Source organism: Arvicola amphibius, chromosome 7, assembly GCF_903992535.2.
Source record: "Arvicola amphibius chromosome 7, mArvAmp1.2, whole genome shotgun sequence".
NCBI lineage: Eukaryota > Metazoa > Chordata > Mammalia > Rodentia > Cricetidae > Arvicola > Arvicola amphibius.
Genome location: NC_052053.1, coordinates 83,812,936 through 83,885,024, shown reverse-complemented (window position 1 = coordinate 83,885,024; position 72,089 = coordinate 83,812,936).

The following is a 72,089-nucleotide window of genomic DNA, read 5'->3' as shown; positions in this document are numbered from 1 at the left end:
ACTTAAGATTTTATTTACAGCTGGTCGGTGGTACTGCGTGCCTTTAATCCCAGCACTCGGGAGGCAGAGGCAGGCAGATCTCTGTGAGTTTGAGACCAGCCTGGTCTACAAGAGCTAGCTCCAGGACAGGCTCTAAAGCTGCAGAGAAACCCTGTCTCGAAAACACCAAAAAATGATTTTATTTACAAAAATGTTACAAAACATTGGCAATCTAAATCTGTTTTGATGATATAAAGCAAAAGAAGGTGTCATTAATCTTCATTAAATGGTTTACAGACTATTTGCTGTCATCCAAGTTCACAAATCATCAGAATTCTAGGAAGAATCATGCCATATTCTGATCTGTATATGCTAAGTGCATGCCATTATGTTATATTAGGCACTCTTTCTATCAACATTAAACAAACAATAGTGATTGATAGGTGATGTAGGCATATCCTCTGCATGCTGTGAATACCATTGGTTAATAAAGAAACTGGCTTGGTTTGATAGGGTAGAACAGAGCTAGGCGGGGAAAACTAAACTGAATGCTGTGAGAAAGAAGGGAAGAGTCGGGGAAGCCATATAGCCCCGCTGGAGAGACGCTGAAAATTTACCCGATAAGCCACAGCCTCGAAATACACAGATTACTAAAAATGGGTTATATTAAGATGCTAGAGTTAGCCAAAAAGAAGTTAGAACTAATGGGTCAAGCAGTGAATTAATTAATATCAAGTGAGTGAAAACTTGTATGATAAAAGTTTTAAGATATTGAAGAACAAAATTTAAAACAGTATCAGAAAATGGAAAGATTTTATACACTCATGGATCAGTAATATTGCATAATACAAATAAACTGTCCTACCAAAATCAATCTATGGACTCAATGCAAAATCCAACAAAATTACACATAATTCTTCACAGATTTTAAAGGAGCAATATTCAATTTCATATGGAAACAGAAAATACACAGACTAGCTAAAATAATCTGTATAATAAAAAAGTTCTGAATGCAACATGATCATCAATTTCAAATTGTATCATAGAGCTATAGTGTTAAAAAGCAGCATGGTATTGCCAGAAAAAAGAATATTTTTATCTATGAAATCAAATTGAAGACTCAAATGTAAATCCACACATATATCAACTCCTTATTTTTGCTAAAGAAGCCAGAAATAAACACCAGAAATAAGACAAAATTTTCAACAAAATGCTGAATGACTCCATGAGAAGAATCCTGGATCGATCTATGTAGAAGAATTCACATAAACTATACTTTTTATCCTGTACAAAACTCAATACCTTATGGGTCAAAGACCTCAATATTAAACTATACAAACTAAAGAGAGCTTTATAGAAAAGAAAGGAGGGGGATGGCCTTGAACTCAATGGCACAGGAAGGTTTTCTGAAAAGAAAGCCTACAGCACAGAAAGCAGAGCAAGGAAAGAGATATGTTGATTTTGGGATTCATTGTGGGGCTAGCGTGAAACCTGGCATGAGGGAAATTCCCAGGAATCCACAAGGATGACTCCAGCTAAGACCCTAAGCAATAGTGGTGAAGATGCCTAAACTGGCTTTCCCCTGTAATCAGACAGACGACTACCTTAATTGTCATAGAGGCTTCATCTAGCAACTGATGGAAGCAGATGCACAGATTCACAGTTAAGCACTGTGCGGAACTTCCAGAGATCAATCAAGAGAGGAAGGAGTGATAATATGAGCTAAAGAGTCAAGACCATGATGAGAAGCTAAAACTGAAGAAGTTACTTTGCAAGGTTTTAGAAGTTTGATTTTTTTATGTAACCTAGGACCACCTGTCCAGGTATTGCATCACCAAAGTGTGCTAAGCTGCCCTATACCTATTTTTAATCAAAAAAAATCCCCCATAAACATTACCATTGGCCAATATGACGTAGGCATTGGATAATTTGTGGTTGCTTCTGCCAAGGTAAAATATGTTTATGGCAAATTGGCAAAACCCTGTGAGAATAAAGGTATTAATAACTTTTTCATCAATATTAATAGTTCATCAAATAAATATTTGGTATACAAGGATTTGTTCAATATAATATTATTAATCAAACTTTTCTAAAAATAAAAAGAACAAATCATACATATTTTATACAGATAGAATATTTATATATGATTTTAGTAAAGTTAAATACATATTTTATAAGATATACATATATATATATAAGTAATTTGGTAATTTCATATATGTAACATGAGGGGCTGCTTGTTGGGGTTTTTGTATGCCTGGTTCTCACAGCCATTTAGCTCCAAAGAATCACACAGAAGTCTCCATAAGTATAAACTGATTGGCCCATTAGCTCAGGCTTCTTATTAGCTCTTGTAGCTTATATTAACCCATTATACTTATCTATATTAGCCACATGGCTCGGTACCTTTCTCAGCTGGGTAGATCACATCCTGCTTCTTTGGTGATCTGGGCGGAAATGCGGGAAGAGCTACCTTCTTCCCAGAATTATCCTGTTCTCATTGTCCCACCTCTACTTCCTGACTGGTTGATCCGCCTATTCTTCCTGCCTGGCCAATCATCGTTTATTTAAACCATGATTGACAGAATACAGACAATTCTCCCACACCACATATATGCCTAATTGAGTTTTTAATGTTTTGAGAATTGCAAAGAGTACTTTTTTTTTTTTATCATATTCTTTCTCATCTCACTACTTTTCCAAATAGCTCCCCATTGCTGTGTGGCTGTGGTGTTTTATTTTCATATTCTTTCTGTCTCTTGCAAAACAAAGTGACATGTTCATTAAATACTAGTATTTAGAGTACAATATCATTTCTGTCCTCTCTCGTTTCCTTTCTAAACATTGGGAGAAGCATTGCATAGTAAAGTGAAATCATTCTACATCTTTCTTATGCAAGGTGAAAGCGTGTCCCTCTGTGATCTTTTCACTGAGGTCAACAGTATTAGTATTTGGTGCTTGCTGTTGATCCTGTCCTACTTTCTGTTTCTATGAACATTCAGAGCAACTCAGACCTGTGAAAAATAAAACTATTCATAATGAAAGAAAGCTCAGTTATGTGTGGAAAAGAAGAATCTTCAACAAAAACTAAAACTGTTACAAAGTTGTATATTTAGAACTCTTACTTTAGCTTCAATAATTGGTATTAAATGCCAATAAAATCTTTATAGTAATAGCAAAAAGAAAGAAAGAAAGAAAGAAAGAAAGAAAGAAAGAAAGAAAGAAAGAAAGAAAGAAAGACACAAAAAAAATGGAGTTCAACTTATACTGGGCAACTGCTTCTAAGAATGGGGCTTATTCTAGAGTGTTTGTATAGTTAGGATTACTCAGTTAGAAAAAAATGATTTTCCATTTCTGTGCAGCCGTGATTTGTAAATGGATTCTTGGCTGAGGGCAGGATTTTGTGCTCATAGTCTAGTATTATACTAATAGGACTGCTTTTATATATAACATAGACTTTTGCCTTATACTGTTTAGCATCATTTTCTTGCTTTTTACATATATTATTTTGATTTAATATATTATAATATATTATAAATTATTATATTATCATTAAATTTTTTCTACCCATCTATTTGGTGTTCTGCTTGCTTCTTCTAAATTTAAAGGCATCTCTAGTTTGGAATTTTTCTTCTGTGTTCTTGATAAATGTTATTGTATTTTGACTAGTATTATTTCTATTTTTTCTGCATCTATGATCCATAAATTTGATCTTTTATAGTGTCCTTACTTCACTAGGCAATTTTGTCTGTATTTTTGTTTTTTTGTTTATATTTAATGTTTTCTTTGAGTCAGTTATTCATTATATTCTATATTGTATTTAGGACCTGAATGTCTCCCTCCTCCATATTATTTTCCCTAAATATTCACATTGATTATTGAGGGTTTTTTTCCTTGAGTTTTATTCCAGTTTGATTTTTCTGTAAGGATTCTATTTTTCCTTAATTTCTATTTTTCTTACCTTGAGTGATATTTTAATTACCTAATCAAATGGTGTTTTATAATCTTCAGACATTTTTCATATCTTGTTTAAAGTTAAGTAGCATATTCATAATGGCTACTTTGAATTCTGTTGTGTACCTAAGCTAAACTACTTTGGTGTAACATTTACATTATAAATACTGGTTTATGGAAAATGCATATTGTCATGGTTATTCATGTGTATGTTTGGTGTGATACAGGTAACTGGAGTAGTGACATTTACACTGTTTCTCTTAGCTTTGCCCTTCTGATCTTTAGGCAACTTTTATTTATTAAAACATAAATAATGAATTCTCAGGTCACACTCTATCACCCAGGGAAGTCAGGCAGCAATGTGTAGCTGGAACTAATGTAGAGGCCCATGGAGAAACACTGCTTCTTGGTTTGCTCCTCATGACTTGTTCAACCTGATTCTTATACCATCTGGGATCAGCCACCAAGGGGTCGCACCAGCTCATCCACATTATTCAGGGAAATGCCCCATGGGCTTGCCCATAGCACAGACTGGTGGAGACACTTCCTCAATTCATGTTCTCTCTTCCCAAATAACTCTAACCTGTGCAGGGTTGACTTAAAAACCAGCTAGCGAAAGGGTGATTCACTATGTGGCAATAAATGTTCAAAACTGCTATCCATTTTTATGTGTTGGTGAATTTCTTAGAATGAAAATGTTTTGAATGGGTTCTGATGACCAGCACTATGGCTTGCCTGAGTATCAACACTCTAGGGGAGAATTTTCTCCAAAGGATGATTTCGGAAGTCTACATATCAGCATTCCCTGAGATGCTTGTAAAATAGATTACAGATCTGGGTGAGTCAGAATCTTCCAGAAAAGAGACAAAATCTGTATTTTTCACAGGCATTGTCGTGAAATTCTGATGCCCTTAAACTCTAAGAAATTAAATTCTCAACATTTGCTTCAATTTATGCTCAGCCAAGGAACTATATAAAACATTGGGGTATAGGTCCCAACCTTCAGAATTACTAATTTAACACTGGTGCCTGAATTGGCCTTGTCCTGTAGTCAGACTGATGAGTATCTTAAATATCACCATAGAACCTTCATCCAATAACTGATGGAAACAGGGACAGAGACCCACATCGGAGCACTGGACTGAGCTCCCAAAGTCCAGTTGAAGAGTGGAAGGAGTGAGAATATAGGCAAGGAGTCAAAATCATGAGGGGTTCACCCACTGAAACAGTTTGCCTGAGCTAATGGTAGCTCACCAACTCCAACTTGATGGGAGTGAACAAGCATGGGATCAGGCTAGTCCCCTTGAATGTGGTTGACGGGGCAGACGGAGGGGCCACTGGCAGTGGCACTGGGATTTGTCTCTACTGCATGTACTGACTTTTGGGGATCCTATTCTTTTCGGATGTATACCTTGCTCAACCTGGATGTAGTGGGAGGGCCTTGGACTTTCAACAGGTCAGGGTGCCTTGCCCTCTCTTAGGATTGGAGGGGGTGGGGTGGGAGGATGTGTGGAGGGAGTGGGAATTTGGATTGGTATTTTTTAAAGTAATAAAATAATTATTATTATTAATAATAAAAAAAATAAATAAAATATCACTATAGTGGTATAGTGAAATCTTGCTGAAAATCAACTAATGAGACAGAGTTAGAAATAGAGCTTGATCCTAAGCAAGAGTGAAGTCAGTGCCACAGCCAGCACCAGAGTGAGAAAGGGATCTAAAGAGCAAGAGCCCAAAAGTGAGCAAAACGAAGAGGCAAACAAGTGAAAACGAGGGAATCTCAAGAACTCATCTGTGATGATAGCTGTATAAAATGTTCCAATCACTGCAAATGTACTTTATTTATACTCCTAATAAATATATAGTTTTGTAATTATATAGTTATGTAAATTATGTCTACAGTTTAGTATCTATATAAATTTATAATTTTATACTAAGACATACAATTAGTTTCAAAGATATGTATGGAAACCTTAGTTAATAATTCTTTAAAATATAGTAATTTCATAAAATTATTTTGTTCCTTAAAGCATGGGTATTAAAGTTCAGGAATCTGTAGCTAGTGACTTGTATTATTTTGCAATAAACATATATATATATGATTATATATATATACATATATATATATTTTATATATATATAAAATGTAATAGGCAAGGTATGTAATATAGTGACTTAATGACTTTCAGGCTTTCTGGGTGAAACTAGGCAAATGAACTTTGTATGTTATCTCATTCACTTTGTGTTTGTTACTGTAATTTTCTTGGGTTTCCATTCACTTTGCATGTTTTACTTTATTTATGGTGTAAATATCAGATCTTTATTCAGAAGTTCTAATCTTTCTATAGGAATTTTTAGCTGAATGTTTTGATAGTTTCATGTGGGTTAAACATATATAATTTAAAACTGTAGCTATTGAGATTGAACTTTATCACCAGTGGAAAGGAAAACTCAAATATGGAATGACCATCTAATGTGTAGGCTATAGTTTCTTTATCAAGCTGAGATATAAATTTCCTTTTAGAGAATTTTTTTTATTCTAATATTTTTTTTTATTTAAAAAATTTCCATCTCCTCCCCTCTTCCTTCCCCTTCCCTCCCCTCCCCTCCCCTCCACCCATACCCTCCCTCCCTCCCTTTTCAGGCCGAGGAGCCATCGGGGTTCCCTACTCTATGTTAAGACCAAGGTCCTCCCAATTCCCCCCTGGTCCAGGAAGGTGATCAACCAAGCTGACAAGGCTCCCACAGAGCCTGTCCATGCAGAATAGTCAAAGATCAGCGCCTTTGTCCTTGGCTTCTCAATCAGCCTCCACCGTCGGCCACATTCAGAGAGTCTGGTTTGGTCTCCTGTTCCATCAGTGCCAATCCAACTGGAGTTGGTGATCTCCCGTTAGTTCTGTCCCACAGTCTCCATGGGTGAACGCACCCCTCACGGTCCTGACTTTCTTTCTCATGTTCTCCCTCCTTCTGCTCCTCATCAGGACCTTGGGAGCTCAGTCCGGTGCTCCAATGTGGGGCTTAGTCATTTTCTTCATCTATCGCCAGGTGGAGGTTCTATGGTGATATGCAAGAAATTCATCACTATGGCTATAGGAACTGGCTTTTTCAGGCTCCCTCTCCTCAGCTGCCCAAGGAACTACTGGGGGCGTCTCCCTGGAAACCTGGGAACCCCTCTAGGGTCAAGTCTCTTGACAACCCTCAGGTGGCTCCTTAAATTAAGATATATGCTTCCCTGCTCCCATATCCACCCTTCCTGTATCCCAAGCATCCCATTCCTCCGAGCTCCCCCCATTCTCCCCTTCATGCTTTTCTCTCCCCATCTTCCCTTGGCCGCGTCTCGCCCAACCCTCAAGTTCCCAATTTTTGCCTGGCGATCGTGGTTTAAATTATTTTTTGTTTATGTGTTTTCTCCATGTATTTGCAGATTTTCATCTCATTTTCTCATTTTAGAAATAATTTCTGTGTTATTTGAGCAAGTAGAAATATTCCATCAGATGTATTGAATGAGCAACTCGAATGTTTTGTGTAAGTTTTTCAACATAAATCTAGCTTTGGAGGCTCATGAAAAAAATCGGCAGCTTTTAATTGGCTTATGCGTCAGCTTGATAAGGTAACAACTAGTATGAATGTTATGAACTAAGTCTCTTTGTCTGAGGAAGTTTGGCACAAAAGCAGTTGCAAATGGAAGTGATTACTGGTAGAATTCTCTTTCTGCACCTACTGAATACCAGGAGCATGTTTTCTGGAAAGTGGTGAGCCCAGCAATTTGCAAGTACATACAATGTTCAATTGAGCTAAATTGGGTTTTTAAATTGTGGTTTAGCTCAAGAGCAGGTAACAAAATAGCTGAGTAAAATAGGTCTCATGGTGTTAGTATTGTTTTGAGATGGAGAGGTCTGAAACACAAACTGCTCAAGTTATATAGTTCATTCAAATGGAAGTCATTGGGAATGGTCTGTTTCTACTTAGTTTTTAAATATGCAAATAAGAAAGTCCATTAATTCATCCATTTTTATTTATTCCATTTTCAGAAAAGAATAGAACTAATTACAAATTTATTTTTACTTTGCATCTCTTGATTTTATGCCTTCAAATTTGAAAACAAATTGATGCCTAAATATTACATTTGAATTTTAGCCATTGTAACTTCTCCCAGTCTGAGGTAGCATGAATTTAAAATTTCCTACAGGGAGGTATTTTTCTAAATGATTGCCTCAAGCAATTTGGCTTTGTATTTTAAGAATACTTGTATAAAAATAAAAATTTTCAAGAGTAGTCCAGAATTATAATTTCATATACCTAAATATTTCACATTAGCTTTAAAAACACATCATGCCTTTGTGTAGTTTTAAAAGTTTTATTTTAATTTCTTGGTTAAGTAATGCCTTTAGCTATTAAAAATCAAAGTACATGTGTCCAATTTTTCCAAGTAGAATTGTGCAGATATTATTTACTTTTTGATTAAGGATAGCTGTTTTACACAAACAGTTCATAACACATCAATGCAACAGAGCTTCTTAAATGAGACAAATCAAGCTTATGCTTGGAAACGACTTCATGTCATTGAACTACTTTTTTATTAACATTTATTCATTTCAATTTGATATTTAAGTGTAACCTAAAGTTTCAGATTATTTTTATAAATGATGTTTCTTTAAAATTCTTTTCATTCTTTTTCTTATTTTTTTCATTAAAATTCTCAATACACATAAACAGGTTAACCATCACTTCCGATTTTTGCATATATTAATGCTGAATTTGAAGTTTTATTTTGGTATTTAACATTTAAAACCCAAATACACATCTACAAGTTAATCATGATTACAATCTTTGTTTATTGTTTAAATTCTGAACACAATGTAGTCACAATGATATCAGAGAAAACAGAATGGAATGAGAAAAAGTTTTTGATCCTATCTTTAGAAGTATAAGAATTTCTCTAGGAAAAGTTTCCATACTTTGAAATCACTGGGGTTGGCATCCTCTTGAACTGGCATGCTCAATCAGAATAGTTTATATCTGATATATCATATCTACTTTTACTGGTACCTTTGAGTTTGGGTAATGGTACTTTGGATAGACTAAAATTTGCAGGGTTGAATTATGGTGAATCAGTGCTTCTCAATAAATATATCAGAGCTAAAAATAATGTCTTTTGTGTAGATTTGTCACTAGGAAAGGTCATAAGCAAGGCTTAGTTTTCCAGGGAAACTTGAGCTGAAGCAATAGTATATGAGGTTCAAAATAGAATTTTGCAAAAAGTCACAGGGAAGTTTCCACTATGTTCTAGGCAATGTTTAACATAAACATACATAAAAATCCATTGCCTTACACTTGTAAGAATAAAAAGAGAAAGGTTTATACTAAGTTCAATTGTCTTGGATGTTTTCTAGGTAAGAGTGATGTGGTGCAGGAGAATTGTCTGTATTCTGTCAATCACGTTTTAAATAAACTCTGATTGGCTCGTCAGGAAGTATAGGTGAGTCAACCAGACAGGAAGTAGAGACAGGGTGATGAGAACAGGAGAATTCTGGGAAGGAGGAAGTCCATTCCTCCCACTCTCCCACTCTTGCTCAGACCACCAAGAAGTAAAATGTAACCTGCTGGCTGAGAAAGGTACTGAGCCGTGTGGATAGCATAGATAAGAAGAATGGATTAATATAAGCTACAAGAGCTAATAAGTAGCCTGAGCTAATGGGCCAATTATATTATATTAGTTTATAACCTAATGTAGACTCTGTATGATTTTGGGTGGAGGGGACTTGATGGCTGTGGGGTACCAGGTGGCATGGAAACCCCAACAAGCAGGCCCTTCATGTTACAGTGATGCATATGTGTGGTACTGTAGAAATCCAAGGTGGGTTGTTCATGTATTTCCAATGTTCCCATAATTGTCACAAATTGAACTTTCATGCACAGCATGATGTAATTATAATGTATATTTCACAAGTAAATCAATTAGCTGTTAATAGAGAATCCTACAATAGCTTAGAAGTCAAGATATGAACTTACTGAAGTAAATTTAGTTGAACTCAAAAGTGGAGTCAAAATTTGGAATGACTTTCCCTTAAAAGTGTCTATGGTAATATAAGTTATAACATTTAGGTAATACCTGATATTTTTGATCAGCTCAGTTAAGTACTAATGGGATCATGAAGCACAATGTGTACTTTAAGATTATAGCTATTATCACAGCACCACGCACATTCAGGCACGACTGTATAGATCTGGGCTGAAATTATATAGGATTGTGACTACCTAATACAGATACTTATTAAATGAGGAAGTGGAAATGTACAAAAAAAGGTTCATGGATAGTTTAAATCTATTTCTTTTTGTTCAGCTAAACCAAAAGCTTTTGAATAATACAGTTAGCAATCAAAAGCTGAATGCAGGCTTGATTATTCAGACAATCTAGGGCTTTGTCAATCCTCTTCAAGAACACTTTGATGTGATCATAAAATGCAATTTCAATTACAAAGTTAAATATAAATAGAATATGTTTGCAGGTATAAAAATATGACAGCATTTTGATCAGGTTGCTGTTTATACAATTGCTTTGTGAAATTAATCAGGCTATCCACTTTATTCTGTTTTAGACTTAATTCATTCCACAAATCATGATTTGGGTAAAATATTACAGTGTTATTGTTCTTCATGCTTATAATATATTCACTCATTACTGAATGAGGTAATGTTGACATTGTTAGTTTAAGAATAATGAGAAAAATATATATAACTATAAAGTAAGAAGGTAGAAACATATATATGAAGAATGGAATGAATATATATATATATATATATATATATATATAAAAGATGGTATTGAAGTTTTTATTAGATTCATTTATCAAGTTTTATGCATGAGTTTTTAGACTGCATGTGTGTATGGACATCATATTGTGCTTCTTGCCCACAGAGGTCAAAAGAGGGCATTGGATCCCTTTGAGCTGCAGTTATGCATGCTTGTCAACCACCATGTCCTGCTGGGAATCAAACCCTTGTTATCGGCAAGAACACATGCTCTTAATCACTCAGTCATCTTTCAGTCCTTCAAAGATATTTGCAAGAGATAGCCTCACAAATTTTATAATAGTTATACATCCATGTACAAATGCCTATCTTTTGCTATCATGTACAATTCTCAGTAAATGATATAAGAAGTGTATGTGTAAAAAGGAAAATAATTGCAGTTTTTGATTCTTGTTAAATTGAATGAAAAAAATATGATAGCATGCTAATTTGAAATCAGGTGACTGAGCTTTTACAGCTGCTTGGAGCTACATAAGCACAGTCTTTTGTGTGTCAATTTGCTTTTTAGAATTATGATGCTCTTGTCTACAAAAAGGTTAATTTTCAAGTCCTCTAATTAAAGTGAGAATTGCTATTATGAAAAAGTGTGTTTAACACAAAAGACTCAATTATTACTCGAAGATTATTAAATATTTACTTTTAAATGGAGATAGATAGATGATAGATAGATAGATAGATAGATAGATAGATAGATAGATTGATAGATTGATAGATTTTTTGTAGTACTGAGGTCAAAGGCAGGGTTTGAAGCACACTAGGATTATATTCTTCGGCCAAGTACATTCTCTGGTTCATAAAATAAAATATACAGCATGAAGAATGTGGCTAATGAGTCATTTAATGATTAAGAAATTTCTCCTAGTGATTCTTATAGATTAAAGTGTACTGTGGATCATAGAGTAGCCTTTGTTCTTTTGAACTCATTTTATTTTCTTTTAACTCAAAATATTGCACTCATTTCTTGTCTGATTAGGAAAAAGTTTTTTTAAAAATATTTTGTTGAAAGGGGATGAACATACAGTTTGACATTACTATTTTTTTACTTTTTATGACACCATTATTCTAATGATTAGAGGATGTTATTTTTAGCTTTTCACTAGAAATAGGAAAGTCGTAAAACATATCATAATTAGAGTACACAAAACAATCTGACTACAATCTAGATTACTCTAATTGAGATTTTCTTTCTTGAAGATGTCCGTTTTCTTTACCCAGTAGTATCTTGTATTTCTCACGTTCGGGTGAGCATTTGAATATAAAGATAGATTTGTTCTTGTTATAGCAAATGACAGGTCCAAAATGGCACTGGTTTTTCATCCATCAAAAAAAGAAAGAGGCCAAAAATAATTTTCATTTCATTAAACGGGTTTGTTTATTCAAGATAAGACAAAAGTATACGTGGTGTGTTATATTTAAACTTTTATCTTTAGTGCTCAAGTGGGTTAATGTGTTAATTTCCTTTTCCAATTAAAGTTTAGGAACACCAAACAAAACCTTCTGCCTATTAATTAAAATTTTCCTCATGACTTTTGGTTTTAATTTTTTAAAACAAACATTTTATTATAATTGGAGAGAAAAATTAAAAGAAACTTGGAACTATCCATCACTAATATTTTCAAATAGTTACATAAAATTAAAACATGTTCAGGCAGAATGAGAAGGACTAATTATTCCTTAATACATAGTTCTCAAAATGTTAATCCTTTTTTACTTATTTTGGAGGATGATAGTTCTGACACTGTCAAGAGGCCAGGTTAAAAAAATTAAGTACTTGAGAGAGAATAACAGTGATTGTTACTAGGTAACACAAAAAGCCTGTATCTGTTCATTAGTGGAAGAGCACATAATGAGTTGGATGTCTGCTTTCTCTAACATCTTTATTTTAAAGAATTATGTAAATTTGGTGTTCAACCCTTACTTAATACAATTCCAGTTATCTTCATTTCCTTTGCTGTGAGTGCATGCAAGGTATCAGCAAGGTATCCTGAGTATCCAGTTACCACTGTCTACCAGCTATCTCTACCAGCCATCTCTCATTAGTTAAATTAATCCATAATTAACACATTAAAATTGTGTTCTTGATATCCTAGCATCCTTTAGTGAGACATCAAATGGGATAGATAGGCTAGAATCGGCATTTGAGAACAATCCGAAAAGCACAGAGAGAAGTGCAAAGTTCACAAGCTTTTTCAGAGTTACTCTATTCTGGAACCCTTATGATGGATAATGGGAAATATAGTAAAATTACACTGGCATGAGGATATCACAGCCAATTGAACATTCTTTAAAATATAATTTTATGGTACTTTTAATACTAGAGTGGATCACAATTTGCTTGAGATATATTGGCCATGCCATTTAGCTGCAATCCAGCATAGTTATGAGTGTGTGGGAGTGATCAGAGAAAATGTACAAAAGTAACAAGAATACACAGCTACGTTTATCTAAAAAAAAGCTTATGAAGGAAACCAATTATAAGTCCATATGTATCTTGAAGAGTTCCCAAATGTTACAGCATGGATAATAATTCCTTTACTGCTCTTTTCTATTTTTCATTTTATACATGGTGAAGAATAGAGGTAGGTTAAAAGGGACCGCAGTGAAAGTCCAGTAATTAGAAACTTATCATCATGTTACTTATATAAAATTTATAGGATTTCATCTTCCATTTTGTGAAGGTTTTCTCTGCATGGAAAGATCATTTATTATGGTTCTGATATTCTGAAATATTATGACATTTATTGATATGCACATGTTGTAGTACATAAAAGAAATCTAATATGGCTAACTAACCATGTGATAAACTTTAAGTAAAATTACAATGTAAACTTTATTTTTGTGTTTAAAAACTAAGCATGTAATTGAATTTACCTTGTGTCAATATTTCTTCCAAGTCAGATTCATCTACATAATTCTTTTTGGTTGTTTCCAATTTTTCTTTATTCCTTTCATAGTCGTTCTAAATGAGTTATTTTTTTGAGATTTCAACGCAGAATCCAAAGAAAAGGAAAATTTAAAATTTATAAATCAAAGGAAGATGTGCAGAAATTGAGTTAAATATAAACAATATCTAGACCTATAGTGAAAGGCTATTTTATACCTCAGAAATGTTGTGGATGAATTCCATACTTTGGTAAATCCTCATTTTCACCATTTGAATATTTATAACAAGTGCTTAGTGACTTGTTTACCACTCAGTTGAAAACCAGCAGGATTAAAAAATAATATAGCACCAGTCATACTATTTCCCACTTCCTGGAGCATGTGCAATATTATACAAGTCTGAAGTTTCTTTCAAGAGTAATTCAAATAACTTTCCTACTGTGTTGTCTTCCCAGACTGCTGAACTGGTAGCTCGTTTGCCCCTGAAATACTCTACCTAGTCACAGAATGCTTCAATTAAGGAACACATGAGGCAGTTTTGGCTGGAACAATGCTTAGTGTCATGGAGAGAACATAAGGCTGCCAAAGCTGCTTTCCAAGACGGGGACTCTTGCTGTATTCAACTCTAATCTTGGAGATGTTCCCTCTGCCAAATTATGGAGGAATGAATGTCTCATTTTGACACCACAATAAAGTGAGCAGATGCAGCTTGCTAGAAAAGACAGAAATAAGATGTTAGACAATTCAAGAAAGAAAATCTGAAAACCCACTAGTTGAAAGATAAATATTTTAATGACAGTTGGAATAATAGAGTTTATATACAAATTTGAAAACAAAGAAGCGTAGATTCTTTTCTGGGTATTGTTGAGTATAACTGTACCATTAGGATTAAGGAAAATGAATACCAATGAGCAGTTTCTTGGTTATTACAGAATGCAGAATTAGCCCTTCTCCAAGTATATGCACAACTTTGATTTCTATACCTCACATTAAAAATCCTTAACATTATTATGCAGGAACACTGATTTTAGCTCTAGAGAGTATGACTTCTCTGAGTAGTGTGTTGACCAAAAGAAGTGCTCTTAATTCGGTCTATCTTGATTTTCTTTGGAACACAGAAAGATGACTGAGACACTATATATCATTCAAATCTCTCAGAGATATTCAATTAGGAGGGGGTAATTTGAAAGACAGAGTGCCACAGGTGATCACCTTAATGGTGTTGCTGTGAGCAGTAATAGCTCTTATGTCCCACATCCAGTTTTAAGTGTGTCTACTTCAAGATACCAACATTAGAGATCAAAGTCTAATTCACAACCAGAACACCCTCTAATGTATACCCTTCAAGTCTACCTAAAATATCTGCAAGCTACAGACTGTTTCATAAGTCCCTTCCATTGCTCTTTGCCTATAACTTGTAACATTGCTGATTTAAAGTCTCTGGCCACAGTGTTAGCCAACTTCTATGAAAGGGAAGACACCGACTGTATTATTTTTAAAGGCAATTACACAAATATTCTTTGTTAATTCCTTTTCAAATTTTCCGTTAAGAACATGAAAGGTAGTTTGCTAGGAGTAAATTTTCTTATACACTTTCAGTGTTCTTGCCCCATACTTCAAACTCTCAGTTACACTCTCCCCATTATCAAAGCACTTTATTTGTCATTCTTTATCATCTTGATTCAAGGTCTTCTTAAGGACAGCTTCACTAAGTGCTCTTAGCCAGTTGACCTTGCTGGAAGTTAAGTAGACAAATTCTTCGCTGTCAAGAGCTACCTGCTAGAAGGAATCCATTCCTTATCCTCTAATACTTCTACCCAAGCATCTGCCAGAAAACACACTACCTAAAAGATCCCTTCCTTTAACAAACCCCATTCTGTGCAATGATGGCATAGATAGAAAAAACCAGTGGCATACAGTTTGGATAAGCTTCCTTTTACATTTTAAATGAAATAAACCTAAACTTATCTCATTGGGCTTTATTCCTAGTTTAGCTAAGTGTATGTGGAGGTAAAGTAAATACACGTTAGTGAAGGTAGTAGAGTCCCTGCATGGGTTCTTTACAGTGTAGAAACTGCCAATGGCCCTGTCTAGGTTACCATTATCTGACAACAAGGCCTAGTGTAATCACAGAGGAAAACCTACAGTAAGGAATTGCCTAGAACAGATTGGCCTGGAGGCATGTCTGCAGGAATTACTTTGATAGTTAATTGATACAGGAGAACCATTCTTACTGTATATTAATATTAATCTGTTGATAATAATATGTTTAAAAGAAGGATGGTATAATGGTGTAACATGGCAACCAGTGTGGATCAATCTCTCTACTGAAACACAACTTCAAGTTCTCATTGGTTTCACACTGTGTTGTGGTTTAATTATGTACTCAGATATTTGAACAGTTCGTGCCTAGGATATTTGAAGAGTCATCTATGAAAGTTGTAGCTTCTTTATGAGATAGAGCCCCTTTAAAGAAAACAGATCACTGGGATGGATGTGGCCATGAAGTGTCCAATTCCACTCCCTGTTCAGCCTCTCCTTCCTAAGCATAGATATAATTTAACCAGCCAACCTCCTTCTTCTGCAAACAAGATTAACTTTGCTTTTGTGCATTACTTTTAGTCCTTTTTGTATGCAGTAGACATAGCAACCACAGTTGTTGGCTTTACTTTCAAGAAGTCAACATTTCAAAATTCTAGCCTTTTCATTGTCAGGGTTACAATTAAAGCTACCGACATGGTGGCATTAAAGCACACATTTTAATAGAAACTTCTCAAATTAATTTTTGAGATCATACTTGTCTTTCATTCCAAATTATACTTTATTTTAGGTTTGCTAAATGATTAGAGAAATATATACAGATCCATGAGCCAAGAAGGAAACATCATTTTCTTTAACCTTTTAAAAGATTTCTTTCTTGTCTTTTGGTACAGGGCAGGGCAAGCATAAACTTAAATAATTTTGTTTAATAATGGATTGATTAATGTGAACAGATTTATTCTATTTCTTCTCAGCAATAAGGCTGAATTAGAGAATAATTTGTTTTTATATATTTAAATATTGGACCAACTGAAGGTCTTTAATTAGTGGTTCAGTCATTCATATCTGATTATTATATTTCCCAGTGAATGAAACTTGATTCAATTGGACCTGAGTCATTTATCTGAAAGCTGACATATTGGACATTTTTGATTTAGATTTCCAATAGTTTCATAAGACTGTAGGTATCTTAAAAAGTTGAATTAATGCCTAGTCACTTGCAAAGAATCTTCAGAATTTGAGGAGTGATGTCAGTGTAATGAAAAATACCATTGGTATCCTGGAGGTGGTAGTGCATGCCCTTTAACCCAGCACTTGGGAGGCAGAGGTAGACAGATCTTTGGTTTCAGTCTGAGACCAGCCTTGACTACAAATTGAGCTCCATGCCAGGCAGGGTTACACAGAGAAACCCTGTTGTGATATTTTGTTTGTGTCTGACAAATAAAGCTTGCCTGGCGTCAGAGGGTGGAGGTAGCCACTAGTTAACCATAGAGATCTGGAGGTCTGTACAGAGAGAAGACAGGAAGTGACAACAAATGGTAAAGACAGGAAGTGATTAGATGGATCATAGATAGGGTCTCAGGCCTTTCAGTCTGAGAATTTGGAGAGGTAAGAGGTAAGTGACTGTGAGTCTTCCTTTGCTTCTCTGATCTTTCGGCATTTACTTTAATGCCTGTCTCCAGGTTTTTATTAATAAAATTAATTAGGCTCATGTTTCAATACCCTGTTTTGAATAACCAAAAGAAAAGAAAAATAAAAATGCCAAGGTGATATTTAGCTATCAGATATTTAAATCTCATCCTCTGAAAGCTCTGGGGATATTAAAATAACTTCCGTTTTTACTACCATGAATTTCACTCAGAATATTAGTTTTAATTATGTAACAAAATTTTAATAAATAGAGAAACTATAAATTGGATATTTTAATATTTGGGGTTGTTATATTCTGTCAGTAAAAAACATGCTCCCAGGTTCAAATCCCTGATTTACAATTTAGAAGCTATGCTATTTAGGGCATGTTACTAAATACTTTGTTGATGAATTTATATGTAGGCCAATTTCCTCTTTATGCTGACAAAGACTACTGATGAGCAGTGATCAAGTACTGCCAATTATTCACTAGAACACATTACTACAAAGAATTGCTTTCGGTTCAAGTGTTACTTCCTACCACCGTGTAATACTCTGGGTCAGCTTGGGAATATCCTACTTAAATTCTGCAGAATGAGCAGCTTGGTGTCTCATTTGTCAAAAAAACCAACAGACCAAGTACAATGCTGATTCCAGGTTGGGAAAGAGAGACTGGTCAATGGATGGTTTCAAGCACCTCTAGTAGGAAATTTTCCTACTGTTTTAACTGATATATCCATGACAGTTAATAACAATGATCTGTATATGTAAAAAGCCAAAAGAAAGTGGATTGAATACATTTTATCAGTTTTACAATAATTTTACAAATAGTAAACAATTCATTTATTACATATGCTTATCTTTATGTAAAAATTGCACAATGTAGAAACATTCACATGTTTTTTATATTTACAAATAACCTTTAAAGTAAATTAAAATTAGTATGGAACAAGATTTGAGATTTTTTTTTCAAATAGCCAAACCAGGAAATTAAAATATATTCATTACAACAATAAAGAAGTGGAATATATTTCCAGAGGACATATATTTAAATATTTTCTTTTTCTGCTACAACAATCTCCTGATAAGGATTTTGAGTCTTGTTCTATTCTTAAGAGCTTTTTGTTGATCATCATAGCATATACCTCACTATTATAATGATTATTAACAGAAATATAAATCTATCTTCACAACTTCAGGTTTGTCAGTTTGAACAAAGTCAGGAACACTGAGAGGCTTAATATTTTGGAGTAAACATGTTCTGATTTGGCCTGAATTTGTTGGAGGAGTTCATTGGCAGGACATGAGGGTTGGGGAGTAGTACTAGCTAGAGAAAAAGCTTGCCAAGCTTTTAGGCCTCTGTCTCCAGTTAGAAGTATGATGAAGAGACTAGAAATTTGCCATCTTCATTATCTTCTTGCGACTTTGCTTTCTGCCTTTGTGCCTCTCAGTGCCCATCTAGAAGCCTAACCATAAACTTCATTTTTTGAGACCGTCTTAGTTACTTCATGGATGTTCTGATAAGACACTGAAAAAAACAAAACAAAACAAAACAACAACAAAAAATATACTTCAGGGAGAAAGAGTTCATATTAGCACTCAGTTCCTATGTATAGTCTATCATGGTCAGGCATTTATGTTTGTAGCAGATTCCTGGAAAGGGTCTCATTATGTCCACAATCAGGATGCAGAAAGTAATGAATGCATGCTGCCACTCATCTCCCCGTGTCCAGGACCAGAATATGCCCCTCCCCATAGTGGGTAGGTCTTTGCTTCTCAGTTGCTACCACCTAAATAACCCCTACATGAATGCAGAATGTTCCTTCCAGAAGACTCTATTAGGCCAATCAACAATTAGCAGGAAGTATTACATAAATTTTAAAAATTCTGTAACATCAGTCATATTTTTACTACATTGTACATAAAAGTCATGAAGAGCATGTTTCTATAGTATGTAAGTAAATTAACTATAAATTATATTCAAAATATCATTCCTAGACATCAAAACTTATTGCTAATATTTAACTAACTGTATATGGCACTTATAGAACAATCTACAGGTATTTTAGTTATTTACCTTCTAAATTTTTATAAAGTTTCTCACTAAATAGGGATGTAATTTCTTTTTGTTTTGCTCCCTGATATTTTAACTGAAGCATATTATTATCTTATTTAATCAAGATTTTCAGATACCTTTGGGAACATCAATCACCAATTTAATATCAATTTTGAAAGCAATACCGTGTGTAATATGTTTTTGTCTTATTACATTGAATTGGAAAAGGAAGCAGGAAAGTTATTTGGTTCTTTTTCAATTTAAATATGTTAAAAAAAATAAACCAGGAAAAGAAACATAGGCAAAACCTTTTAAGAAGATTTTCTAAATCTTTTGGACATTGATAATTTATGATCTACACAAAGCTTAGAAATTTATTTATGTCTTAATAAGGGTTTCTACTGCTATAATAAAACACCATGAACAAAGGTAACTTGGTGGGGGAAATTTTTATTTCATCTTATAGCTTGTAGCTCATCATCTAGATAATTCAGGAAGGGAATGCAAAGCAGGGACTAATACAGAGGCCATGCAGGATTGTTGCTCACTGTCTGTCTTATAGCTGAAAGGATCACCAGACTATTCATGGAACCATCCACAGTGTTATGGACCCTCCCATGTCAATTATCAATCAAGAAAATCCACCACAGGTTTGCGCATAAGCCAATTCTCTGGAGGTTTTGTTTTCCATTGAGGCTCACTTTTCCAAAATGACTCTATCATGTGTCAAGTTGGCAAAATTAGCCAGTAGAACTTACAACTGAAGTCCTAGATTATATATGTGTGTGTATGTATGTGTGTATAGATATATAAAATAATTGTTAATATTTTGCCAATAGTTTCTTTACTTTTCAAAGCTTCATAATTTAACCAAATATTTTCTTTTCTTTCTATTTTTCTTTTGTATATACAGGAAAGTTTTTGCTCTGGCATCAAACATATGGTGTATATGTATTGATGGTTTTACAATAAAATTAATATTTATAATAGTTACAGGAAATTTTATAAAAATAAGAATGAGGCTAATTTTGATTTTATTCTGTCTCAATTATGGACAATTTTTCTGTACTTATATATGGAACCATTTGAGAACAGTAAACTTGCCTGTTCTTAGCTAATAAGCAATGTCAAGATTTACAACAAAAGGGGATATATTTTCATAAGTGTGAGAGGAACATTGTGAAGTAGCATTAGGTTAGGAGACACAGTTAAATACCACAAAACAGGTATATTTTCAATAAAAATTAAAAAGGTGTATTTTCAATTTTAGGGTATAAAGAAGAAATGAATGGAAAGTAATGATCTAAAAAGAACATTCTTAAAATTATCTATGCCCACACACCACTTAAAATACTTTAATGCATCCTTTGGGATATGTATATGAATTTCCCAGCCATCCCTTTGATATAGTTATAAATGAGTTATAATGGAAAATGCAGTCTGACTTCTCTTTAAATTCTGGGTCTGTAATTTGGTACCTGTGTTAATTCCTTCATCATTCTAAGATTAAGTTTCTTCATTCTCATTTTCTGTAAAGGAGGTATCAATACCCAAAATTACATGAAATTCTGTATAAGCAGTTATGTGAGATTAATAGCTTACTACCTACTAATTATTCAGTATTTAAAAATTTAATTATTATTTTCTCCTCCGATACTAAATATAATTTGTTTGCTCTGTTAAAACAATAATGCCACATACTCTAATAGCTTATTTTCTTTCATTGAAAATAAATTTTTATATACTCTCATAATTTTTTCATAATACTTCTCCTACCTCTAATTCTCCTAGTTTTTCCATACTTCCTCTCACTCTTTCAGTCTCTCATTAGAAAATAGGCTTCTAATGGATTGTAGTAGAATTTAAACAAAAACAACATATTGGAATAACACAGATCATATAAACAGAAGGAATAGAGCCCACAAAAAGTCACACAAATCAAATATAGACACAGAAACCTATTGTTTGCACACTCAGGAATCACATAAAAAGAATAAAATCAGTAATTTATAATTCATAATTTTGCAAAAATTGGCACCTGATTTTCGAAAATGGTGTAGACGTTTCTAAATATTTTACTTGTTGGATTTTGTTCTGACATCAAGTCTATAAATTTTTATCTTTGTTAGTATAGCGGTATATGATTTGTATATTAATAAATAAATGTTGCCTGAAGATCAGGAAAGAAAAGCAGCCAAACCACTGGCGAAGTCTTACCTCTACCAAAGCTAGTTGACCATAAATGAAGCAGACAAAACCTCTCTCTTCTCACATTTTATATTCCCTCTAATACTGAGATTATGGGTTATGACTCCCTAGGACTGGGATTAAAGATGTAGGCCACCACGACCCGTATTTGTTTCTGCATTGATCTTGTGTAGCCCCGCATAGCCTTTAACTCACGGAGATACATCTGCCTCTGTCTCCCAAATCCTGGGATTAATGGTGTGTGTCACCATTACCTGACCTCTAGTGGCTCTAGCTTTGCCTCTGGTCTTCAGACAAGATGTATTAATTCAAACACAAATAATACACCACTATACATTAGTGTAAAATTTAATTCGTAAATCATGCTTAGAATACCATTGTCATTTTTCCCATTATATTCTCTCTTTTGATATCAAATTCAATCAGAAATAAGACTGGAATAATTATCTCCATGAAGAGAATAAGAAAGAAGGAAAAGGGCTGTACCATGAACAGGCTGCATGATTAAATCCTTTGATGATATCCTTATATACCTTTCTCCCTGTGATTGCATTACTAATGGCACAGCAAATATTTCATGATGTTAGACTAAAATAGCTTCACCTCCTTCCATAGAGAATTAGCCTTTTACTTCATGCAGTTGTATTTGAACGAAAATCATTGTGAGGTGCTTTGTGATCCTTATTTTTTGTCCTCCTATATTATTAAAAGATGACTGATTCTGCTGGGACTTCTTTATTTCATCCTACTTCACAGTAAATCTACACAAATGTTAGTGCCTTAGGAGCAATTTATCTTGCAAATAATGGCAACACATTAATGTAAATTACTTGATGTATTATTGATTAATTTTTTTCCATAACTTAACTCAACCTGCCTATAGTATATGTCTTGGTTACAGTTTCTATTACTGTGAAGAGACACCATGCCGATGGCAACTGTTATAAAAATTTTAATTTGGGTGGCTTAAAGTTTCAGAAGTTCAGTCCATCATCATCATGAAAGCGAGCAAGGCCGCAAGCAGGCAGAACTGGAAGAGGACCTACATCTTGCAGACAACAGAAAGTCAACTGTGACACTGGTTAGTATCTTGATCAGAAGATAATTGAAAGGTTCATCCCCACAGTGACGTACTTCCTTCAAGACCATTCCTACTCCAATACAGTCACAACTCCTAGTAGTTCCACTCCCTTTGAAGGTCATTTTTCTCTCAAACCATTAGTATCCTAATCACCAACATTTAAAACACGTCATAGAAGAGAGAAGAAACAGGAGTTGAATATAGGCAGAATGCTTCGCCTGGATAACCAAAATGAAGGTTGGGGTTTTCTAATGTTATGTTGAAATAGAGGAAATGAAATATGAGGAAGTAGATTCAACATTTCTGTCAGAACATATTATTCCATGAAGATTAACTATTATTATTATTATCTACCTTCTGAGTGCTCATGGTAAACTCAAAATCATATTCGAAGGTCACATGTATATTTTAAAGACTAAATCAAGGAAATATGTCCCTCTAAAATTCATTATCAAAATAATGAGATAAATAAAAGAATGTATTTAAAATTAAATTAAAAAGAAAAAAGAAAGGGACAGAAACTTCAAGAAAACTTTCAACAAGTAACCCTCTGTCTGAAAGAGCATTTTGTAAAATAAAAAGTGTAAGTGTACTTTTTAAAATTGAATATAGATTCGGCTATTATGCAGTATGTCCCAACATCAGTTTCCCCTCCCTCAAAACCTTGCAGCTCCCATCCACCTCCCCTCTCTCCCACATCTATTGTCATTTGTTTCTTCTTCAGAAACAAGCAGACCACCAAAAAACAGACAGATGAACACATAAAACTAAGATTCAATATAGTAAGACAAAAGCCTTATATTGAGGTTGAACAAGGCATCCCAAGGAGGAGACGAGTCACAAGAACAAGCAAATGAGTCAGAGGTACACTAGTTCTTGATATTAGGAGTCCCACAAAACACTATGCTAATGCTAATGGCCATAATATATAAGCCGAGGACCTGGCACAGTTAAATGCAGGCCCCATGCTTGCCACTTCAGTCTCAGTGAGCTCATGTGAGCCCTGATTAGTTGATTCAGTGGGTCATGTTTTCTTGGAATTCTCCATCTCCTCTGACTTCCCTCTGTGTCTGGTGATTACCATTAATGAATAAAGAAACTGTTTTGGACCTATAGCAGGACAGAACTTAGCTAGGCAGGGAAAACTAAACTGAATGCTGGGAGAAAGAAGGCAGAGTTAGAGAGAAGCCATGGAGCAGCTGGAGAGAGATGATGGGAACTTTATTAGGTAAGCCAAAGCCACATGGCAATATACAGATTAATAGAAATTGGTTAAATTAATATGAGTTAGCAAAGAAGAAGCTGGAGCTCCTGGGCCAAGTAGTGATTTAACTAATAGAGTTTTTTGTGTGTATTTAGGGTCTAAGCTCACCCAAAGCCAGGAACCAACAAGTGACATTTCCTCCAACACTTTCCTCCCCCTCTTCAACAGGGATTCATGATCTCCTACAGGAGAGATCATGGACTCCTTAGACTCTTTCTCTGCATAATGTCTGGCTGTGGATCAATTCCATTTGCTGCCAGGGGAAGCCTTTCTGATGAAGACTTAACAAGGCGCTGACCTATGAATACAGCATAATATTACTAAGAATGATTTAATTGATTATTATATTATTTAAATATCTATCTATCTCTCTATCTATCTCCCTATCTATCTCCCTATCTATCTCCCTATCTCCCTATCTATCTATCTATCTATCTATCTATCTATCTATCTATCTATCTATCTATCTATCTATCATTTATCTATCATGTTTTTGTCTGTGTATCTAACATCTATCTATTTACTTATTTATTTTTGGCAAGTCTTGTTTGGTTCAACCATAGGTCTCCTCCATGGGCCTCATGGGCATCAAATAAAGTCCCACAAGTTGATCACTCCCACAAGTTCTGTGATGTAATTGCCCCAGCACTTCTTGCAGGGAGGAAAACTATAAGCAGAAAATTTTGTGGTATAACTGTAGTCCAGGATTGTCTTTCCTTTGCTAGCAGTTTAACTTCCCAAGCCAAAGAGACAGGAAAATATGTCTCAAAGTTCCATGCAGGCACTAGCTTGAATTCTCTGTGTTCAACCTGGGCTGCTTGGAGATCTCCATGTGCTAAATATACTTCTTAACTGTAGAGAGTAAAACATTTATTATGTTATGTATTTTTGTATTTATTTGAAGGAAAAAAAGACTGTTCTATACTTTGGAAATTTAACAAAATAGCTGTGTGTCAGAATTGTTCCAAAATGTACAGCAAATAATCATTAATGTACCTCATCATTTTGTAGTCTATATGATTGCATATGATTTGCAGTTCATAGATTTTACTATTGATGAGGTATGTCAGAACCATTACAGCACATTTTTTCTGACACCAGCCTATGAAAATACTTATTTATTCTGCTTTCTGAGTACAATTATACAGACTACCAGTCTCAGTAGCAATACTTTTAATTAGAAACATTAAGAAAAATGCAAAATTAAAGATTATAATGAATATAATGAATATAAACTGTATATAGTTTCTGAACTATTAATCTAGGCATATATTTTTAATAAGCCCTCATATTGAAGTATGTTTGAGACTTAAATATTTTTCTGAATTGATTTATAAATTTTATTCCCATGTATTATCTTCTTCTCCATCCATTATTGTAATTGCTCAAGATTTAGAATTATCTATTTAGTGTTTTCACAAATAAATTTATTTAAATTGATTACTTTTAAATATGCTTTTATTTTTTCCAACACATGCAATTTGTTTTTTTTTTTAAATTGTGGTTTCTAATACATTCTCTAATCATGTATGGGAAAGCCCTCGTGGAATGATTATATGCATATGGACCTGCTGTAACAATTGTTGCAACTCGATAATTTATTACTTAGCTATCTTTTGGTGTGTGTGTTTTTGGGGAAGCTAGAAAGCTGAAATTAGGATTTTACAAAGCTATATTCTCTCCATGGTGAAGGAACTCTAGCAGGCCTGAGCATGACAGACACTACAGACAGGTTTTACCCATTTACCCCATATCCTCTCCCTTGCTAAAAAACCTTTATATTCCTAAAGCTAGCCACCAAGGTCTATTGTTCATTTATTCCTCCTAAGGCTGTCTACCAAGTCTAGTTATCAAAGTTTTGAAGTCCAGCAATCAGAAGGTTTTTTTTTAACTAATCTAATTAAATGCCCAAGCAAATCTATACACCCTATCCTAACAGTAAATTGACCTTTACATTAATAAACTTCCGTTTGCCTACGGGCCACATCACTTTCCTCTCTACCCAGAGGCAATCCATGCTTCCTCTGGGCAAATACCCCTTCAGGTCCCCTTCCCTTCCCCCTTTGCTCCTATCCCTTGTTTCTCTTCCCTTCTCTCTTGCCCCTTGTCTCCTGTCTTTGTCTGTGATTTCCTGTCCTCTGTCCCTCAGGGAAAAGAATTCTTTTATGATAAGATCCTGATTTGGTGGTGTCTTGTGCCGACTTTGAGGTCCATTCACAAGGTTTGTTTTGTTTTTACTGAATTGATATATTTTTGTCTCTTCAAGCTTCTACCAGCCGTAAGGTTTTGCTAATCTCAGAGTTTCTGATGCCATCTTAATTTTTTCCATGTTTCTGGACATATTTCTTCCAAATGACACTAGTCATAATGGGATAATGTATCAACACTAATAGCATCCTCTTTGTCTGAATGCATCTGAACACATTGTATTACCAAAAGTTTCACATGGATTTAAGCCTCTAATACATTTATTTAAAAGTCACAATAACCTATCAGTAGATTAAGGATCTGGCACAATGAGCTTTGTGCTAATTACACAGGCATATATAATCGAGTGTGTATCCATACTCAATAACCTGTGTTATTCACTTTTCTACTTCTCTGATAACATACAATGACCAATGCTACTTGAAGAAGATAGGTTTATTTGAACCTTTGATGCCAAAGTAATAAGATCACATAATCATCATGGGAGGAAACACAGGAACAGGAAGGCATTATGACAGGAACAACTGAGAGCTCACACCATCAACTGCAAGCAGGAAGCAGCAAACAAACTTGAAACAGCACAAGTCTTTAAATTCTCAAAGTCCACCCCCACTGTTATCCTTCTTCTAGAAATACCACAATTCAGGAAACTACACAATTAGTCCCACCAAGAAGACACTAAGCATTTAAACATCTGAGCCTCTGGGGTACCATCGTATTACCAGAGTATAAAATAGGCATCCTGGAAGTGCCTATAATTCTAGCACTGAAAAAATTAGTTTAGGATATACCAGGAACTGGCTGGCCAGTTGTTCCAACCCAACTGGTGAATTTAGGTTCAGTAAAAAGGATTCTTAGAAGTAATGTACAAAGAGACAAAGATACTTTGTATAGACCTTGACCCTCTACATACTGAAACATGGCTCTGTGTGCACTCCTATCACAACGAAATATTTGTGATTGTCACTTTTCTAGGATAAATGGGAGAGAATTTAAAACATCTTCTAGATTTGAGAATAAAATTCTTTACCTGATTTCCTCTGTTGTTTTGACTTTGTTTTTTTTTTCTCATTTTTTTTATTAAAGATTTCCATCTCCTCCCCCTTCCCTCCCCTCCCTTCCACCCATACCCCCACTCCACCCCTCTCCAAGACAAAGAGCCATCAGGGTTCCCTTCACTATGTTAAGTCCAAGGTCCTCCCAGCTCCCCCTATGGGACAGATCTAACGGGAGATCACCAAGATCAGTTGGAATGGGACTGATGGAACAGGGGACCAAACCGGACTCTCTAAATGTGGCTGACGGTGGAGGAGGACTGAGAAACCAAGGACAACGGCAATGAACATGAACTCTACAGCATGGACAGGCTCACTGTGAACCTTGTCAGTTTGGTTGACTTTGTTTTGTTTCCTTTTTGTAGGTAATTATTTCAAATCTTCCATTTTGATAAACTCTAGAAATTCAGTTTTCCTACTTTTTATGGATTCTGACTTCTAAAATGTTTTGAGTGTATTGACAAAAAATGAGCTAAGTTATATTTTCTTTGTTGTTTTTTTCTTAAAGTAAAACTCTAAAAGAAGCAAATGTCAAGTTGGTAAATTAGGTTCACTGTGTAAAGTTGCCTTCTGCCAAGCCTAAGTCATTCCATAGATTTCACATGGTGCAATTAAAGAACCAAATCCATAAGGTCCTTCTCTGTCCTCCACACATATGCAATTGCATATATGAATCCTCACCAAACACACACACACACACACACACACATTTTTAAAGCAATTTTTATTCAATTAAGAATCATACTTGGTCCTTCTCTTGAGAACTACACATTTTGAAAATAATGTTTTAAATTATGTTAAAAACACCAGATTGTTAACAATATCCTGAAGGGGTATCCCCTTGAGGACCAGCAAAGGAAGAAAAGGCATCTTGTTATAATTCACATATGGTTCTATTACTTCCCTAGAAGCTTTTCTATGTTCATAATAGCAACTGTCATGGTTTGGACTTATGCAGTGGTTTTGAAAGGGTGTCAACCACACATAATTGGAAAATTTTGGAGAGAAGAATCTTTACCAAAAATCATAGGATGTGCATAGAGACTTAATCACATTATTCTAGCTGACATGGTAAACTATCAATACAGCAGCCTTCATAAGAACTGTAGCTCAGAATTTAATTACATCATCTCTTAATTAATGTATACTTCTCTTAACTCCCTAATGATAGAAAAATCTTTTCAGAAAATGAAACAAAAATTACTATTTCTAATTACCAAAAAGTAGACTGAGGAATATTAAGAACATACAAAGAAAAGAAAAAAGGGAGAAATAGTAGATATTAGTACAGCCAAATAGGTTTTCTAGAGCTCTGATTATCTGATATGCACAGTAATATATTTTCTATGAATATATTAAATAAACACATAAATAATATCTGTATTTTTTACATCAACTATAAATGAAACAATGAATCAAATGTGTCTTCACAATGTCAGAAAAATCATTATTGTTTTTATTTAATGAGCCTTCCATGTAGGATATAAATATACTGATAACAAATTTTATGGATAAGATCACAAAATACCAAATGAGAAAAAGAAGACTTTATACTAAAAATGGAAATAGTCATTGCATTCTGCAGTGGAAATTATAAAGTAAGGATACAGACACAAAAATAAAGATGAACCTGAGAGATGTAATTATATGGAGAGTAAAATAAAGAATGACTAATAAAACAATAAAAGTACAAAGAAAACCTGAGGAAAAATGAAAGTATCTTAATGGCATTAGTAGGCCATTTAATTTAGAATGGCTTAAAAGCTTCTGGACAGTCAGGTTAGTATTTCCAATTTGTTGTGTAAAATGAATAACCATTATTTGTCCCCAGCCTGAGACAGAAATAATAATTAGTGACATTTTATTTTATAGAAGGGAGGACTGGACAAAAGGGATGCAAATAAGCTGTCCCAGCCATCTTTAGGGAGGCTGCAGAAAATTGGAGACAGTCAATCCACTTCTCTATTTCTCCAATTTCTCTTATTACCCCAGTTACATTTATGTATTCAGCGAAAACTTCTCCCCAGAGTAGCACAAAAAATGTATTTAGTAGTGGAAAATCTTTGTTATAATTCTTACATGAGCAATGAAAATTGAACCCAGGAATTTAGGACCCCCCAATCATTGTGATACTGAGTCCAGTGGATTAACCCAGCAGCTATAAGATATCAAAATCACAGGAAGTTAGATAAAATCACTTTCTGAGGAAAGGTTCAAATGTGGGCTGGGTCTCATTTCAAAGTGCACCAGAGAATCACACTGAAGATTAATAAGAACAGCACCACAGCCGTAACTCAGTGACCTTAAAGCAGTGGAAAGAATGGCCCATTGAGAAAAACCCAAGCAACTTGTGTTTCTCTCAAACTGAATGTGTCACATCGTAAACATTCTGTGAGTCCATTCTCCCATGAAAATAGGCTGCAGATGCAGAGCTGAACAATGGGAATGATTTCTGGTGATGAAAAGTTAGGGAAGCAGCAAGCATCTCTCATTGTAAGCTATTGTCTGCTCCCCCGGCCATCTGCTGCCTTACAGGACGCTGGCACTTGCCGAGAAGATTTACCCACCAGCCAAGTCAGGAGATGCTTAACTTCATCGACACACATAAAACTATAGAAGAAGTACAGCAGATTTCTTGCAGCCTTGAACAATATATTTTTTAAGGTAAAGAAGTTACAGTTAGGAGTCTTGTTCTTTCGTATAGATTTAAATGCTCCTCGTTGGTGTTTATGAGTTCCTACTGGGCTAAAGCAACGGAATACTCCATTCTAAGAGGCTCTAGGAATAGAAGCAACCATGACCATACACAACACAGACACTTCATCTCTAACACCTGTAGTTCCCTCGATAAATAGGGGCCTGACAGAAGCATTTGGAGAAGACAGTTAATGAGAAATAAGTGTGGAACTTCAGAAGTTGAATTCTGAGATGGTATCACACATGACATTATTAGTCATATATAAGGAGGTAAAAAGAAGATATAAATTGATTCCAGAGATATGAAAAATCTTAAGTGATGCCAAACTTTGAGCATAAAACTTTTCAGCTCTATTTTTTGAGGTTTAAGTTCAAATAAAATCTACAAAATAGTTTTGTTGTGTATTTCAGTCAGGCCTTCTAATGGTGGTGGCAGTTCCTTCCAGGTGTTACATAGAATTTTATTTGGTGGGGGAGATTAAGGCTCAATAAATGCAGTCTTCCATCACCCCTGACTACATAATAATACTAATCTCTGTGCACCTTAAATATAGTTTGCATTAATGTCAGGAATCTTATATAGAGAAAGAGTAACTGTGTAGATATTTCTTAATTCTTTAAACACTTTAACAATGACATCATTCTAAATTTAGCCAATATTGCCATGCCTTGCTATAGTTCATGGCTATTTTAGCAAGATATATCTATAAGGCCTTTTATTAATTTTAGTCCAATAAATGCAATTAAAACAGTAGGCATCAGTGTTCCGACCTGCTTCATTATGAATGCCACTTCATAAATCTTTAATTGATGAACGTTCAAGACTCTCTTTAACTGTGACAGTGGACATTAAAGTCCTATGAAACTCTGTTACAGTGTCCAGTTTTTCTAATCTCTTGAAATCATTTCCCCTAACATTTCTGTCCTTGTAATGTTTTATTGTATACATTTTTGAAATTCAAGCTTTATTTGTTACAGTGTTATTCTCCAACATTTTTCCCTGCTTGAATGATGATTTGTGTTTAATATTCTGGACATTCATACCTGCAGGCAATATCCGACATGCATAATAAGGCAGGCAAATCTTAAAAAAAAACTTAAAACCAGGGATATTACTTCAATTGATTCTTAGACCACAAGATTTAGATAGTCCAAGTTTCAGTCATAGATTGTACTTTCTTTAGTATGGTATTCTATTTTTTCTCATTTTTTTATTAAAAATTTCCATCTCCTCCCCTCCTCCTCCCCCTTCCCTCCCCTCCCTTCCACCCATACCCCCACTCCGCCCCTCTCCAAGCCAAAGAGCCATCAGGGTTCCCTTCACTATGTTAAGTCCAAGGTCCTCCCAGCTCCCCCAAGTCCAGGAGGGTGAGCAACCAAACTGACAAGGCTCACAGTGAGCCCGTCCATGCTGTAGAGTTATTGCTCATCGCCGTTGTCCTTGGTTTCTCAGTCCTTCTCCACCGTCAGCCACATTCAGAGAGTCCGGTTTGGTCCCCTGTTCCATCAGTCCCATTCCAACTGGACTTGGTGGTCTCCCGTTAGATCTGTCCCACCGTCTCAATGGGTAAATGCACTCCTCACGGTCCTGACTTCCTTGCTCATGATCTCCCTCCTTTTGCTCCTCATCAGGACCTTGGGAGCTCAATCCGGTGCTCCAATGTGGGGCTGTGTCATTTTCTCTATCCAATGCCAGGTGAAGGTTCTATGGTGATATGCAAGATATTCATGAGTATGGCAATAGGATCTGGACATTTCTGGCACCCTCTACTCAGCTGCCCAAGGAACCAGCTGGGGGCGTCTTCCTGGACACCTGGGTACCCCTCTAGAGTCAAGTCTCTGCCAACCCTAGAATGGCTCCCTTACCTTCTTTACAAACGTATGCATGGTAAGCTGTTCAATTAGCAATGTAGGGTCTAAATATTCCTGGCTGTTATGTTCCTCACATCAGTCAGAGAGCAGAAAAATAAAACCCTCTGTTTATCAATCTATTAGTAATTTGCTTTTCCACACGTGTAGACACTAGCAGTATTGAAAGCAAGATAATGCTCTCTGAGTGAGATCTCATCATATTTAATTTTCAAAATAAAGAAAAAACTACTATAGAACTCTGGCTTCTTTGAGAAAAGTGACACAGTTTAGTCTTAATATTGTGAATCTGTGGATGACAATGAGTTAAAATGGGTCTCTATTATACTTTTGAAATTATTTACATTTTAGTGGGCCTTTTGGCTCTTCAAATTGTCATGTTCCTGTGTATTGTACATGGATAAAATCTAGTGAGATTAATACTCATTCTTATTTATCATAAAGAAGATAATATACAAAACAGTATATTAAATTGACTCTAGTATTGTATTGTATATTGTAGTGCTGGTTCTCACAGCACTTGCAAAACATAGAATATAGAAGCCTTGAAAGAGAAATACTCTACTCTACTGTGAAATAGACCAGAAACACCATGTCTGTAATTTCTCAGTAAACAGTAACACTCTGCACTCTTGAACAATGGGTTACTGTGTATGTCAATTTCAACTTCATTTAGCTGATAATTTAGGATATGAATCTGAAATGATAGTTTTGTTGTTATTTATGTTTGATATCTCTTAAGAATGCTTGTGGTTGTAATCACATACTAAAAGTTTTCAAAGTGATATTTTTTGCTTCCTGGCTTCCTGAAAACCAAAATGCTTTGTTATCAATGTATTATGTTTACCACATTCAAAAATAATGGCTTTTTGGGTTAAACTTTGCCTGATTACCCATGACCCAGTTTGGGGCAGTCACCACTGTTATGAGGTAATCTTTTTGTTATGATTGCATCTTTTTAAGGCAAAATTACACTCTTATTAAAAATGTGAATAGAGAAATTCAGTAGAATTGGCTCTGCCCAACTAGCAATTCTGAAATCATTGCAAAGAACAATTCATATTCTTTGCTACTTCTTCCCATGTCTGTGAATTCACCGTTGGTTAAATAAACTTAAATGTAACTTTGTAGACAACTAGAAAAAAATATATGCCAAAGGACTGCTTTAGAAACTTCAGAGTAGAAGGAGACTGTTCTGAATATCAGATGACCAAAATACTTGGTTTCCATGATCACTATTACACATAAGACGTTCTGCTAATGATATTACCATGATTATTATTGAAAACATATTTTAGACAGAGTTGATACTGTGCATATACATCTATTCAACTTTTAATGCTTATAAAGAAAAATAGATTTCTTTATTGAAATAAAACTAGGAAGTATTACTTTATTTGGGATAAAATGAGGAAATATATTTTCATTTCTTTTCTGTTTTTCATGATGGTTATAAATATCACGAACACTAAAATTATCATTAAAAGGTACTTTATTATACCAACTCAGTGCAGTTATTGGTCAATTCAAGTGAAATAAATTTTACACATGCTTTTAAGATACTAAAGTGAGACTAGAAAAGTTTACATTGCATGCTTAAAATTACATACCAAGGAAGGGCATGAATCAAATTTTATTTTTTAAAAAATATTTATTTATTTATTATGTATACAATGTTCTGTCTGTATGTATGCCTGAAGGCCAGAAGAGGGCACCAGACCTCATTACAGATGGTTGTGAGCCACCATGTGGTTGCTGGGAATTGAACTCAGGACCTTTGGAAGAGCAGGCAATGCTCTTAACCACTGAGCCATCTCTCCAGCCCCATGAATCAAATTCGAATTAAATAACTATATTCAAATTGAGCTTCTTAGATGGCACATTCTACTGACTTCAGGACATCTCTTGCTGTAAAAGCCTAGATGAAAATCTGGGGAAATCTTTCTTCAAGAAACACTTTTTTGCTAATTTATAAATTTTATTTTAAACCTCAGAATACCTGCTTTTTTCAAAATTCTGTCATATCTATCTATTTTTCCCATGATTGTCCATTTTTCACCCTCTGTGCAATATTTCATATAGTTCATTTTAATTAGTTCTGAGGGATAGATACAGTTTTAGATCATATAATATCTCCCATGAAATATTAATAAGATTTCAATAAAGTGTTACCTTACTCTGAAAGCAGTAATAATTTCTCAAACTTGTGCTGATTTTGTGCTACACAAGGTAAACACACACTCTGTTTTCTAAATTGAGGTTAAAAATAACAAATGCTTGTAGGATCTTATTGTCAAAAATATGTTAAGGGTGGACATTTTAAGGATTTAGCATAGTGTTCACTAATAATCTTTTCTTGACTAAACTTATTAATATTTTCAGAGAAAACTTTTTCTTTATGCAATTTAGAATTCACAGTTGCATATGCACAAATTCTAATGTGTAGTAATATATTTAAAAATACTTTTCTTTACAGGTACAACACTTTCAGGCAAGAACGCAAAGAACAAATTAAGTGTTATATAGCTCAGCAACAGTAATAACCATTATTGATAGTGTTTAACAATTGCTTATTTTCTCATGCTTATTCAAATATGTAGAAACACTTGAGTATACATAGAAAAGTTTTGAAGGTATTTTTAGATAACTTTCAGTGTCATGTTTCATGATTTTTTAACTGCTGTAAAAATGTAATTATGTCTTTGTTTTTAAAGCTACAGAATATAGGCACTAAGGGCTGTAAACTTCCCCATTTGATTGCTTTCAATTTGTTCCATAGATTGTAGAATATTGTGCTTTCGTTTTCTTTTAACAACAGGAATTTTCATTGTTTTTTCTTGATTTCTCCTTCCACCCGATTTTAGTTCAGCATGTGTTACTGAACTGGTATAAACTCATGAATTTTCTATCTTTTGTGTTGTCAGGCAACATTAGTCTTTCGTGCTCTGATAGAATTCAGGATGCGATATCATTTTTCCGGTGTTTGTTGAGAATTACTTTGGATCCTAATATGTGGTTTATTGAGTATCTGAATCCTCCTCTACGTTGCTACTGACAATTATTAGCTTCCAGGAGGAAAGGCAGTTTACCTTTTCTCTCATTGTTTTCTCTTGTATTTCTCCAACTACATGTTTCTTTGGAACATATTATGTGATGTGTTGTTTCTCTATATAATTTTCTAGGATTAGAAGTTCTTCATGTTTTATCATACAATTTCTTTTTTAACTTGATTTTTTTTCTAGAGCTTGGAAATATCTTTATTTCTCACTATTTGCTGAGGTCTTTTAGATTATTATTATGATGCAGCTGTTTCAATCCTGGTAATTCTGTCAAGATGTATAATAGCAGCAATTCCTAGTTCACCAGTTCACAAAGAGTGGGGGAACACAGATTTCAGAAATCTTTGTTTTTCTCTCTATCCCTAGTTGAAGCTGATGCCAACTGCTACCCAGGAGAAACCACAATTGTTTTTAAGGTATATCATTAGAACAAATTCTATTACATTGCACATATATTGTGGGAACCTGAGCAAAGGAAAATATGCATAGCCACATGCAAACATTAATGAAAATCCCAAACTTTTAACAACAATGCATTGAGATGAGCCCATGTCATTCAAGGTGAGCCCAAGAGACTGCATTGGTCACACATGTGAAATCAGCACTACTTACTTTTTCTTGAAAGGAGAAATTTCCTTACATTTTAAGCCATTGTGTTTCAGGTCAGAGTTTCATTAGATCACATGCAGTACTGCTGTGTTTTAAAACACAAAGGGCAAGATGAAAGTAAGAAGTAATCATTAAAAAATAATGAGACAGTGTATGTGTTTTTTTATTTTTCTTGAGATATACACCTAATTTTTACAAAAAACTAAAGACAATTTTTTTTTATTTTTACATAACCACAGCTTTTTCTTATATCTAAAAGAATCATTAGTCTCAATTTTTACTCCTTTTTAAGGAACCTAAATTGATCACATTCCTATCAAAGCCACCTTCACTACTGTAATAATAGAAGGAAAAGACAATCTGCATCTGGCTGGAGTAGTTCTGAGCGACAATCTCCAGTCTTTTTTCAGGCTTATCTTTCCATAACATCGAATTAATGTTTCCCCAAATGACAACTATGTTTGTTTTCACATGAAATCATCATTCATTATGATGCTTCCTTGATGCCAGGAGATTGGTGGACAGTAGGTAGGGTACCAGTTGTCAGCATTAATGACTGAATTGCAAAGCCACTTTCAGTTTGACTCATTATTTTTTGATAATGTAATTCCTACATCTGTCTATTGCATGGGTAATTTTTATCTCTTTTACTGTAACATAGAAATATTGCATCATTAATTGGCAAGGCTTTTAAATTTGACTTTCTTGTCTTTTATTAAGATAGGAAATCGGGACTTATAATCACTCCATAAAGCATGGATTATGCAGGTGTATGTATAAGGTGTGCATTGTGTGTGTGTGTGTGTGTGTGTGTATGTGTGTGTGTATACTGGTGTCTTTCTTTTATCTTGTTCAAGTATCTGTATTATTTCCATTAAATACTTAGATTATTCACAAAACAATAAGACTATTAAAAACATTCAATTATTTGAAAAATAGTGATTTTATGCTTGCACGTGCATTTGAAGGAACCATACTACAAAGCCATCTGCATCAAAATCTCTATTTTTTAAAAAATTATTTTGTACCTGCATAGCCTTTCTCTTTTCTATAACAGTAGCTATTAAACCAAGGAGATTTAGTACTATTTCCTACTGGTTTTCTAGCATAAAGTCTAAAATTTGTTCAAATTATACAGTTACTAAATTATAAGACTGAAAAATAGAAAGAATTCTTCCCAGTGACTCCCTGGTTTTAAATTTCATCTTTATAATGCAGCAGCTGTGTGACCTCCAGCAATTTTTACCTCCATTTCGTGATTTACACAATTCTGTGATAATCAGAATAATTATGGCATTTACTGAATGTAGGTGCAGCTAGCATTAAATAAGTCAAGACATTTAAAGTCTTTAAAACTAGTATTTATTACAGGTCACAGTTTTAAGTGATATTTATCAACATTTTCTTACTTCGTAATACACCATATAGTTGGGAGTTGTGCTAAAAGTAAAGTCTAGGCGATTTTCCTCATAACTTTCCAAATAAATTATATTCACCCAAGTCTTAAATAAATAAGCTAGGAGGTTATGCTTTCATGGTATTATTTTTTAAGGTTTATTAGAAAAACAGTGGATATTGTGGTCATTAAGGAAAATTAGCTCAGTAATTGTTCTAATAAGTCAAGAATAAAGATATAATTTTCAAGGTTATGTGAAACTATATAACTTCATTAGAAGCCTCAAATAATAATGCAAATATATCCTTAAATTTTTAAGGATTCATTTTAATATATTTTAATTTTTATTGAGTAACATATTATATAATGCTGTAGCACAATGGTCTTGTTCCTTGCAAAGATTTGTCACTTGGTTTAATAAACTGCTGATTGACCAGTAGCCAGGCAGGAAGTATAGGCAGGGTGATCAGAACAGGAGAATTTTGGAGAACAGTAAAGGTTCAGTCTGCAGTTGTCACCCAGACACAGAAAAGAATTATGAATTAATGTAAGATATAAGAGTTAATAATATGTCTAAGCTGATAGACAAACCAGTTTATAATTAATATAGGCCTTTGTGTGTTTCTTTGGGACTGAATGGCTGCAGAACCAGACAGAACAAAAACCTCTGGGAACATATAAGACCAAGAAATTTTCAGAGTAATATTTTTTATACTTTGCACTCACATATGTGCCAGACATGATGTAGGTCAACATCTGTAGATATCAATTATGTACAGAAATATCCTTTCTCAATTTATAGTAAAAATATTCAACAATTGCATTCATTTTTTATGTGTAGCATTATTTAACAACCTTATCATTAATAGGTGAATTAATTACTTCCTCAATATTGTGATAAACATATAGAAGAAGCAATTTATTGCAGAGAGGATCTCTTTTGGTCATTGGTTTGAGAGGAAAACTTCTATCACTATAGTACTGCTTGCATTTTGTCACAAGATCCATGTCAATGGACCAGGATGAAGAACTTGTGCTTGAAGCAGGGTAGTATATAATCCTCAAGTCTCTTCCCCTAAAAGGATCCACATCTTCCCAAACTGCACCAGCATCTGATAAACAAGTGTCCAAACATAGGAACCTGCTTATGATATTTAACATCAAGCCCACCCCAGTACGAGTGATGGCTCACAAATGCTGGGAATTCATTAACCAGCCTGCAGGCAGGGTATAAAGGATGGGAGTAGCCTTTCCAAGTGATGCAGTTTGCCTAAACTTCTTCCAGACAGCTTAGCTTGTTTCTGCTTCTTCTAGATTACTGGTCTGGTTTCACTCTACTCTGTAAGAAGTGGTCAGGGAATTGCCTTGAAAAGAAAGCTCAACAAGCTATTCTGAAAATAAATAATGAAATTATTTGCTCTGAATGCTGATTAAAATTAGCTAATTAAAAAGAAAACCAAGTAAATAAAGAAGGATGCATCATTTGATGATGCAAGACACAAGAAGTGAGCTTCACACTAACAAAATGACATCTCTCCTAGACACTAACTGGGTTTCCAGGAGAAATCTGTTATCTGAACTCCTTTCTTGAGGACACACCACAAATAATCTGGAATCTCCCTCTCAGGAGACCTTTAAAGAGATCGACTACTGACCATCATTCTTGAACTCAGAACTGGTTTCTATCATTGAATTCCTCTCATAGAAACAAGAAACACACCCAATACACACCTAAAGAGAGGGGACAGAGAGAGCTCTATCGTGCTTCATTAGTACATTATTTTACATAGGAATTTTTTTTCACAAAGATCAGAAAAAGTGAAAAAAAAAAGGCAAAGATGTCAGCATAGAGCCAGGAGAGGAATAAGAACTGGGGAGGGGATGAGGTTATAAATAAAAGAAAGGACAGCTATGGAAACAAAGAGAGGTGTAGAACGCATTTTGTTTCCTGGAAGAAATTTTAACAGATCTCTATAAAATGTCATTTGGCAGTTTTGTTTTCAACACATGCATTTCAATTTTTAATAATGTTAATTGTACAAAGTCCTATGGTTTTATCATTCTTATACATGCATATAGGGCACTTTAACCACACCTACCCCCTCCACTGCTCACTTCACTCCCTCTCCATCTTCTGACTAACAGTACCTCTATCATTTCTATTTCATTTTTTTCTCTTTTTAACTCTGAATTCCACAGATAAAAACGAGTTAGTCACACTTGGCTTTGTGAATCTCATTGACTTGGTCTAAGGTGCTGACCTTTGTGGTTAGCCACAGATCTGTGTGGATATTGCCTACAAGAACACGGTGAAGAACAAGGAATGACACCTGAGGTTTTGCTTCTCTTTCCACAAGCACGTGAGCAAATGTGACACCCAGAGACACCCTCACTGACAGACACATGGAAGCTGTGCTGTGCATCTGTTTTTCTGTTACCTCTCACATCAACCTTCCCTCTCCGAAAGCCCGCACTGGAAACTGTTGCTATCTCACAATGACAATCAGTACTCATCTGCACATGAATTACATTACTGATGGGAATGAGAATGAAAAGACACCTCCATCAACCTCATCTCAGATAAACTCACATTCCCTACTTGCTAAATAGTATGAACGCAATGTTTGTTACTTTTATAACAAAACAACATAAGGGAGTCAAAATTTTGTTAGTTATCTTTTTTTTTGTATTTGCTTCATTTCTTCACCTTACAGTTTTTAGGACAAGGGATGCATTGCCAAATATGGACTGTGAAGCTAGGACTCAGATGCGTGCTCTCAGATGAATCCCCTTCTAAAACAAAATAAGCAAATCCTTCTTTGCACAGGTATAGGGTTGTGAAGCAGAGCTCACCTGGGTAGTTTTGAAATATATTACCATCCGGCAACACAAAGGATAATCTGTTGTTCCATCAAATGTGCATATATTTTATATGATGCATTTCTTTATACATTAAGTTCCTGGTTTCAATAATCTAAAGTTAAGACTCAGCCTTGTGTTAAATTGTGTGGGTTTCTTGATACTTCGGGCTTTTTTGTTCCTGTTTTTCAAGTGGATTATGTCTCCACACACACATTGCCTCTACTTTGCCCTTCTTTTCTCCCTTTCTTGCCTCTGAACAAATGCCTAGACAGATATATTTTAATAAATGCTGACTTATTAATGATATTTATTATTGTCAGGTATTTAAACCTTAATAGAGTTAAAAACAAATGCTTTTTTCTGACAAAAAAATTCAGTCAAGCATTGGAAAATTTAAGTTTCCAATCAACTTCTCCTTACCAATATTCCTTCCTGGACAATGAGCTGAATCTCAAAGATATAAGAGCATATTTGCAATTGTCTGATGGATTGAAATTACCTTGATTTTGATCTTTACCCTAACCATTTCAATGTTCTAACTCTTTTAATTGCTTGGTAATGGTCCCCCTCTCATACAATGTGTCTAGTCAGTAAATTTGCTAAAATATTTGTGATTTTGGATAGAGTTTTGAAAAATACTTCTTTCTGTGTCTGACAGAGAACTTGAAGGTGGTGCTGTTTTGTTTTGTTTTTTTTTTTTTTTTTTTTTTTTTTCTCTGGTCTGTTTTTTTCCTAAAGTCATTTGAAACAAGATTAACAGTATGACTTTTGAAACTCAGTTTTGGAAGTTTGTTGATATTTGACTTGATGGTCTGCTGCTCAGAGGCAGGATTTGTGTCAGGTACAGATCAGCCCTCCTACCTACACAATTAAGACATGAATTATGGTATTTTAAACAAATCTAGAGACGTATGGGTCATCAAGCCCTATGGGTTTTGGGAGTGCATTTCATTGTTTGAATGGATTGTACTACATTTTCAGGAAGCACCTAAGCATAGAATTATGGAACTAAAGCATCCAGAGAAGTGCAGAATCATAGTGTACAAAAATGTATGAAGGATTTTCCATTGCCTACACAGATGCATATCTCACTGAGTTCATGCTGAACAAAAAGATCTAAAGAATATTGTATGAAAGAGAATATGAAATTCCACAGTTGCCCTTTAAATATCAACTTTGAGTCTATGGCTATTTATCTATTGCAGTGTAAATCCCCAGTTTTTTTTTTTCTCTAATGGTCTCTGGAAACATTTTATAATAAGAAACAGATTTGAGTAATCCACATTGTGCTCAAATTACTTTTCTCAGTGTCTTTTCTTGAGATGTTATTAAATTTATAAAGTCTTATTTGATGTATTTGAAAAGTGTTCATTTCCAAGCCACCCTGATTGTCAACTGTTGGTGACTGATATAGAATAACTCATTGTGGAAACACAATTAGTATTTTAAAAATGCTAATGGAGGAATGCATAAATGGAATTCACGGATTTTTTAGAGCCATTTAATTCACTAAAGCTTATGTGAATTTAATTCATAATGTGTCTATTCTCAATGCTTTTCTATGGAACAAATGAATTAAATGAAAATTGGAAAATCCTGACCAATGGCACAGAAAGTATTATTTACTATATTCCCCCACATTAAGAAATTTTATTTTTTACCATTCTTTTCCCCTCAAAGGACTGATATAAACTAATCTGTTTCCAACCATTTCATGGATTTCTATATAAGAGAAAAAATATGTTAAGAGTACTGAGCTGGTAATAAAACTGAGTCTGCTAGAAACAGGAAACAATAAGATGAAATCTACAATATATGGGACCTTTTACCTTCTATCACCATCAAGGATAAGGGTCTTATGTCTCAAATTTTTATAGAAACGACAGAGGTGAGGTATCAGGTATCACCACACCTCCTATTCTAAAGAGAGATGATGGATCTTTTATGGTTGCATTAATAAAACATAGAAAAGTCAATTCAAAGGCTCTCAGTCTTCATCTGATGTCTTTACCCCTCAACAAAATTAGAGTAGAAATCTGAAAATGTTCCCTTACGTGGACACAAAAGGACACAGGCTAACCATTAGACCCAAGGGCTTATGTTCATTTTCCCATCCTGTGATTAAAAGCTCTGGAACTTCTGAAATTCCTCAGCCACTTTTCTGTTAAAGATGTTTATGCATGCCGGGCGGTGGTGGCGCATGCCTTTAATCCCAGCACTCGGGAGGAGAGGCAGGCGGATCTCTGTGAGTTCGAGACCAGCCTGGTCTACAAGAGCTAGCTCCAGGACAGGCTCTAAAGCTACAGAGAAACCCTGTCTCGAAAAACCAAAAAAAAAAAAAAAAAAAAAGATGTTTATGCATGGCATTATGGGTTACCCTACCATCTTATATAGACTCTCCCACATCTTCAATTACTTTTGTTATATCAACTGAAATTAAATATCATCAACAAACAATGTCAATTTCATGTTGTTTAAAAATCTTTCTCTGCTTACAGACTGGATCTTTACTCAAATCAGTAAAAACCAGATTTTTTTTAAAAAAAGCAAAACAAAATATTGGTAGAAGCTTTTGTGTTTCTGTTTTTAAATGAAATACAGAATGTAAAAAAGGGATGGTACATTTCCTTTCATTTTTCCTGTTCTGTATTCTCATTTTAATGCGTTTTATTACAATAAAATGAACAATGAAGACTATTAAGCACAAGATAGTTTTATTTTTATATGTTTTAATTAAATTGATTTATTTTGCATCCCAACTGCAGTTTTTTTCTCCCCACTCTCCTCCCATTTCCTACCCCTACCTCCTCTACACCTCCCCTAATCCACTCCTCTCTGTTTCTGTTCAGAAAGGGGCAAGCTTCCCATGGACATCGACATAGTATGGAAGATAGAGCTACTGAATGACTTAGAATCTCCCCTTGTATTAGGATTGGGTAAGGCAACCCACTAGGAAAAAATAGGTTCCCCAAAACCATCCAAAGTGTTAGGAGCCCTACAAGTAGACCAAGCTACTCAGTCTCTTCCATGTGCTCTGGTTATTAGTTCAGAATCTGTATGTTTATATGAGCCCAAGTTAGTTGTTTCTGTGGTGTGTGTGTGTGTGTGTGTGTGTGTGTGTGTGTGTTTGTGTATGTGATGTTCTTGACCATTCTGGTTTGTATAATACTTCCTCCCTCTCCAGAAGATTTCCCTGAGCTCAGCCTAATGTTTGCCTATGGGTTTCTATATCTGTTTCAAGCAGTTTCTGGGTAAAACCTTTCTCATGACTGTTGAGGTAGGCATCAATTGATGAGTATAGCAGAATATCAATTGGCATCATTTAAGATAATTATATTTTGACTTAAGTGTGTATGAGAGGAGAGTGTGTGTGTACATGGGGGTGATAAATCCCAAGAATCTGGATAATTGTATAGATTTTAACTACCTTTTCTAGTAGAAACTGAATGAGCAATATATGCTATCTGCTAGCAATAGCAAAAGTTAACCAAAATAAAAGTTTGAAGATTCTCAAAATTCCTATCACATTATATTTATAATTTATGAAAGACTAACTTTTCAAAGAACAATCACCACATAGTACCAGCTAAAAACTCTTTTAGGAGAGAAAAATGTCAGGATTCAACCTTAAATTTTCAAAGCAAGCTGCCTGGGAGATGGGCTCAGTGGCTACGAGAACTTGCTGCACATACTCGTGGTAATCAATTTGCATCTAGTGCTTTTTCCTAAAGCATGGGGTCGCTTCTGACAATTTTAAAGCCCAGTGCTGATTGAATGATGAGGTGAAAACAAAAGTAGTAAAGAAATGTTATGCCCAGCCTGCCTAGACAGCAAACATCCAACAGCAAACATCAAGGTACATTGAGAATCCCTGTATCAGAAGAATAAGTTATGAAGCAGTAGAGGATGACATCAAGCATTTCCTTTTACCGCCATATGTGTGCACGTGGATGTTGATACCCACACATGCAGATTTACCCACCCACATGTACACACACAAACACACACACACACAAACACACACACACACACACACACACCCCGAATTCAAAACCAATGAGGACATGGTTCATTTTTTGGCCACACCTCAACAAAATCACTTTCAGATGTTACATCAGATTATGTATGGAAATGAGAAAGATCTCCTGTTCAGCAAGAATTCCTATGGATTTTCTTATAACCTATTCCTTTCAATGGAATAGTTACCTGGAAATCATGGTACCTTTATTCATTTGGTGGTGAATGTGATTAGGTTTGCAATTGCAAAAGACATAGTAATTTTCTTCTTTTTTTTTTATAAATGATTAGAAACATAAAAATGAAACATTATCCATTGTCTTGTGTGCTGGATAAATTGCTGACAATTACTTAAATTCTTCATTCCCAACACATTTAACTGTTTTAAGAACAATATCCTCATTTAAAAATTGCATATCACCATAGAACCTTCATCTGGCATTGGATGGAGATAGAGAAAGAGACCCACACTGGAGCACTGGACTGAGCTCCCAAGGTCCAAATTAGGAGCAGAAGGAGGGAGAACATGAGCAAGGAAGTCAGAACCGTGAGGGGTGCGTCCACTCACTGAGACAATGGGACTGATCTAATGGGAGCTCACCAAGGCCAACTGGATTGGGACTGATGGAGCCTGTGATCAAACCGGACTCTCTGAACGTGGCTGACAAGGAGGGCTGACTGATAAACCAAGGACAATGGCACTGGGTTTTGATTCTACTGTATGTACTGGCTTTGTGGGAACCTAGTCTGTTTGGATCCTTACCTTCCTAGACCTGGATGGAGCAGGGAGGACCTTGGACTTCCCACAGGGCAGGGAACCCTGACTGCTCCTTGGACTGGAGAGGGAAGGGGAGGGGAAGTGGGGAGAAGGGGAAGGAAAATGGGAGGAGGAGAGGAGGTGAAAATTTGTAAAAAATATATAATTTAATAAAAAAGGAAAATAATAATAAAAAACAAATAAAATAAAAATAAATATAACTAAGGTATCATTTTGACATATTTTTGTTTAGTAGCTTCCTTTTCTCTCACTTTCTTTGAAAGTTGATGAGTATTTCCAAAACTACAGTGAATCAAAGTGAACAACCAGTTTAAAGTTCTTTTGTTCACATTAAACAGAGGAATCTCAAACCTTGTACTTATATTGTTCAGGAATAAGATAAAATCAATTTTCGTATTTTTTATTTGGCTATCAGAAAGTAAAGTTGTCTGTTTTATCTTATTTTATTTGCAGAATATGTGTAAGCTTATATATGTGTGTATATGTATGGCATACATTTACATATATTATATTGTATGTGTGTTATTTAAAAAGCAATGTATCTAAAAGGGTATGTTATCATCTAGAAATCTGTTTCCTAGAATTTTATATTAATGCATTTATTTTGCAGTATTGATCTGCCCACAACCAAAAGTATGAAGGTCATATAGACAAGTATCTGCATTGCTACATAAATATATGAAAAGAAACACAGTGGTAGACAACTAGTTTTTCATTCATACTTAATGAACACACGTTTTAAATCTTTGTCTGTATTCTTCAGGATATACAAGTGACCTCCATTTCCTTATTCACCGATTCTCCAAATTATCTACCTTGATTACTTGAGTGGAAATTAAAGAACTAATGAATGCAAATAAATTTACTTAATAGCATGTAAAAAAATTGTGATACCTATAATCATGGTGATTGTGTGGGTAGTATTAATAATAATAATAGCAGTAGAAAAAGAAGGAGTGGGGGAAGGATAAAAATTTGAAAATATTTGGGACCTCTTAACAATAAAAAGCAATTTTTCTCAGATGGCTTGGAAATACTATTTTCTGTTGTGCCTGAACACTTAGGTAGCAACTGGTGAGTCTTTTTACTCAGCACTCCAGCTGATATTGGACCTGAAGGACTACAGAAGTCGTGATCAGAGACCTCACAATGTGGCTATGTGGGCCCTGGGCTGTGACTAAAGCAACTTTCCACATCTAGTGTGGGACAAGGAAAGTGAAACGTGGTATTTCCATTCCTGGGCAATGAAAATGGCATGCTTGTTTTCTGAGAACAGCTGTGGAATATTCTCAGCCACAAGGTACTTGGTGACTTTTAAAAGCAATTCCAGGTAATAGCTTCCATCTGGGCTGGGCTCTGATCCATGGCAAAAGCTAACACTGAGGTCACTGGGATATAAGCCGAGTTACTAAGGAGGAAGTAGAGAGATGAATCAAGAAGTGTGTGGCTTAGTTTGTTGTTCATTGGGCATAAAATAATGTATTCAAATAGAAGAAGAAAATACAAGATATATTTTTTGAAAAGATAAAAGTAGCAAATCTATATATTAATAATTAAATATACTATTACCTATTATCTCATTTTGAATAATAGTAGCTCAACATATTTTGCAGCCTGGCATATGTATGTATGTGCATGTGAGTAGGTATATACATGTGTATATGTGTATATAATATATGTGCATATGTATGTGAGTACAAGTATATATATATATATATATATATATGCATATGGACACACAAATAGATGTGTGTTTCCATGTGTATGTGTATGCATGTACATATATGCCTGTATGTTTATATATGTATGTTTGTTCATACTTGTGTGAATGTTTGTGATTTTCGTTGTGTGTATTTTTGTATGTATTCTTTATGTGTGTATAGATGTTTGTGTGAATGTGTTTGCATGTCAACATATGTGTATGTTTGACATGTGTGTATATATTTGCATATGTGTATGCATGTATATGTGGATATATGTGTGTTTTTACCTGTGCATGTAAATGTATGTATTTATGTTTGCATGCATGTTTTGATAGAGGAGGGTCATTTGTCTATGTGTTACTTTCACTGGTTAATAAAGAAACTGCCTTGGCCCTTTAATAGGACAAAAAATTAGGTAGGCAGTGTAGACAGAACAGAATTGTGGAAGAAAGAAAGCAGAGTCAGGCAGATGCCTCAGGCAGTCGTCATGCCTCTCCTCTCCAAGACAGACGCAGGATAAGATATCTCCTGGTAAGGGTGGATATGGGAGCAGGGAAGCATATATCTTAATTAAGGGAGCCATCTGAGGGTTGTCAAGAGACTTGACTCTAGAGGGGTTCCTGGATTTCCAGGGAGATTCCCCCAGCTAGTTCCTTGGGCAGCTGAGGAGAGGGAGCCGGAAAAGGCCAGATCCTATAGCCATACTGATTAATTTCTTGCATATCACCATAGAACCTCTACCTGGCGATGGATGAAGAAAATGACTGAGCCCCACATTGGAGCACCGGACTGAGCTCCCAAGGTCCTGTTGAGGAGCAGAAGGAGGGAGAACATGAAAAAGAAAGTCAGGAACCTGAGGGGTGCGTTCACCCATGGAGACCGTGGGACAGAACTAACGGGAGATCACCAACTCCAGTTGGAATGGGACTGATGGAACATGAGACCAAGCCAGACTCTCTGAATGTGGCCAACGGTGGAGGCTGACTGAGAAGCCAAGGATAATGGCGCTGGACTTTGATTCTTCTGCATGGACGGGCTCTGTGGGAGCCTTGTCAGCTTGGTTGATCACCTTCCTGGACCTGGGAGGAGTTGGGAGGACCTTGAACTTAACATAGAGTAGGGAACCCTGATGGCTCCTTGGCCTGGAGAGGGAGGGAGGGGGCGTATGGGTGGAGGGGAGGGGAGGGGAGAGAAAGGGGAGGAGGAGGGGAAGAGATGGAAATTTTTAAATAAAAAATAAATAAACCATGGAAAAAAATCTCTCCTGGTAAGCCACCACCTCATGGTGCTACACAGATTACTAAATATGGGTTAGTCAAGATGTGAGAGTTAGCCAATAAGAAGCTAAAACTAGTGGGCCAGGCACTGTTTAAAAACATACAGTTTTCATGTAATTATTTCGGGTGTAAAGCTAGCTGGGTGGCAGGAAGCAGCCCACAGCTCCTTCTTCAAAGTTTGTTACTTTTATATATGCACCCATACTACATTTTCTTTCTTTCTTTTTTTTTCCTTTTTGGTTTTTTGAGACAGGGTTTCCCTGTAGTTTCTAGAGCCTGTCCTGGAATTAGCTCTTGTAGACCAGGCTGGCCTTGAACTCAGAGATCCGCCTGCCTCTGCCTCCCGAGTGCTGGCATTAAAGGCATGCGCCACCACCACCCGGCTCCATACTACATTTTCATTCAGCTACTTCATATGTTCATCCTGAGGCTTGAATAATATCAGTAATATTATCTACAGTTTGGTCAGGAAATCTGCCCCTGATATTCTTAATCGCACAGAAAAATGTGAGACAGGAGAATTATGTGGGACTGAATAACATGCCACTTTAGAAAATAAAACTAAAAATATATTTACATTTTCAGGTTCTTCAACTGCTTTCATATCACACTGGTTTATTCCTCCAACACAATATCACAGGGAATAGAAAAAAATTACAGAGTGTGGGATTAGATCAGGGGCACACTACTGGTGCATTAAGATCTGAAACTCTGGCTCTGATGGAATGATAGACTAACACGTATTCTCTAGGATACAACTTTATCCTCCAAAGGAAAAAAAATGGAAATAGGCACCATATTGATAAAAAATAAGAATTTTATTAAAATCCTTATTAAATTTTAGAGATTAATTTTTTGAGACTGTTTTCTCTGTGTAGCCATGACTGCACTAGAACTGTCTTTGTAGACCTCAAACTCACAGAAATATGCCTGTCACTGCCTTCTGAGTAAATAGTCTTACCTAGATTATATGCCATCAATTTATTAAGCTAATCTTCAGTTCCTCTTCAGTTTGGGAGACATAAAGTTGTTTTATTAACATAATGGTGTTATATCAAAGTATAATGTGCAATATAAAAGCCAAATACCAATGAACTGGTCCGGTGCCTTGTGTTCAGAATGGTGCTGTGATGACAAAAATGTTACATATTATAAATATGTGAGTGTGTGAGTGTGTGTGTGTGTGTGTGTGTGTGTGTGTGTGTGTGTGTGTTGAAACATTTGTTCAGGTAGCTGCAGAGGCCAGAAGTAAGGTCAGATTTCTTTGGAGCTGTAATTAATGGCAGTTGTAAGTTCCACAGCATGGGTTCTGGGACTGAATTCCACATTCTGCAGTACAAGTAGCAAGTGCACATTAACTGAAGAAACATAGCTTCAGTCATCAGAAGTAAAATTGTACGCTGTAATAAGTTCATCTTGCATCACCAAGCACAATTACCATTAAACAGGACACTACAACCCCGAAAGCCTCAGGATCAGGGTTCTGAGTGTCTATATATAAAACTTGGCTACGTTATTTGTGATCTACAGGAATCTGTAAATCAAAAAATTCTTTGAACCCCAGAAAAGAGCATTTACAAAAAAACCCTTCAAAATTATAGACATATAAGTTATAATTTCTTTGATACTTGCCACCTTATTGTAATGTCATTGCTATATCTTAATTTCCTTATTCTACAAAACAAGCATGAGTATAGTGTGCATTGTAAGGCTACAGAAGTCATTGTTTGTGAAACACTAAACTACATTCATAAGATATAATGCTGATTCAATAAATGCTTGAAAAATCATCATTTAAAATGTCCTTAATAAGGTCCAGTATATGTAAGGCTTAATATAGTAGAAAATGAAGTTCATCTTAAGAAATATATGCTTTACCTTTCAAATAACTATTTATATTTTAAAAGCATCTAATAGTCTAACAAAGAAGAAAGTGAGTGACAGAGGTAGAAAAGAGAGAGAGGGTGGAAGGGAGAGATGAAGAAAGGATGAACAAAAAGGAAAGGAAATTGGAAGGGAAAATTGGGAGGGTGGAAGACAAAGAGAAAGAAGGTGGAAGAAATGATGAAACAATGAAGAACATCAGGAAAGATGATATGGCAGAGGGAAGGAAGGAACAAAGAAAGAAAGGAATGTGGCTGGGGTGAAATGATAGAAGAATGAAGAGAAGGAGGAATCATGAATGTAAGGGAAGAAAGGCAAAAGATTTGGGTAGGAAGAAAGAAGATTGGGTTGAAGGGTGTAAGAAAGAGATGAGGGAAAGAAGAGGAGAAAGCGGAGAAAGAAAAAAATAAGGGAGGAAGAAGGGGTAAAGGGAAGGAGAAAATGGAAGAAGGGAAAAAGAAAAAACAGAGAGAGAAGATTGAGAGGAAAAGAAGAAAAAAGGAAAGAAAGAAAAAGTAGGAAAGAAGAAAGAAGGAAGGGAAATGGAAAGAGATAGGATAAAAGAGAGAAAGGAAGGATAGAAAGAGAAAAAGGAAAAGAGAGAGAAAGAGAATAAGCAAAGGGAGGAAGGAAGGAAGAAGGGGAGAAAAGAAAGGAATCAAGCAGAAGGGAAGGGAAATTAGAAAGAGGTTCTAAGAAGGGATTTCATTCTGATAGGAAGTCTGATTACTTTCTCAAAAAAGTAAAAATTTTGACTTAGTAAAAATCTACTTAACACACATTTACATATATTTTCACTAAGAATTAAACACGAAAATAGGCATACTAAAGAACAGAAAAGAAGAATTTTGAGACCAGTAAAAGACTTCTGAAATTCTTTTTAAAAACATAATATATATAATTATTTGGGTTTGCTGTCTTTGAAAACAAGCATTGTAATGGTCTCACTGTTCCAATGCGGGCACCATTGACAGCTATAGATCCTAAGACAGATATCTTAAAGTTCAACTTAATTTTACATATTATTGTTTATCCCAAAGCAGTTAACTAAGTTACCTAAGGCCATATGGATACACGAAGCATGCTTCTATTTTTGCCATTGATACTTTTCCAGACTTGCTTAATTTTAGTTAATATCTTTGGCTAGTTCATAAGTGTTTTATTACTTAATAATTGTGAAATTAATAACAAGAAGGACATGAATGCTCCAAGTGGTCCAATGGGGAAATTATGTAAATATATTGTGATATCCATAAAATGAAATAATTTAAAAACTCAACAATCAATAGAGTCCTAGAATATTCAGATGTCAGTGTTTTGTCCAGCAGATTACTCTTCTTAGAAACATTATTAATTGCATGTGCAGGCTTTACCTAGATTTATCAGAACTCTGTGAATGTCTTTAGAAATAAAACTGGTAATTTCGTGAAGTAAAGGTCATCTACTGAGCTTCTGAATGCAGTCTGATGACAGAGAAATCATGCCATCTGACTACACAACCAATATAATATTTGTGTGAAGCAAAAGTTAACATAACTCCTATTAGAAGATATTTTAAAAGTTATTAATTCAAGGCTGGAGAGGTGACTCAGAAGTTAAGAATATTGACTGCTCTTTCTGAGGTCCTGAGTCCCCTACACAGAAATATCATGGGGCCTCACAACCATCTCTTATGAGATCTGATGCACTCCGTTGGCCAGCAGGTAAGGACGCAGACAGAAGAGTTTACATAATAGATATGCTTTTAAAAAATCTTTTTTTTCTCATGGTTTATTTATTTATTTTTTTCCAGTTTATTTATTTTTTATTAAAAATTGCCATCTCCTCCCCTCCTTCTCCCCCTTCTCTCCCCTCCCCTCCACCCACACCCCCACTCCCTCCCTCTTGAGGCCAAACAGCCATCAGGGTTCTCTACACTATGTTGAGACCAAGGTCCTCCCAACTCCCCCCAGGTCCAGGAAGGTGAGCAACCGAACTGACAAGGCTCACACAGAGCCCGTCCATGTTGTAGAGACCAAGCCCATCGCCATTGTCCTTGGCTCCTCGGTCAGCTTCCACCATCAGCCACCCTCAGAGAGTCCGATTTGGTCGCATGTTCCATCATTAAAGTTTTTAACTCAATGCTTCCAGTCATATTCACTTATGATGAGGGAACTATGTACACATGAAAAGGATGATTGGTCTAAATTTATATTAGAAATAAAAATATTTGAAATCCTATGGAATTCCTTTTTAAATTAGTGTTCTGCACCTACTTATATCTATAACATACTATGTTGACACAAACTATTTTGATGGGATTATTTAAATGTAAATTTCACATGGGCAGGGTATGTGAAAATTGGAAGACAAGTTTATGATTAAACAAAACATACAAACAGAACAGACAAGTTTGGGGTTAAGAGAAAAGGATCCATTGTAGCTAGGTAGGTGTGAACAATAATTCATCTAGAGGCAGATGCCTTAGAGGTGACTCTGGTGACTGTGCACACAGCTTGTGAGGAGAGTTAGAGGAAAACTGATTTAAGTGGCATGCCTCCCACACAGTGTTCCGAGGAGAACTCCACTTGTACAATTGATTGTGTCGCTATTTGATCATAAACAATGGATGGTAGTGACTTAAACTATTAGCCTATAATTTTCTTCTATCCAAGAGCCGCTAAACCTTTTTAGTTTTATTGGAGGTATGATTAATAAAACAAGTCTCCAACGTAATTTGAACATTTGCTCAGCTCGCCAGGCGGTAGGCACAGGCTTCCTCTTTCAACTCTCGTGGTTTGATGGAAAGGAATTTGAAGCATAAGTACTGGTTATATTTTAGTCGTATTACTTGTGGAACATATAATGCCAAACTAAAGTCAGTTAAAAAGGTACAGGCTTATACAATTCGGAAATAATTGCATGTTTTTAATTACTTGTGGATAATAGTCAATTATTTTGCAGTTTTGTGAGAAAACTAAAATTTAAAATGAAGGCACATGATCCAAGATGTATCATGATCATATTTAATTCTGAAACATAATCCCTAGCCCCATGCATATTGCATGTACATACACATAAATTTATTCATATACATATATACATAATAATCTATTTCTTGAGAGCTTATCAAACAATCCTGTTATTATTATTCTCTAGTCCTTCTCCCCTCTTTTTCTATGTTGAGCTATTCACTTCACAGCTGGAGAACCCTCCCTGCCTATATGAAAGGACCATAGGTTGGGTGGTGAAGGAGAGGGAAATAGCAAGATGCAGGTGATACGAAGTACAGAACAAGAAATAGAGAGGGGGATCAATATTTATTTTAAGTTTAGTTTCAGTGCTCAGATAAGTCACTTTCTCTCTAGAGGATATTTGGCAATGTCTTCAATCATTTTCCCATGAAACCCAAAACTTGCTGTTACTATGTAATGAATAGGAGAGAAGGCTCTGTCAACTCTTGCAGTGTGTCTAACATTCCTGGGGACAGTTAGGTAACATGAAGCATCAGCGGTGTTGAAACTGAGTTGGAGCAAATGAATCCCTAGAAATCTAGGGATTCAGACACATGGAAACCTCTGCAAAGTGCTGTGCTTGGCCGGATGACTCCATTTCACTTTATTAAGACATTTTCAAAATAAATATGTTGCTGTTGCTCAGTGAGCAAATGGAGGCACAAGACAGTTACAAGAGATGGGAGTTGACTCTGGCAAACTGCTCAGGGATGTGACAGATTTCTGCATGTCACATTATCATTAGATTTGAAAGTATAATGTTTCATTTGCATCTGTAGGTGCCACTGAGAAATGGAGGCTGGCTCTTAGTAGCAGAGACTCTGAAAGCCACCAGGGCATCCCTGGGTAGAAAAATGATGCATTATATATGAAATGTTTCCTAGGGTTGAAGGGGCCCAACAAGAAATGGTTGCCACATCAGCAGAATTTCTTTGTTAACAATTATACAATGCTGTTCAAATGAAAAACATTTGCTGACCCATTTCTAGTTTTCCTTAAAAAGTGTCTCAGGCTCCTATCTCCCCTAACCTATGCCTTTACTTGTTTCATAAATGAACCTCTGATGCACTGGAAAATAAAATCTGTCTAGAAATTCAAAATAGGCTCTTTACATAATGACAATAGGGGAGAGTTTTTAGTGGTATTTTCAGCCTGTTGATGGGCATATGCAATGGTAGATTTGTTACAAGGAAACAGGGGCAACGGGATGGTAGAAGACACTGCTAAATTCCTGAAACACGAGCCTGAATGACAGCGAACCCCTAAGACACTGTGAGCGTGATGAGCCGTGGAGCACTGAGTCCTCCCTGATTTTCAACACCTGCTTCCAAAAGATTTCAGTAAGGAATCACAGGACATTATCAAAAAGCAAGCAAAGAGTTTTACACAAGAGGGGCTCTAACATCAGTTTTGAATGTCGATATTTATAAGAGTTAATTTGTCATTTTTAATGTCCTCTCACCATATAAATAGTTAGAGATAGGCATAAGTACAAATGACATTGAAAGTCATGACTTGAAAGATATGTGATGTGCATTTCCACAGTAAAGGCCATGACGGCGTCACTCTCAAAATTGTCTTCTACCGTGGCGTTAGTACTTGGAAAACAGTCATTTTGTAGAGCTGAGTCCTGAAAATGCCCCAAAGGAAAAGGAAAAACTCTAGCCATGATGTCTCTCTCTCTCTCTTTTTTAATCTGATTTGTCAAAGAGGGAATTTATGGTTCCAGAGAAATAGCATCCAAATGGAGCTGAGTGAGCATGCCAGCAGGTCACTGGGGCAGAACTTTGAGAGATTACAACTTTCCCCACAGCTGGAAACAGAGAGAAAGAACAGGAAATGGGTAAAGCTATAAACCCTGAAAGCATGCCCCCAGTCAGTTGCTTCCTTCTAGGAAGATTCCATAATTTAAAAGTTCCCCAACTTCCTCAACCAACACCACCACGTTGGGAAGAGTTAATCAAATATATGAGCCCATGTGGGACATTTCTAAAACAAGCACAATAACTTAAACAATTTTCAGATTCACACGGGATTTCCTGAAGAAGGGTCCAGGCAACTCGCAAGGCTGAGTACAACATCACGGGAGGTTTCCTTTAGTAGTTGGGCAATTTCGTTGAGCAGAGTGTCATTTCTTTTGCAGTCACATCTCAATTTTCACAACCCTGCAGTCTTCCTCTTCTTGTTCCTCATTATGGGGCCACCTTGAAAGGGTGGCATTACAGGGTTACGACTCTAATCCTGATTTCTCAACCCGTGGGTCCTTATCAGAGGGGTCCTTGAGAACAATCCCAAATATCAACTATTTGCATTATCATTTCTACGAGTAGCATAATTACAGCTGTGAAGGAGCAAAAAACAAAACAAGACAAAAAAACCCAATTCCATAGCTGGGGTAACCGCAAATGAGTAACTGTATTAAAGGGTCTCAGCACTGGGAAGGTTGAGAACCATTGCAATCAGTGTGCAGATTTTGTTGACTGAAGTAGTATTGTTTATACATTTTTGATGCCCTTACTTTTGTCAGGACAAGTGAAATGATTCCCTAGTGCCCAAATGAAACACCTAGGGACCACCCAGACCTACTTTCTTTCTATTCACTTCCCAGATCCAGTTAGTCACCTAAGTGAATTCTTCTAATTTATCTCCTGTCATTCCTAATTTTGAGGGGAAATGAAGGAAGGATCTTAGGTACTAAGGAATTCTTCATTACTGAACTACATATGATAAAGCAGGGACTCTTAGTGTCAACAGTGTTGACATATGGGGATATATTTTTTAGTTAGGAAATGTGATATCCTTCTCACTGAAGTTTGCAGGGAAGCATCGTTAAATTCTCCCTATCTTAGGGGATAGCCTACATGTACAAAGCCTCTCAAATGAGTAGATAGATTTGATGCAAGCAAAAACTAGGTCTTTCTTTCATTTATAAGACATTAAACAAAGCATAATTTTAGTATATATGAAGTATCAAAAAGATCTTTTATTCATAATACAGAATTAATTAAAGTAACACTTACAAAGGTACAACTAGGAATTGGAGAGTGAAAATTTATGCGTATTGCTCATTATTATCAGCAAAGACTTTTGTGTTTTCCTAACACATTGCATGCTGGTACAATTGTGTTCTTTGTGTTTACAAATAAAATAATGCCAACTTGTACCTTATGGCACTTGTCAACCGAATCTGCTTTCTTCTACAAAAATTCCACTGATATTTTGTCAAGTTCTTTAAATGTGTTAAGACTAAAGGGAAAATACATAAAAGGTATATGATAATTATGTTCTCAATTCAAGATTGATATTTATATTGATAATTATATTTAAGTGCAGATAATTACACCAATAAGGCAGGAGATCCATCCTTTTATCTACAAATTATTATTATTTGACTTCTGGAACTTGTTATGACATACAATTTTACATTAAATTTGATAATATTATTTTGTTCTAGTATATTCCCCATTCTATATTAGACCACATACATTATATCATGAGCTTTCAGTTTCAGCATTACTGAAATTTGGGCTCACATAATTCTTTCTATGTATCTGAGGATTCCTTTCTCTATAAGATGCAGAGATAAATCACTGGACATCATCCATCAACTGTCAGCAGCATATCTCCTTATGAGGAAAATCAGTGTTTCCAGACATTTTCAAATATCCACTATTGCACAAAAATATTCCAAGATATGATATCCAAATTACATTGCATCGATCTCAGTGTATGTAAAATAAGTAGCTAAATAAATAAAAGATTGTGGAAAGTAATGCCTCGATGAAAACAAAGGCCAACAGTTTGATTATATTCATGGAGTTAATATGGAACTTTTTGTAATTATTTTTAACATGCACAATATGTTACTGTATATATAGTAGCATATATGCACTTAAAGAATATAAGTATTCAATTGGTAAATATATGGTAAATTAGGAATTAATCATGCCTTAGGGTAGGAGATTAGGTTTCAAGTGCTGAAGAATTCACCATAGGGGCATAAGTTTTTAAAATAATTTTCTGGACTCCACCATATGTTAATGCCAGTATTCTCCTCCTCTGTTCTCTCCTTATCAACGATCCCCATTAAATCATTTGTAAAATTACTTTCATTATTCTTTCAAAAATCACTATAACATCCTTACCAATTTCAAACTAAAATCTGTAATTATTCCCCTTGTCTTAACATTTAAGTAATTGAGTAAGCACCATTTTGGACTTTTGTAAAACTAGTACCCAATATTTTGTTGTATGCTGATTTTCCTGATCTTGGTGACTCTAGAAATCCTTTGTTTCTTTGTTTGTTTTGGGTTTTTTGTTTGTTTGTTTGTTTATTGTTTGCTTTTGTTTGGTTTGATTTTCCCCTTTTGTTTGTTTCATTTGGGGGGTGTGTGGATTTTGTTTTGTTTTTCCAGGCAATGACTCTCAGCCCTAGAACTCTCTCTGTAGACTCAAACTCAGAGGTCCTCCTGCCTCTGCCTCCTGAGTGCTGGGATTAGGGGTGAGATTCCACGCCCAGCTTACAAATACTTTCTGCATAGTCATGGCCTGTCCTTTTTGGTTTGTTTGCTTGTCTGTTTCTGTCTTTGTTTCCAAAGTTGATTTTACAAATTTTCCTCTAAAATTTTAGTCCATTTATTCCTTTGAGTCATTTTAACTTCTTTTATTTTACATTTTAAGTAAAATATAATTTTATGACTTCCCCCTTCCACTTCATCTCTTAAACCCCTTTGATACTGACTCTAACTCTTTATACTTCCTCCTACTGTTAAATTAATGGCCTTTCTAGAATGATTGGGGATGAGGTATCAAATGAATTCAATACCCCATCACTCTCCACAGTGTCATTTATGTGGGACTCCAATCTATTTAAAATAATAATTTTTTTCTTAAATGATGATTACATTATGTCCTCAATAGTATTTAATGCCATAAACAGTTGAGCACAATTTTTATTTTTTATTTTTAATAAATGTGTCTATAAAATGTGTTTGAGTAATTATGGTTCCTTTTCACGAAAAAGAGTCAATTGTTAATAATCAGAAATCCTCAAAACAAGAATGAAATTTTCTTGAGAACTAATTTGTAGATATCATCAAATTACTAACAGAACCTTCATTTTACCATATTTAACAAAAGATATATCTATATTGTTTTGTTCTTGCATGATCAGTTCGCATAAAACAGTGCTTCCCATAAATTTTGATATCATAATGGCTAATCGAGTAATCTAGACATAGAACTTCTATTTGATTTAAAAGTGGCAGTTTGTATATGTGTATGTGTGTGGCCTACATATTGCTCTAAGACTGGGAGAAAAAACAGAGGTGAAAGGGGAAGAAGGCGCATCCTCCATGAGGAGATCCAGACATGTTTGAACTCCACAATGAAGTTTAAAAACATTTGCTTTTCATAAACTTGAGCTCAGAATATATGTGATAATATCCTACCAGTGATTTACTGGCCTTAGAAACTGAAAGAACATTCTCTGTTAGGGAGTAATTATATGACTAAGGAAGTCTACCAGATCTGCCACAAGTACCATTCTAAGTAAATGCTGGAAATAGAAATGTGGCATAAACTTATGCCAATGTAAACTTATGCCAATGTAAACAGAGATTGATATCAGTTTGAAGTATTAGTATTTATTCTGGCATACTTATTTTCAAAATTTATTGATTATAGAACAGGAGAGAATTACTATAGAGCATTGCTTTGTTACTACGAACAAATATGAAATCAAACCAAGAATTATTATTGCATACATCAAAAGCCCCTGTGGAAGGAACATATCTTGTACTCACTGGTCTATCATCCTTTCAAATATGTCCCTTTATTTGTAACCTGTGATGATACTGTTACAGATAATATCTATGTCAGTTTGTTTTCAAGTATTGTTGATGACTATATCTTGGGCTTCAAAGACTAGTATAGCATTTTTAGTTTACCTCCACTGGTGCTCCTTTTCCTCTATTAAATCTAGAAGGAGGTTCAGTTGGCTAATCATTTCTAAAAAAACCAACCTGCAGCAGTCACTGTAGTAAAATCATAGCATAGTTAAGCAGAGAACTATCAGAACCCAATGTTTAATTACTAACTGAAATCTAGCTGTCTTGTCTTGGTAATACAAACCACCTCTACACTAGAATTCTGTGTGTGGGGGAGAGCTCGTCTGGCACACTTCTGCTTGGATTTGACAGTGAATTGAAAAGTGATTTCCCGACTCTCTGCCCCAAATTTACTTATTATCACACCTGTTCTGATACCTCCCTTAAGGGACAGCCTTGTTGCTCTTCCCAAGTATCCACAGGAAGTGACTTCTCATATAGACTGCTGCTTATTGCCCCCAAGATGCTTGATCTTGAGTGTGCTTCATCTTGCAAGAGTCATGACACAGTTGCTGCACATCCAGTCACTCTCCATGAAGTAAGGAAAAGGAAAACAACGTGGACTTAGCCACTCACTATTCTGGGGGTGATGGAATCTACTCAGTTATCAGAACCACTGTGTTCCTCCTCAATGGCTTGTCAATGCCAGGTAACAGATGTGGATGCCCTTTCTCTGTCTCTCCACACTATTCTTTGTTTCTTTACTCCTTAATATCATTTCTTTCCTTGCCTCTCTTCTCTTTTTCTCTCTTGTCTCTATCTCTGTCTTTCTTTTACTTCATCTCACTTATTGCCACACTTATAAACATAAGCAGTTCAATCATTTTTTCATTCATATAAATTCATTGAGAACAATTTTAGGAAATGTTTCAGCTTACCTTTTATTCTTTCTTGTATCATTTGTTTGAAATCAAGGAACACCTGCTCATTTATCTGTTGACCACAAAATTAAAGTACATACATACGAAAGTGATTTAGTTCATGATACATATTTTTAGTCCTTATATCTTCTTATCACTATCAAAAAGTTACAAGAAAGAATTTGTATTGATTTCTATTGGTTATGTTAGGTAGCACATTTCCAATATCAGTGTAATGTCACATTAGAATACTGTAGAGGATGGATGGAGAATAAGATAAAGAAGAGAGAGGGATATAGAAAATAAAGAAAGGAAAGAAGAATGTAGAAAAAGAAGAATGGATGTTATCCTAAAGTGAAAGGGGGGTCTCAAATAAGAATACAACATTTAGAAACACCTCTGAGAAAAAGCAATGCTGATTGATATCTTTTACCTTGGCTTTATAGAAGATAGACTATCTACCAAACTGGTGATGCTTGTGTGTACAGTATATTCACACAATGTATATACTGTCCCAGACAGCAATGAATTAGTTACTTTTCCGCTGTCTCAATAATCTGAAGAGATGCGATATAAAGGACTGAAGAGTCTATCTTGGCCCACATTTTGATACATATGGCATGGATCACATTTTCTCTGCAGTCAGTTACTAGGGAAAAACCTAGTAAGTGGAGCCACACACACAAAAAAATTCAAACCTGATAACAATGATCTGTTTACCACCAGTGACGTTCCACTAGTTTAAGGATTAACAGTTTCCCCAAATAATACCTCTCTCTGGGAGCCACTTATAGAAACACTAAGTCCAATGGAGGACATTTCATATTCTAACTATAAAACATTGTATTATCATTCTAAATTTACATAAAGAAAATATTCTACTAGAGGAGAAAAACCACACACCCAAATTTGCACATATCTCTGAATGTGTGTGTACTAGCATTTGTGTGAACAGATGTATTTAATTACACAAGCATGTACATGTGCATGCATGTGTAAAACTGAGGTGAACTTCTGGTTTCTGCCTTAAACATACTCAACCTTATTTATTTAATGAGTGTGATTGTGTGTTTGTGTGTGTGTTTCTGGTGTATATGAATTATCTTTTATTCCTGTGACATATGCATGCATTACAAAAGTACATGCTTAAGAAGAACATAAAGCTAGGTATCTTGCTACAGCTTTCATTTCCTGCATTAGTCTTTGAAACAGTATTTCACAAAAAAAAAATGTGTAGCTTGCTGATTCACTCAGGCATGCAGGGCTGCAAACCCTAACATTTTGGTCTTCAAACTTGCATTACAGTCATATATTGTTGTGCCTGACTTTTATATGAGTACTAGGGATACAAACTCAGGTATACTTGTAAAACATCTTGTCTGCAAATTCTTTCTGGCCATACAAATGCACCCAATCTTTAAACTCTATCTTGCTAACTTTTGAGTATTTTTTTTACTATAAAATTTATTCATTTATTTATATTTTTTGTTTCCAGTTTATTTATTTTTTATTAAAAATTGCCATCTCCTCCCTTCCTCCTCCTCCTTCCCTCCCCTCCCCTCCTCCCATACCCCCACTCCCTCCCTCTCCAGGCCAAAGAGCCATCAGGGTTCTCTACACTCTGAAAGTGGCTGATGGTGGAGGCTGACCGAGGAGCCAAGGACAATGGCGATGGGCTTGGTCTCTACGACATGGACGGGCTCTGTGTGAGCCTTGTCAGTTTGGTTGCTCACCTTCCTGGACCTGGAGGGAGTTGGGAGGATCTTGGACTCAACATAGTGTAGAGAACTTTTGAATATTTTATACAGAGTTTGAATGTTAAACTTTGAGTTGGATATTAATACAACCTAAATTTCCCTATACTCTTCAAATATGAAATCGGATTGATTCATTTTTTTAAATGTATAGAAAGTTGAAAATGCTTAGACTTTCTTCCTTTTCTCACAACATCACAGATGGAGTCAGGAAAAACTCATAGTTCCCAGCAAACAAATCCCACTGCTGCAGAATAATCAGCTACACTGAAAATCATATAGATCTTTGTAAGCAGGCTACAGGCATGGCAGTTAGAAAGGCAAGTCCCAGTTATGTTCAAAATCTATTTTAAATAGCATTTTAATGTTTCCTGTATGCTAAAAGTATATATAAACTGATTTTTGAAGAACAAAATGTTTTATCATATATAGAATCTTTTTCTCTAAAAGCAATTCACCTTCTCTAGTTTCATTATTTAAATAAAAGCTCACCTTAAAATATTCTCAGCTATTTCCTGAGTGGCCAAATTCCTTCCTCCAATATGTTATAAAGTTTTCAAAAACTCACTCACTAAATTTGATTCTTCTGTCTACACAACCAAGAAGTGAAAGGTGATGATGTTGGTGTCATTTTAAATAAAATGTCTCTGAAATAAAATTAGACATAAAAGGTTCTTTTTATTCCCTATATTCCCACCTAAATTGATAGTGCTCTTTATATCATCAACATACTTGAGCCTAAATGATGCATTTATCTACTTGTACTTATAATCATTTATGCCCCAAATGGCAAAATTTGATACAGACAGCAAGAATTTTGAACATTTTCATTCTCTAACATCAGGGTCTCCAGAGATATGTAGACAAAGTCCAATGAAGAACTTAACGACGTTTAGTTTGTTCCATTTATGCCCACTATAAGCTTCTAAGATTGTTGAGAAGACCTTGTTATCAATAACTATAGAGACATGCTTGGACTCAAACAGACTGGTTTTAACTCCCTTTTATGATTATTTTTTCTTTACATTTGAAAATTTCATACATGTAAGCAAAGAAATATTATATTTACTCTTCTGCTGTTGCCCTCTCCAAGTACAACCATGTTCTCCAAAAATTGCCCTTCTGAATTTCATGTTCTTTTGAACAACCTACTAAATCTATTTAGTACTTTCCATACATGTGTGACCATCCACTGGAGCATGAGAAACCTACAAGTGGCCACTACTTCAAAAATAATAATGAGCATTCCCTCTCTCAATAATTACCATCTACAGCTTCCCATCAAGTTGTGAGTACTGGATATAATCTCCATACCAGTGCTAGAATTTTTTTTAGGATTGGTCATATAAGGATCTTTATCACATAACCATGACTATTGTACTTTGTGTGTAATAACTCACACTGTGTCCAGCAGACAGCACTTCATAGTGCTCTTTCCAACCTTTCAGCTCATATATTCATTCTGCTTCTTCTGGGATATGCTCTAACCTTTAGTAGTGAGAGTGCTGGTTCATAAAGATTACCTATTTGGGGGATTTTAAAGGCTTCAGGATCAGCGTTTTGATAAGTTATGTATCTATTCACTGCAAAAATAACTCCTCTGACTAAGCTGAGAGCAGTCAGGTCTACAGATATAAAGCAAACAAATGTTTCCAAGGTGAATTGCCAACATGACCATTTAATAAAATTCAAATGTTCTACCATAGGGCCTATGACCTCTCCAACCATGGCTTTTGACCTAGTCCATATTTGTAGGATGTAATCCCCTCATATATAGAGGCTCTAAAATCCAGTCAGAAAATGCATAGCTACACTATGGCAGTGATGCCACTCATGTACCAATACCCCCATATTACCTGATAGACTGATATTTTAGCACACAGCATCCAATTTTAGGAAAGACAATTGAGTTTACCCATCAGCAGCCTATACACCTTCCACCTTCTTACACTACAAAAGCATACCACTGTGAATAAAGATTCACAGTCAATTTGAGATTCCTTCCTACTATGCTCTATAGCTGAAGTATATGGTATCTTCAGCAATAAGTTTCTTGCCAAATGCAAAGACAAAATCTCATGTTGTTTTAGGAATCTCTGTGGCATTCCTGACAATAGCACATAGGGATGGATCCCTTGCATGATTCTGAGATTTTCATTTAATAATCTATGTTTTGGGGGAGCTAAGTTGCACATCAATGCAGAGGAATAGGATTATAATTCAAGTTTGATTACATCTTGAGTTTTGGCTAACATATCCACTACTATAAATAAGCTCTCATTATTTTTTAATTAAAAATTTCCACCTCCTCCCCTCCACCCACTTCCCTCCCCTCCTCCCTCCTTCTCCAGTCCAAAGAGCAGCCAGGGTTCTCTACCCTATAGGAAGTCCAAGGTTCTCCCCTATCCCCCAAGGTCCAGGAAGGTGAGCATCCAAACAGACTAGGTTCCCACAAAGCCCGTCCATGCAGCAGAATCAAAACCCAGTGCCATTATCCTTAGCTTTTCAGTGAGCTTCCACCATCAGCCACATTCAGAGAGTCTGGTTTGATCACATGCTCCACCAGTCCCAGTCCAACTGGCCTTGGTGAGCTTCCATTAGATCAGTCCCACCGTCTCAGTTGGTAGAAGCACCCCTCATGGTCCTGACTTCCTTGGTCATGTTCTCCCTCCTTCTGCTCCCCATTTGGACCTTGGGAGTTCAGTCCAGTGCTCCAGTGTGGGTCTCTGTCTCTATCTCCATCCATCGCCAGATGAAGGTTCTATGGTGATATGCCAGATATTAATCAGTATCGTAATAGGATAAGGCCAGTTCAGGCACCCTGTCCTCTGCTTCCCAAGGAACAAGCTGGGGATATCTCCTTGGACACCTGGGAACCCCTCTAAAGTCAAGTCTCTTGCCAACCCTAAAATGGCTCCCTTAATTAAGATATCTACTTCCCTGCTCCCACATCTACCCCTCCTCCATCCCAACCATCCCATTCCCCCAGCTCTCCCCATCCTCCCCTTCTCACTTTTCTCTCCGCATCTCCCCTTACCCCCACCCCACCTTCACCCCCATGCTCCCAACCCCTGCCCAGCAATTGTCCACTTCCAATATCAAGGAGGATAACTATATGTTTTTCTTTGGGTTCTCCTTCTTATTTAGCTTATCTAGGATCACAAATTATAGGCTCAATGTCCTTTATTAATGGTTAGAATGCACTTGAGTGAGTACATACCATATTCATCTTTTTGGGTCTGGGTTAGCTCACTCAGTAAAGTGTTTTCTATTTCCATCCATTTGCATGCAAAATTCAAGATGTCATTGCTTCTTAATGCCGAGTAAAACTCTAAAGTGTATATGTGCCACACCTTCTTTATCCATTCTTCTATTGAGGGGCACCTAGGTTGTTTCCAGGTTCTGGCTGTTACAAATAGTGCTGCTATGAACATAGTTGAACAAATGCTTTTGTAGTATGATTGGGCATCTCCTGAAACTGAGAAGCTTCTGTAAATTAAAGGACACTGTTATTAAGACAAAAAGGTAATCTACTGATTGGAAGATCTTCACCAACCCCACATCAGACAAAGGTATAAAAAATATATAACAAATATATAAAGAACTCAAGAAACTAGACATTAAAGCTCTAATTTCCCCAGTTAAAAAATGGGGTACTGAACTGAACAGAGAATTCTCAACAGAAGTTCAAATTGCCAAAAGACACTTAAGGTCATGGTCAACCTCTTTAGTGACCAGAGAAATGCAAATCAAAAAAACTCTGAGATACCATCTTACACCTGTCAGAATAGCTAAAATCAAAAACACCAATGATAGCCTTTGCTGGAGAGGATGTGGAGTAATGGGAACACTCATCCATTGGTGGTGGTAATGCAAACTTGTGCAACCCCTTTGGAAATCAATATGGTGGTTTCTAAGGAAACTGAGAGTCAACTTACCTCAGGATCCAGCAATTCTACTCTTGGGAATATACCCAAGCTCTCATTTCTTTACATCTGTCATACTGAACATTTTAAACACTAGTTTTATTTTCTTTCTCCCACATATACTTTATTATTCCTGCTCTTGTTAATTTATAGTTTGGGTAATGAGAGAGTAGAATTCCACATAGCTTTCATTGCCCCTTCATTTAGGTTTTGATCTTTATTTCCTTACTTTCCACTACTCCCATTTCCTTTCTGCTTTGTGCCTGGCAGTGTTCTACTTTCTGGCTACATTCACCTACTTCATGACTATATTCACCTAAGGTATACTTCCTTCCCCTTTGTAGTGAGGTAGCTGCGGGCCGGCTTCTCACTTCCTGGCCGCCCAGCTAGCTTTACCCAAAATAATTACACAGAAACTGTATTCTTTTAAATACTGCCTGGCCCATTATTTCTAGCCTCTTATTATCTAATTCTCACATCTTGCTTTAACCCATTTCTAATAATCTGTGTAGCACCACGAAGTGGTGCCTTACCGCTTAGTTTCTAGCATACGTCCATCTTGGGCTGGAGCTTCATTGCGTCTGGCTTCTCTCTCAGGAGAGGCACTGCGGTCTGTCTAACTTAGGAGAGGTGTAGCATCTGACTGAGCCATCTACCTCACTTCCTTCTTCCTGTTCTGTCTACTCCGCCCACCTAAGGGCTGGCCAATCAAATGGGCCAGGCAGTTTCTTTATTAGCCAATGGGAATCCTCCATCACCCCTTGTTTAGTATGTTCTCTCCCAAAATGTTTCCTTCTAATTCCCTGACTTCCACTTGTGCTCCAAGTGAAACACAAAAGGAAAACTACTGAAGCTATAATCTACATGGGAAAGAATACAAATTACCTATAATTCTTCTCTGTTCATTTCCATAGCCCTCTTTTTAATCAGATTGATTATTTTCTCAGTGTTTAGACTGCTGTAGGATGAATATATACTTAATACTGTGTGGGGTGAATATATATTGAAGATGGTCTTCCATTATGTGAGGAATCTATTCAGTCACATCAAAAATTTCATATATATATATATATATATATATATATATATATATGTCTTTTTGCTTTGTGAGGTCATATTAATCATGTTTTTCATATTGATCATTTTTGAACTTGTTTCCAGTGCTACTGAGGTCTTATTCTAGAAGTTCTTGCCTTAACTTAGACGTTTGAGCACTTTCAAATCTTTCTGCTAGCAGTTTGGGATATCAAATTGTTCATGTTAATGTTTTTAACTATCAGTTGTTAAATATTTCTCATAGAGTGTTATTTTTCATTTTCTGCATATTGAATCCAGTATTACTAGAACAAATTGTTGAAAATATGGACATTTTTCCAGTTTATATGTGTAGAATCTTTGTCAATACTCAGGTAAATGAGATTATATGGTTATATATGAGTCCTCAACCTTATTGACTCTGTTCTGTCTTGGTGCCATTTCGGTACTGTTTTTATTACCATGGTTCTGTAGTATGATTTGAAATGAAGTCCAATGTTGCTTTCAAAAAATATTTTATTTGGTATTGCTTTTACAATTGTGTCTCCATACAACATTCTGCATTGTTTTTTTTTTTCTGTGTCTGATGAGAACAGCCTTAGAGTTTTTTAAATAAGGACTCACATTAAATCTGTAGATGGAGTTAGTACAATGTAATTTTTGTACCAGTTCTTCTTTTTTTTTTTTTTTTTTTTTTTTTTTTTGTTTTTCGAGACAGGGTTTCTCTGTGGCTTTGGAGCCTGTCCTGGAACTAGCTCTTGTAGACCAGGCTGGCCTCGAACTCACAGAGATCCGCCTGCCTCTGCCTCCCGAGTGCTGGGATTAAAGGCGTGCGCCACCGCCGCCCGGCATGTACCAGTTCTTCTTACTCATGAACTTAACTTGTCTTTCTATCTTCTAATATCTTCTCTCTCTTCAGAGTACACAATAAAACTGTTTTTTTTTTCCACATACATGGAAAATCTGTCCCAGGAGAAGTTAAAAAAGTTCTGAGATATCTTTTCAGTTCTTGGATTAGCTCATTCCCTCAGCAGCTATTTATTGAGTAGCCACTGAGTAACATGATGGTTTGGAAATAACTGGAAAATATTATGCATAGATGGAGTAATGTTAGAAAGCGGACCAATTAAGTGGGTCTGAATTACATTTGTCTTGAAGCACTTTCAGGCACCAAACTAAAATATAATATATAAATATATATGCAACATTTCAATATTATTTGAAAGATTGTTCAAACAATACAATTTAAAGCAGTGTTAATTGTGTACACACATATTCCCTGTAGAGAAATATTTCCTTATCAATCATATTTTGACAAGGTTCTAATGAAAATCATGTATTTTCTTTTACAAAGTGTTACTAGGATTTATTATGAATAGAAATAAATAAAAGATGATTAATTACCATGTTATTGATGATGATACTTTCAACTGTAGTCAATCCCAAGAACCTAGTACCTTGTGGATGAAGACTATGCCTATTTTACATTCATTGATAAAATGAGTAGCCACAAAATACTTTAAGATGACTAGAAATCAGATGATGCTTCAGTTTGTCAATCAAAGTAGTTTAAAGTGAAACTGGCAATTACTTTTGTACTTCCTTGAGTAAGTATTTTTGTCTATGTCAGGTTGTACTGGCCTTTGCTCAAATTTACTGTTTTGACAGTCCTTTGTTAGCATTATTGTGTCCTATGATATTTGAATAAGTTCTTCCACCAGGAACTACACTTGTAATTATGACAGAACAAGCTCCAGATTTTAATCTATAGGGTGATGTTTTAAAAGAAAAACATTATCGTAAATATTGAAAAGGGCATTTAAAATCAGTCACATTCTATGTCAATAACAGATAATACAATTTTAATCAAGTTTTTCCTACAAACCAAACGTATTACAAAGTAGATGAAGCTCTAAAAATCTCATCTTGACATTACAGTAATAGTAATTAATATTTATGTTTAGTAATACTTTCAGGACAAAGAATTTCTGTAGTTCACAATCGGTCTACTGTGATGTGCTACATAAAAAATGTTACATGTATAGAATCTGTTAGCAGTGAGCTAAAACACATAATTGCTGCTTTTTTTGTATACAAATTAGGATATTTATCCTATTATAATTCTTCATTAATGCATTCTTTTTTTCAATCCTCTAATTTATGTTAGAGAATATTATTTCAGTGTATCAGAAGAGTAACTGTTACTTTCATATTATGCATTCTTTTACAACGTTCTTGGTTGTGTAAATTCTTTGTAAAAAAAAGCCCATCTTATTTCAATACTTTCTAATATTTAGTGTCCCTGTAACATTCTTCACATAAGATATTGTAGCATCTGTGAAAAAGTGTAAAACTTAAAAGGCTGTAGTAATTAACATTGGTTCTATTGGTGGTCTGGTATTTAATCAGAAAAGCAACCTTAGACTAGTTTGAGTATGTCTATATCGCACTTAACTCATTTACAAGTGTATGGAAGAGGACTTTATTGTTCTTATTCTGTTTGCTTTTTGCTAACAAAAAGGAAGATGGAGTGCACATGGTGACCAATATTTACATGCACTTTCTGAATCCTTATCGTAATCCCATGAGGTACATGTTGATAGCTCCATATTTTTGGGTCGATCCTGAGGCTCAGAGTGATAACTGCCATACAAACTGTCTCCCAGGTAATGTGTATAACCCCATTCTGAACGCCTCATTGTAGCAATTGACATGGAGGAAGTTCACAATAAATATCACCTGAGGCTATTGTTTATATCTGAGGCTTCTTTCATTGAATTTGAAGCCTTTTATGCAAATTATCTGAGTGCAGTCTTTGCAGTCTCTTCTGTCATACAATTATTTATAAGACTTCCTACCTTCCTCAAGTTTAGGGCTGAGATATTTGTAAAGCAACCCTACATTTCTTTTGGTCTGTTTTTTTTTTTTTGACATTTTGAATTCAGTTACTTTTATAGTATATAGACTTGGAAATAACCCCATCAAAATGTTATGCTCTAAAATAGCTTCCCATCACAGACCAGACAACATGAATATGTACTGAATCTCATGAAGGCATTGCTGACCTATTGAATGAGATACATGCCAGACTACTCCAATATAAAATGCATATCTGTCTCTCCACAAATAATAACATTCCTAGAAACATTTGGAACCTATGTAAATATCCCTTTATGTTTCAAAATTCTAATTAATGTACTTACATTTCCATTACTTTAAAAATAAAACCTATATAATCCAGTAATTAAAATCCATTTATACCAATTTGTTAAAAACATTTTTACTTTAGATGCTTGAGATTAATGTAAAAGTTTACAAAAATTTAATATAGTAACTACAAGTATTTTTAGTCTTCCAGCTCTCTCACCTCTCCTTATCAATAGTTTATATTCCAGGTCACTTCTATGAAGGCATGTTCAATTACATAAAAATTGAGCTGCGATTTCAATTATTAGTTTACTATTTTTTTCATTTCACATCTCCATTGTCTACTTTGAATCACAGCTTGAAATCTAGCTTGAAAATTTGTACTCACTTATAAGTGGTTTTAAAACATAAAGCAAAAAAAAAAAAACCCAAACTAAAAATCACAATCCCAGAGAACCTAGACAACAATGAGGACCCTACAAGAGATATGCATGGATTTAATCTACATGAGAAGTAGTAAAAGACAAGATCTCCTGAGTAAATTAAGAGCATGTGGACTTGGGAGAGGGTTGAACAGGAGGGGAGAGGCAGGGAAGGCAGCAGAGAAAAATGTTTAGCTCAATAAAAGCAATAAAAAAGGAAAAAAAGAAAATTTGCCCTTATTCACTTTAGGGATAATTTCTCTTTGACCTGTGATCAGTGACATTTTCAATCTTTTCCATTGACTGTGACCATTCAGTTTTTGAAAGACTCAGTAGAGTATATTGAAGAAAAACTTCCTTCTTTGGTTATCTAATATTTTCTTATGATTGTTTTCTGAGCTGCACTGAAGGTTATGGCTGATGAGAAAAGTCCTACTTATTGCAATAAATGAGGAGGTACATGAAATCAGCATGATTTATTACTGTGCTATTAAACTTGCCCATTCAATGAACTTATTTCTACTAGATTTCTCAACACTGTGTGTGTGAGAGGGTGGGGGCGAGGAGGGAGAAGTATGTTGGTATCACAGATACGTCAAGGTTAGAGGTGCACATTACCATGGGACGTAGATTTGAATTGATGTCAGGGGCCATGAGAGATACAGCAAGTGTTCAACAGGCTGACTTACCAGATGAGTGATTGTCTCACAGGGTACCCTACCTGGAAAGGTCATGGAGTTACTGGCTGTGGAAGCCAGTTAATTCTGTCTGTAATTTCTCTCATGAATCACTCCATACCTTTTCTGAGAAATTCATTTCTTTCCTTAGAATGGCTTTGGTTGTTTTCCCTCTACTTGTGTGTTTATCTCATAAAAAAGCATTTCACCTACAAGGCATTTCCATCTGTGGATGGTCAGGAAGATGACTTTTCATTTAGCTGTACAATTTTTATATATAGAAAATATACTGTGACATGCTTCATAGCTGGATCTATGTTTCCCACGAGGACCATGGACACTTAAAAAAGCCTGCTTTGTTCTTTTGCCCATACTCACTCCACACAATTAACTCACTTTCACCTCAGAGCAAGTTCAGAATAGACTAAAGTCTTTTCATAAATACTTCATAAGTTTAAAACTTTACAACTATGCACAAGGTCAGAATCTAAGATGTCTAACCAAGTTTAGTCACTGCACAAACCACCCTAAGAAAGGTGTGCCAATTCCTTATATCCGATCTGTTTACAAAAGGCCTATGACTCAAAGATTATCTCATTGGGCACTGTAACTCTGCCTCCCTGGTCACCATCTTAGTCCAGTAACCTTGGCAATGTATTAGGTCCCTAATCACTTATTCTAAGAATGTGCTTTCGATCAATGAGAAAATAATTCTTGTATGTTCTTTATCACTTCAGGCTCCTGAATGAGAAGAGTTTTAGAAAAGAAGAAGAAGCTAGAAAAAGAAGCAAGGTGAAATTAGAAGCAGTACAGAAGAATTGGAATAGAAGCCAAAGAATAAAGAGATTTGTTTGGGAAAGCACATGTGAAGGAGTTTATCTATTCACCTTCAAATTTTTCTGAGTTTCCCCCACTTGCCATAACGTTCTCTCTGAACCCTGAGGAGCATTGAGGCTGATATTCAAAGGCCCTTGTTAAATTCTGGTCCATAATTCTGAGCAACAAGTGCACAATCATACTGAGCCATCTCATTACATCACACTAACTAACCCTATTTAGCTCTTTCCTCTATGCATTTGATATCAACTATATAGTATTTGTATCTGTCTCTTTTCAATGTCAAGCCATTCATTATCGAATTCTATAATTTCTTTGCAACACCAAATTTCTTGATTGATTTCATCTTATTTGCTGTACAATCCTAGGCTGGGTCTTTCCTTCATGGTTTCTTGATGACTGAATGACAGAGGGCTCTTTATAGGTCAAAAACATCCTGCTCGATGACAGACAAACAAAGCCTGATATCTATCTATCTATCTATCTATCTATCTATCTATCTATCTATCTATCTTCTATCTATCTATTTATATTTACACACACACACACACACACACACACACACACACACACACACACATATATATATATATATATATATATATATATATATATATATATATATATATATATGAGAGAGAGAGAGAGAGGCTTCTGTTTCCTCAAAAGCTTTTTCAAAACATAACATTTCCTTAGGATCATTTGTCCATAGAAACAATTTTAATATGTTCCATTTCACAGATTATTATAAATTTTAAGTCTATGATAAGAAATACATTTTCAGAATTCTACATGAAAGCTAAAATACACCTTAATTATAAAAAGCTGTCTTCACCTAAAACTTAGTTAAGACATCACTAGAAAAAATATAGATTTGTCTTTTTTCCCATGAAAGTTCTTAACAACTTATATAGCAAATTCAATACTATTTGAATTTTAAATAATTGTTTTGCTTTGATCCTTTCATCCATTGACATGCTTTTTGACTTTTCATTGTTTTGTGAAGCTCACAATTATAGCCAATATTTAAACTGTGCAGACAAAGCATGTCTGAGAGAATATTCAATGTTTCCTCCCTTTATGTCTATGACAATGCTTGGAGTAACCTGTGTCTCTAGAATGTAAATATGTAATTAAGTATGTGATTAATATAGTAAGCTTTTTTTTTTTTTAAAAAAAAGAAGCTTCAATGATTGAGTGACAGTATCTATGGCATCATGTTTCTTTCT